The following is a 72,089-nucleotide window of genomic DNA, read 5'->3' on the forward strand; positions in this document are numbered from 1 at the left end:
TTAAATGGAATAGTCAATGGAAAAATATACTTATTTTCTTTCTCTTCATTCCCTAGATACTACCAGATCCTCCATAAAACATGGATATAGAAGAAATCTAATCTCAAAAGGTTCAAATAAATTTATATATCTTGACTAGATTGTTTCTATTTGTTCTGGAGTTAGACTGTCTTCTATTTTTAAAACCAAGAAATTACCCCAGCTTTATCTGAGCTTAGTTTGAGATGTGTGTTTCCAATGAAAATAATAGCACTTTGGAGAGGTATCAAAACAAAGAGGGTTCACTAGAGAAAACATGAGTACATATTAGAATTTAATCATCCAGGCCAATATTTCACTCCGGTAAATAACAACAAATATCTGTTATTCTTGCCTTGACCTAGGCATTCCTCCATAGATGGGGGATTTGTTCAAAGGACATTGCTCATACTTGAAATTATTCCATTAAATGCAAAGCTATTGAGAATCATTGCTAATCCTTTCTTATTCATAGGATAAGTGAAGCAGCTAAAACAAACAGGGAAATATTAGCTCAGTCAGTATGTCAGTTTACCCTTCCATACTCTTTTAAAAATTCTGATTGTTTATCTTTAATTTTTTTCTTTTTCTTTGTGAACTTAAAAATTATTTGCAAACAAATAATTCAAGGTACAAAAGAAAATATGAAAGTGGATTTATAAGAAACTGTTAACTTGTTACACCCAATTTTTGAAATCTATATTACAATTAGTCTGTGTATCCTTCATTTAATTTTTCTTCTATACACTAAAAAATGTTTTATTGGTCTTCATTTTGATTGAAATATATGAAGACACAGAGAGACAGAGAAGAGAGAGAGAAACAGAGAGAGAGAGAAAGAGAAACAGAGAGAGAACCAACTACTACTCTAATTTTTCACTTCTCTACCAAGAAGTAGAGGAACCATGATTCATTATTAGTCTTTTAAAGTAATTAGTCATTGCTTTGATCAGAGTTCTGAGGTCTTTTAAATTTGTTTCCTCTCACATTATTATTACTGTCACTGTGTAAATTGTTCTCATGGTTTTTTAAGTCTAAAAGGAACATACTAAGATCCTCAAAAAAAATTTTTTTTCACTATTTTCTCTGTAATTCAATAAGCTTTTCATTTAAAATTTTAAATTCTATGATATTTGATGCATATGTTTAATAATGACATTATTTAATTATCTATGGTTCCTTTAAACATCCTGTAATTTCCCTACTTATTTTTTAATCATGTCTAATTTCACTATAACCTTATCTGATGTCATAATTGCCACCCCCATTTTTTAAATTCACCTAAGGAATAATGAATTTTATTCTAGTCCTTCATCATAAACCTGTATAAACTTTTATATTTCAATTGTGTTCTTTGCAAACAACATATTATGGCATTATATTTTCCAAATCATTCTGCCACTCTTCTCCATTTAATGAATGAGTTTATCCCATTCACATTCATGGTTACAATTTATTTTTATTTCATCACATTTTATTGTAAAATTTCCTCTTTTTCCCCATCGGGCTCTTTTCCTTTTACAAAGAGAAATTGTCTTATTTTTTTTTATTCCCGGTACTTGGCATACAATGATCTTTTATAATTTTTTTACATTCATGCATACATTCAAGTTACATGCTTCTTTTGTGATTTCCTATAATATGGTAACCAATTTTTTTTTAATTTGGCCAGAGTTTTTAGGAAGTCTAATAACTCTTAAATCCTCCTCATTCTGTTTCAAAATATCATTTTTTTACAGTAAATATTTAATTTCTAGTTTTTAGTTTTTTTCTTGTTCTAATTTGTGTATGCGTGTGTTTCACTGAATAATTGAATTCCATTTGCTCCCATGGGATTGGGGTTGGGCTTCTTTCATATTGCTAAGTTAGCTAGAAATCCTCTCCACACTTTTTTTTCCATGAGCCAATTAGGCTTGGTAATAATTTTAATACACATTTTTAAAAATAAATAGGGAAGGGAAAGGAAAGGAAGAGATTAATTGAAATATATGTCTGCCAAACCCTATAAGTCAGACATAGCAAAATTTACATGACCACAATTTCTTGTTTAATATCTGATCTGCCTCCATATCATTTAGAAATAATTCTCTTATTACATTACATCTTAAGCTTTTCTATTCAGGTTTTATAATGAACTAATATCTCTTCAATGGCTATAGTGATAAGCAGAAAGATAAAAGAGCTAAAATGTAAAATATAAGAAAAGGGATAGGAAGTTAGAAATATCATCATATATTTATATTCATAAGACTTCCCAAACCCCTAAATTATTTATGAGTACGTGCACAGTACATAACACATGTTTTCTAAGCAATATGATACCCTGTTTATGTTTAGTTATGTTAAGCATTAGATGAGGTGTTCAAGATGAGTCACTCTCCTAATACCAACATAGAGAATTCAGCAACATGCATTCCACTTGTCCAAGTGCAGAAGACCCCTGCTGATGGTATGTTCTGCTATGTTTTACACCCATGATGTTAAATGTCAGCTCAAGGATCAGTGTTTCCTTCTAGCTCTTTAAGGATTTTATCTTTTTTTGTTTATAAGCCACATTAATTTTAATTTTTTTAAGTTTTATAAATGACAAAAAAAACCACTCTTAATCTTCTCCCCTGGAGACGATTATGCTTAATTATTTTTTTTAATTCTCTGAGAGCACAATTTGTTATGCTTCCTTTCCCATATATTATCTGTTTTCTAACATTTGATTCTTTCTATCAAAACCATTTTCCTCCACCCTCTTCCCAGTCCTCCCCTACTTCCCAGTCAATTTGGAATGAAACATAAGGAATGTTATATAAATAAATGTTGAAATTTAAAGAAAGGATTTCTAGCAGAATGAAAAATAGGAATACATCTGTAAAAGGAAAGAACGAATAAGGTCTTTGTGGGAAGAATATGTGGACCAGGGTGATTGGAAGGAGAAGGTTGAATTGTACAATTATTTAGGAGAGGCAATATGGTACATTGGGAAAAGTATAGGCTTTGGACCAGTCAGAAGACTGGATTCAAATCCTATCTCTGTTACCTCTGTAATCTTGAGCAAATAATTTAATCTTCCTGGACCTCAATCTCCTCAACTACAAAATAAAAATATTCTATTAGGTGTCATCTGAGGTTACTTCTAGCATTATATTTATTATATAAATTAATTTAGTATCCTAGAACTTCAGTTTCCTTATCTGTAAATAAGAGGGACTAAATGACCCCTAACAATTCATTTGAGACTTAATCTATAATATTGGGATTGTATGGGGCATATTAAGTCCTAACTGAAAGGAAATTTGAATGCTAAACCAAAGATTTTAAGACTATTAATGTAAGAAATGTAAAGTATAAATTTTTTTGAGGGAATGACTTGAGGAAATTTCAGAAAATTAATCATATGACATCACACAGGATAGATTGGCATAGGAAGAATGTATAGACACTATTTCAATTCTTTCCTTGTAAAAAAAAAATCCCACCTTATAAAGTGAGATTGAGGGAGAGGCTGAATTTGAACTGGATGATTCTGAGGTCTCTTCTACTAGTTCTAATACCCTATGATTTTGCTTTTTATAATCCTAGCATTATTCATTAGATAAGAGACTTTCTGTTTGTGTTGTATTTCAGTTGGTTAGGTCCTGTTCTAGCCCAAAACTGTTTCTGGCCCATCTCACAGATGCAAGATGCACTGATGTATGAAGTGCTGAACAAAAAAAAGAGTTCTTAATGAATATTAATCTGCTGCACTTATAGCATGTTTTATGGTCTAGACATTGGCATAAAACTAAGAATTAGATGAGAAATACAGGCCATGATAAACTGAATAACTTTGTTATTTATTTTATCATGAGGTTTCTTATAAACTAATGGATACTTGTATGCGAAATTATTTCCTGAGATCTAGAGTAGTTTCTCAGAAGTCAGACAAGACTATGAAAGTTAGGGTCCTGTCTCAATGAGAATAAGTTCAAAATTGGCCATGGGATGAGTATGATGCATTCTTTCCTTCTTTTTTTCTACTTCCTTTACCCCACCAACAGTGAAAATATATAAATTTCCCAAAAAAAATTTAGGAGCAGAAGTAATAGATAATACTTTGCTTCACCAGCAGTCATTGCCCTAAAATCCATGAAAACCAAAAAAAAAATTTCTTTATATATATGAGATGAAACTATTATGTACTAATTTTAAAAATTGGGAAGCCATTTTGTGAGTTGCTACCTCCCACTCAACTATTCTCCATATATTATATTGCATACTGACTTGGAAATTTGTAGTGGCCCCCATCTCTTGTCTTCAGGAAGGTTTTGTAATTGTGTGCTGTAGAGGAATTTAGGGAGGGAGTTGAAGAGGGAAGGGGGATAAGTGTGTGTACATATTATATATGTATACATACAAATAAATATCTCCAAATGAGATTAATTAAAGGATATGGATATCAATATAGGTATCAATATCCTTCAATTAATCTCAGTTGGATACATACCTTCTGCTTGGGTCTTATTCTTTTTTCTCTTCCTAGGGTGAAGGCTGATTTACCAAAGACTCATTCATTTGGAAAGGCATTTGCTATCAGATCAATAGAAATTAAAATGGGTAGAAAAATCCGATGAATACTTGAACAAAATAAAAAATCCTATAGAACTAGAAAAAAGTATGTTTCTTATGTAATTTATGTAAACATCTTTAAACATCAAATAAAATTATACATTTTGAGTTATTTATATAAAAATGAATTCCAACATAAGGCTAATTAGGAAAGATTGATTCTACCCTCCTGACTCTTTTCTCTCTCTCTGTCTCTCTGTCTCTATCTGTGTCTCTTTGTCGCTTTCTATCTGTCTCTATCTATCTATCTATGTCTTCCCCTTCTCTTTTGTTCATCCCTCCCAAACATCTTTAAGAATTTTTCCTTTTAAAAGTTTTAGATTTGGACATTGGAAGACCTGCATTTCCACTTATAGTGCTTACTAGCTCTGTGACTTTGAGCAAATCACATAACCTTTCTGAGACTCAGTTTCCTCCTCTGTAAATTGGGATAATAGTATCTATCATCAGGGTTGTTATGAGGTTCAAATTAGATTGTCTATGCAAAGCGTAAAGCACTATACAAATGATGGTTATTATGTTTGTATTCTTTGTCTAGTTCTACTTTCTGCATTTTTCATTACAATACTTTATATATCTTGCCATATTATTCTTAATTTTTATGCTTATCATTTTAAATGTATTAACTGTGATATAGTGTTATTTTAAAAACCATTTTCTTACTGCTGGCTTCTAATTTTTCAATGTTATAAATGTCACCTACCAATATCTTTGTATAGATCATTAACTTTTTAAAAATAAAGATTTGATAGTTAAAAAATGACAGAGGTGGTTTCAGAGAAACATGGGAAGACTTGTGGGAACTATGCAGAGTAAAGTAAGCAGAACCAGGAGATGACAAAAACACTGTAAAGACTTACAACTTTATATCAATTTGTGCATACCCTTTGATCTAGCAGTTTTTCTATTGGGCTTAAATGCCAAAGAGATTTAAAGAAGGGAAAGAGACTCACATGTGCAAAAGTGTTTGTGGCAACCCTTTTTGTAGTGGCAAGAAACTGGAAACTGACTGGATGCCCATCAATTGGAGAATGGCTGAATAAGTTATGATATATGAATGTTATGGAATATTATTGTTCTGTAAGAAATGATCAGTAGGATGATTTTAGAGAGGCCTGGAGAGACTTACATGAACTGATGCTAAGTGAAATAAGCAGAACCAGATCATCATTGTGCATGGTAATGGCAAGATTATACAAGAATCAATACTGAAGGACGTGGCTCTTCCCAACAATGAGATGATTCAGGGCAGTTCCAATGCTTGTGCAGCAAGATAATTGTATAAATATGTATATATCTATGTTGGATTTAACATATATTTTAACATGTTTAACATATTACCTGTTATCTAGGGGAAAGGGTGAAGGGAAGGAGGGGAAAATTTGGAAGACAAGGTTTTGCAAGGGTCAGTGTTGAAAAATTATCCATGAATATATTTTGAAAATTAAAAGCTTTAATTAAAAAAGAGAAGAAGAAGACTTACAACTTTAAAAGACTTCAATACTCTGATCATCATAATGGAAAAGCACATTTCCAGAGAATTCATGATGACCACACTACTCACTTCTCCATAAAAATATGAAGTACTAAGACTGCAACTAGAAATATATTTTTTTCAGACCTGGCCAATACTAGATTTTGCTTTCTTTATGATAGATGTTTTTAACAGTGCTTTTCTTTTCCAGTTTGAATGGGAAGAAGGAGGAAGGAGAAAAAGAAAAGACAAATCATGAAAATAAAATAAAATTTAGATTTGAAAATGTTTTATAATGTCTCTGTAACTTGTTTCTAATGATTTGAAATACCTCCAACAATGAATGTATATAATTATTTCCCCATCATGCTTCCACTATGATTTTTTAAAACTTATTTCCAGATTATATCTTTTTTTTTTTTTTTTGCTGAGGCAATTGGGGTTAAATGACTTGCCCAGAGTCACACAGCTAGGAAAAGTTAAGGGTCTGAAGCCATATTTGAACTCAGGTGCTCCTGACTTCAGGGCTGATGCTCTAACTAGTACTCTACCTAGCTGCCCCCCGGGTGATATCTTTACATTCACCTTTCTTTCATTTAATTTTTTCAGTGATTATTTGAAATTTTTTATCATTTCTCTTGATTGGTTATTTATAACCCTTGGTCACTAAACAAATGGCAATTGGTTAATATTTTAAAATATCTTTAATTATAGTGACTCACATTTACAAAGACCTTTAAGGCTTACAAAGCACTTTCTTCATAATAATCCCATGAGGGCATTGCAAATGTCACAAATACCAAATGAGGAAACAGTGTCAGAGGTTAAGAGATTCTCATGCTCTTCACCTAGTTAATGTAAGACCTGAGCCTCAAATTCTAGGCTCTTGATCACAGATTTCATTCTCTTTTTAAATATATCATACTACTCACAGTTCTGTATATATCTTACACATCCCGGTTTTCACCTGAAACTTTTGAAACAATCCAAAAGTGAAGGAATGAAGACTTTGGGTTTTTAATCTAGGGATCCACTAGGGATCTACAGATCCTAAAAGGATAAATAGACTTCATGGAGTCTATAATTTTGTATGAGGAAAAAAAATTACATCTTAATTTTCACCAACCTTTAACTAAAATTTAGCATATCCTTCAAATACTTTATTTTTTCTTATAAAAATTATTTAAAGTTTTTAAGTTCTAAATTCCATCCCTCTCTCTCTCTCTCTCTCCTATCTTCCCTCGCTAATTCAGTAACCAATCAGATATAGGTTACACATGCATAATCATGTAAAACATTTCCATACTAGTAATTTTGTATAAAAAGGCTCAAATAAAAGGAAAGAAAGTAAAAAATAGTATGCTTTCATCTGTATTGAGAGAGTATCTGTTCTTCTCTGGAAGCAGATAGTATATTTCATTAGTCCTTTGGGACTCATATTGCTGAGAATAGCTAAGCATCCTTCACAGTTCTTTATTGAACAATATTGCATTTACTATGTACAGTGTTCTCCTGATTCTGCTCACTTCACTATATATCAGTTCATGTAAATCTTTCCAGGTTTTTATGAAATCATCCTGCTTGTCATTTCTTATAGCACAATAATATTCCATTACTATCATATACTACAGCTTGTTTAGCCATTCCCCAATTGATGGGCATTCCTTTGATCTCCAATTCTTAGCCACCACAAAAAAGGGCAATTACAAATATTTTTGTAAAAGTAAGTCTTTCCCTCTTTTTTGGATGTCTTTCAGATATATATTAGCAGGAGTTCCTTCAATTACTTTAAAAAATTATTTTGCAAAAGGATTCATAGGTCTCACTGGTCCATCAAGGAGTCTGTGAGTTGAATTAAAGCATTAGGAACACCTAAGAAATAGATAAAAGAAATAACTTGAAGGAAAAACTGTCAGAATTAAAGGAATATAGAATACCAAGTAGAGAAGGGAATGAAGTCAAAGATGACCCTCAGAATATGCCAGATGACTGGCATAAACCTTTGGGGATATGACCTTAAAATGTGCATAAATTAGTTAAGATTTTTTTTTCTTTTTAAGCCTAAGGAAGTGATTTAAATGCCAAGATAGAAAAGGTAACTAGAGGAAATGGGCATGGAGATGTAGTTGGGGAAATTCAGAAATATGGTCCACTACAATCTCTGATACATCAAAGGAACACTAGACAGCATTTAATAACCTGATTCCAATCACAGCTTCCACACTAGCTGTGTGATCTCAGCAATTCCCTGAGCCCCAAAATTTCTTTTTTGCAACATCTTTTTATTATTCTTAAGGATGAAATGAGATAAATTTTGAGTTACAAATAATCCTAGTTTTCTATCTGTTTTTCATTTTTCATAACTAATTGACTGTAAATCAACTAGAGATGAATTTTAAGCCCAAGCTTTCAACATTTAGTTCATTTGCTGCTTGATACACTTTTATAATAACATTTCAGAAGCACAGTTCAGATTTCTCTTCCTTTGTTCTAAAGAAAAGTGAATCAACTTGCAAATATCATAGAGACTGCATCCCTATCAAATTTAGTTGTGTGAGTCAGTTGCAGAATCTACAATTTTGCTACAGTAACTAACAATGCTATTTTCAGAGATGTACTTCAAAAGAAAAGAAAAGAGAAAGGGGGAAAATAAGATCAAAAAGATTTCTGTTAGTCACTGTAGTAATACAATCTTGAAACATGTGATCTGTGTTGAACAAGGTACATTGTGTAGTTTTCTGGATGAGCATAGCCTGGAGTTCCAGCAAGCCCCAAACTAAGCATGCTCCAGTCATTTGTGCCTGTCAAAGAACTATTTGCTCCTGAGCCCAGTTGTGATACCAGGGGCACTTGCCAAAAATTCTAACACAGTTCGTGTGGCACTGAGTCAATGCCCTGTAACTGTCTGACTATCCCACTCTGCATGTTGCAAACTTCTCAAAATGGGGTTGGTCTTCTGCTGCCACTGAATCAATCCCAAATATGCCCTGTCACCAAATCCAAAATAAATATGAGTGACAGATGAAATAAAGGTATTTACTCAGTGAGACATATTGCAGAGAGGAAGCCTGAGATAAAGACATCCTCTTCAGCACTCAGGAGATTCCATTGATTTGGGTGAAGAGGTTGCTATTTGAAAAGTAAGCCTTTTATGATTTGATAGATTATATTATCCTGTTCTTAAGATTAGGACTTTTATCCTGGAATGGATTTGAGTGTGTATATGTGAGTGAATGTGTGTGTGTTTTTCTAGAACTGATAATAATATAAAAATCACCTCAAGCTCAATTGCACATTTTTATTTAAAAAGAAATTTCTCTTTCTCTTTTATACTTATAATACATATGTATATGTATATATTATATATATGCATATATAGCCACAATATTGATAACCCTTCTTTCTTCTTTCTTTTTCTTCCTCTTTTTCTCATGTCCTTTTCTTTCCTTTCTTATCTTTTTTCTTTCTTTCTTTCTCTCTTTTTTTTTCCCTGTTCCTCTTCCCCATTTCTGACTCTTTATTTTCCCTGCCAAATATGTGTTTTAAAAACATCCTTCCTTCCTCTTTCCAAACTTCTTGGATTAAATATTCTTTTTTCATATCATTTTTCTATAAATTTCCTATTTGTTGTTCTTATTTCTATCCACCTCTAGTCTATCTTAAATTTCATTTTCCCATTCATGGGCTTATCTTCATTTGTTCCTTTGTTACTCTCACTCTGTCCCTCTGAAAGATAGAGCTTCTGAAGAGCTAATTTTGAGTTTCTTTTTCTTTACCATTTTAAAAAAATTTGATGATTTCACTCACCCTTCACCTTGTATATTCTTTGGGGGGGCAGTTGGGGAGGGGACATTTTTCTACTGTGCCTCATTCTTAAAAAAATAGAACTCAAAAAAGTTAGTGATAATGGGAGTTATTCTTTATCACAAGTTATCCAGTATGGATCTGTCCCTAGTCTTTATTGTGATCACCAACCACTTCTAGTATGTTATACTATCTATAGTTCTTTGTCCTCCCTAACAATTTGTGTACTGACCACTCTGGTGACTTTTACATACTATCTTGGGAGAGATATAGTCCTTATATGTACAATCTTAATTTCAAGAAAGTCATCTCTGAGTGTTTCCATTTCCCCTAGGGAAATGTTTACATGTAATGCATAATTATTACACACATATATATTTATTCATGTATGTATATATGCATGTATATATATATATAGACACATATACATAGATAATAGCCTTGCCTCTTACTAGAGACATATATTCTCTCCACCCTCAAGAATGTTCTTTGATGGCATTTGGTCATTTCCCCTTCTGGAGCAAGACCCATCTTTTATTTCCTCTCTCTAAGTCTCTCCAATTCTTTACTTTTTACTTTTACTATTCTCTCATCATCCTTATACTCTTGTTAAACTGAAGAGACTGAACTAAATTATAAAGAAAATTTATCCAAATTATCTTTTGGCTCCTGGGCTGAGTCAGAACTATCTTCTGCTATCTTCCTTTCATATCTTCTTCTACCTTCCTCTCAATCTATCAAGCAATTCCCAAATGTGTTATTCCTTCCATAAAAAATATTACTTTACTAACATGGGAACAAAGTATTTAATCATCCCATTTTTTAAATTTTATGTCATTAGGCCATTAACTTTTTCTTTAATCCATTGGTGATTTCTTCTGTTCTTTCTTCTCAGTTCACTTACCTTTTCTAAAATCCTATAAACATGAAGGAAATTATTTCACTGTTTTTTCTTGATAATTGTATTTTTTAGCTTTTCTGTAATTCCCTTACATGTAATATTTGAAATTCCTGCCCACTTCTAAGTTTTCTAGGTAGTCTTTTTAAAAGGATGCTTCAAATGCCTTTCTTTTGTTGAAAGTCTGTCTTTTTTTTCCTTTTTTTTTTTTTGTTTTGTGTTTTTGTTTTTGTTTTTTGCTGAGGCAATTGGAGTTAAGTGACTTGCCCAGGTCATACAGCTAGGAAATATTAAATATCTGAGGTCATATTTGAACTCAGGTCCTCCTGACTTTAGGGCTGGTGCTCTATCCATGCACCACCAAAAGTCTATCTTTTTCTTTGCTGATTTCATTCTACCTTGCAGTATATGTTATTAGTTTGCAGCTTGAGCTCTTTTCTTTTTTGGAATATACAATTTCATTTTCCCTCTAATTTCCCAAGGATATGGAATTATTCTAAATTATTTGAATTTACACTTCATTATGAATAAAGGTGTTCTTGATTGCTTTCAAAGTTTGTTGTGTGGTAATAAACTTGAAATTTCACCACTATGTGCCTTCGAGTTTCGAGTACTGGATTTTTTCATGATGGCAATTTGAAGATTCAATTGATCAGTACTTTGTTGTGGGTATTTAAAAGTGCTAGAAATTTTTCTTGATTTTTTCCCCTGTAAATAGTATTCGGGCTTTGAAAAATATATATTTGTTCTTCTGGGACACCTATGATCTTTAAGTGGTCTCTGGGAGTTTCATTTTCAAGATCAATTACTTTTACTATTACAGATTTCATATGTCTCATCAGAATCTTTTGTTTTTCTTCTAAGATATTCTTCTACTTCCATATATTTGTTCTTTAGACTTGCTATTTTCTTTTTTCAGAACATCTGTTTCTCTAGAGAGATTCGCTTTCATTTGCTCCAAGTTGTACATTTTAGAATTTTTTGTCTCTTGTTAAACAATATCAGGGGAATCTATTAAATTCTCTTTTTCACTAGGAATATAATATATGAGAGTATCTATCTATACTTGGCACAAATTACTCATAATATAATAAGTTTCCAGTATTCCATGATCTTTGAATTTTTCCTCATTTTTCATTAAGGCAATATGAGTCTCACTTTTGTTGTATTTGCTTAGAAGTTAGGTTTATACCTATCCTTTCTCTCTTGAAATATTTGTGGGGGGAGGGTTTGTCTTTTTCTTCAATAATTTATTTTTCCCCCTGGCTTCAGTTCCTGATGTTGGAGGTTCCCTGCTCAAAGCAAGCTCAGTAGAGAGAGGATTGACTCAATTTGGGCTTCTAGTCTTCTATTCTGAAGTACAAAAGATTTTTAAGCAAGAGTTCTTAAACTGGGGTTCGTGAACTTGCACACAGACACATACACACACAAATACTACATATATATATGTATGTATTCATGAACTCTCTCTTTATATATATATATATACATATATATATACACATATATGTATATATAAGACTATACCCATATATTATCTATGCTCATGCATACATATATAAATATATGTATAAATGTTTTTCAATATAATTAGTATTTTAGGCATTTAGAAATATCATTCTGAGAAAGGAACAAGTTTCTTCAGGCTGTCAGAGGAATCCATTTCTCTCTCCCCCTCCCCTTCTCTCTCTTTTTCTTCTCTCCTCTCTCTCTCTCTCTCTCTCTCTCTCTCTCTCTCTCTCTCTCTCTCTCTTCTCTCTCTTTCTTCTCTTTCTCTCTCTCTTCTCTCTCCCCCCCTCTTCTCTCTCTCTTTCTTCTCTCTCTTCTCTCTCTTCTCTCTCTCTCTCTCTCACACACACACACACACACACACACACACACACACACCCATCACACATGGTGGCATTTATTTTCTAGTTGGTTCTATTCAGCCATATTCTCCCTATCCCCAATCCCTCTCCTCTGCTTGTACTCTTTTTCCTTTGAATGCATGGGCAGGAACACAGCAATTCCTTCTTTTTGTGAAGCTATGGGAATTGGCAGAAGCAACTAGGAGGTATGAGGGATAGATCAGTGCTCAGGAAGACTTGAGTTCAAATCCCTTCTCAGATACTTACTAGCTGTGTGCCTCTGAATAAGACATTTAATTTCTATGTTTTTCAGTTTTCTCAACTATAAAATGGAGATAAAGATAGCATCTATCTCATAGGGTCATTGTAAAGATAAAATAAGACAACTTTCATCAAGTACAGTGATTGGTTCATGAGTAAGCACTTATAAATGTTTTTTCCCCTCTCTTCTTTTAAAGGAGCAGATCCTGAAACTCAAGCTTTCTAGCTTACATGGGCCTTCTAATTCTTCTTCTAAGGATGGCATTCTTAAATTTGATTTCAGCCCTTTGGTGAAAGGAAATGTTGCTCTGGTGTTTTAAAAGAAGAATCTTACAGGGCTTAAAAATCTTTAGAATAAGGAAGCTATTATACTTGGGAAGTATAGCTACCTTTATAACACCAAATACTAGCAAGCTATACAAATAGCATTTTTTTTTTATTTGAAAATGGGCAAATATCCATTTTAACAGAAAAAAAAAGATCACCTCACCCAGGAGTAATTGGAGCCAACTTGATTAAGCTGGCTAAAACCAATTGTTAAATTTTCAGTGTAAGCATTTACAACTCAGAAATAAAAACAAATTGGAGTTTGAGTTATCGTTTTTTAGATTGCCTGAACTTAAGAAAGTGTTAATACAGATCAATTTTAAAAGAGTGCCTTATATAAATTTTCCCCTCCCTGTTTCAATTACCATTTGCCAGAGCACTTCTGACCCTACTCCCAAGAATTTTTTGAAGGAGAGACAATGTATAACAAGGAAAAGAATGTCAATTAGACGTTCAGAAAATATGGGTTTAAAACCCTAATTATTACCATTGAAACTCTGAGCAATCACTTAACTTCTAGTTTCAGTTTCCTCATTAGTAATATGAGAGAGTTGAACTAAATAGAAGAATTTTAAGGTTCTGAGGATGCTGAACTAGACAAATAACCTCTAGGAATTCAGTTCTATGATTCTTAAAATTAAGTACTAAAAAGTGATTTGATTCTTTTTCTACTTTTAGCAAATCTTAGACATCTCATTTTAAACCTAGACTAAGAGACATTACTATTACCTTGTATGTCCTTAATACTCATTCTGAAGATGTCCCAAAGAGTGTAATAAAAAAATCCAAAATATTTTTGTACCTTGTAACTTTATATTTTGTAGCAGTGACCTGGGATAAACATGGGGAGATATAAACAGAAGAAATCATAAACAGGAGAGTCTTCTCCATCAATCATAAACATAAATTGGCCATCTTTTTAAAACATTAAGACGAATTTATTAAAGTGGCTAACACTATTACTGTTATTCTGTAACACTAATTGGAGTGTATCTTGATTTCTAATCAATCATTTTGTTCCATCACCTTAGCCTATAAGCAATATACTGATTAGTTAATGAGAAACCATAATTTCATGATATTTAAGTTCTTTTGTATGCTGACCTTTCCATTTACTTAATTCATGGGTGGTATTTATTCAACACAGACAATTATGGCTCACTCAGTCATTTTTAGATAAATAGTCATATTTCCAAGATACTGGCAAACAAATAGCACCATTAAGGAAAGCAAAAGCTTAATTATCTGTGATTTATACATCAGAGAACATTTAAAATAAATGTTAAGAATAGATAGACATCAAAGTATTTGTTTTCTTAAATTCATTAATGTCAAACATACTAACAAGTTCACATATCACATTACATTTTTTTAAACTATTTCTATTGATGGTGAAAATAATGAGTGTCAACTAAAATAATAATAAAAAATAATTACACTAAATAGTTCATTATAATTACCTGGAATTTTACATTAGATTATTTAGATTAGAGGCAGCTACACTGCACAACACTTAGAGCACTGGACCTGAAGTCAGGATAGACCTGAATTCAAATCTTCACTCAGATACAGAGTAACTATGTGACCCTAAGAAAGAAACTTACCATCTCTCCATCTCCACCCTATGTAAAATGGGAATTGTAATAGTTTGCAAAAATTTTTTATCATGTTCCCCCATCGATCAAAAAAGGAAAAAAATTGAATACACCTCTTGTATATACATAATATTTATAACATATATTCTATGTAATCTATAATTACATATATCCATAGGTGTGATTATATAGATGTATAATTGTATATGTATAGAATGTATATACCATGTATAATTATACATATGTATAGTGAGCATGTGACATATACACAATATATACATATTTATATTATATAACACATATCTACATATTTATATTACAGTATGCACAGTGATATATAAGCATATCTATACATACATATATGTTATGTATATAATTGTGCATATATGTGTATATTATGTCATAATTACATAACATCTATAAAATATATATTCAAGTGTGTCTATGATCTGTCATAGTATCACATGATGTATTATATATATATGTGTGTATATGTATATATATATATATATATATATATATACATATACACACACACACACACACAAATACACCCATACACTATATAGTGTATGGGTGTATTTATACCACTTCCTCCTCAGAAAGGGGGAGATTGGAACCTTATACATCAGAGAAAGGGGAGAGAACAAAGGGAGGGGACCAGTACAGAGCAATACAGGGGAATAAGGGGAACAATAATAGAATGAGATCCATTTTCCACCCTTTGACTGGTCCATGACATACCCTTGTAGTCAGATCATATCCCTTCCTGGGATGAGACCACAATGGTCTCCCTCACCCCCCAGGGACTCTGGCCCATACTTGGAAGAACCATAATCTTCTATATCAACAAAATAAAGAACTGCATAATTAAGAATTTGACCATTGTATACTCTGCCTCTAGATAACTAAAGTCATATTAATGTGACACTGACTTCAGTATTGTTTCTATTTTTTTGCCCACAATAATCAGGTAAATTTGTTGTTTAAATACAAGAATAGAAAATTCTCCAATATGGAGACTAGCATGTTACAATCTTGATTCTTCCTAAATCAATCCTAAATAATATTTTCATTTTGTGAAACTTCTATAGGTATTCCCCCCACTTGTCATATAAAACATATATATATATATATATATGTACATATAATTTAAGAGACATTTAACATTTGCTCTTTGTCATCCACAACAAAATTCATTAAAGAATTGCATCAGACAATATTCTTGTTGGCTATAATTCCTTTCGTTTGCATTACCACGCTAAGGAAATTCAGACAACCAATGTGAAGGAATGAAAGTAGCAGTTATAAGTGATAATCTTCAGGACTAGACAAAATATTTTTCTATTTTGGGACTGCCTATAGACAATAGATAGTAGCAGAGAGAGGAAGAATTTTGCATTTTGGAACTTATGGACTGGCCTTTTATGTAGACTATTATTTAAATAATATTTGTCATTGAAGAAAAGAGAGTTCAAAAGTTATGTGAGACCTCTTTTTAAAAAAATTTTTAACATTTTTATTTAAAGTTTGGACTTCCAAATTCTAGCCCTTCTTCCCTATCCCTTTCCCAAATATGAGAAGCAATCACATATAGGTTAAACGTGACTTGAATAAAAAGGGGGAAAAATAAAAGCAAGAAAGTAAGAAATAGCATATTTCAATTGCATTCAAACAATATTGGTTCTTTCTCTGGAAGTGAATATGCTTCATCTTTAGTCCTTCAAGATTGCCTTTGATTATTTTATGCTATCATTCACTGTTTTTCACTCAACAATATTGCTGTTTCTGTGAACAATGTTCTCATTCTGTTACCTTCACTATGCATCAGTTTGTATAAGTCTTTCAAGATTTTTCTGAGAAAACAAGGCAGCAATATTTTATTATAATCACATACCACAGTTTATTTAGCCATTCTTCAACTGATGGGCATCCCTTTGATTTCCAAATCTTAAACACCACAAAAAGAGCTGCTACAAATATTTTTGTACAAATAGGTTTTTTTCCCTTTTTTTGGATTTGTGAGAACTCTTTTTGGCTTACTAGTATAACTTTGGCAATCTATTATTCCCAGTTGGCTTTCCTTGTGTTGTTTGCAGGCCTGGGGATGTCTTGTGTGCTGGCCTGTGATGTGAGCTGCCTGATGGGGCTAGATAATAATGACTTCATGTCATGTCACTGCTAGTTGCATCCTTGATATCACTTTTGAAGCCATTCCTCAATCCCTTTGGAATGCTTAGGTCAGAGATATCAGGACTGTTCCCAAGAAAACTGGTTGAAAAGCAAAACACTTAGAAAACTGTGACATAGTCTGCAATGTGTCAACAGCTATTGGGGCTGATTTTTCCACTGAATGGATCAATTCGGGTGTTTGATTATTATGTATAATATGACTAGCTTTACATCTCCAAAGGCAGACAATGGATTATAATAACCTCCTTACCGGAAACTGTTACTAGATTATGGCTACTTAGATCAATTTGTTGTTTTAATAATGAAAACATTTTATTCTACTATACAGACATTCTGACAATGATCCCTATGGATGAGTAATTTAAGAAATTGTATTTGTCAGTAACTAATACAGATGATTCATTTTTTTATACAAACTGTAGTCGAGAAAACAGTTCAACATAGAAGTGAAGGATTTTCTACTTTACTTCTCTCAAAAGAGTTACATTTCCTTCCCTATTTGAAGCCAGATGAGGAAAACAAAGCAAATCATGACTTTTTTCTTTTGAAGTGTGGCACTTTGTTGTAGTGGTTAGAAAGCCATCACTGGAATCAAAGAGATGTGGGTTAACATTTTATCTCTGAGACATACTACAGTGGTGTGTGGATTCCTTGGAATAAACAATATTTTTAATATGATTTCATTTTTGATAGCAATAGTTCTACTTATATAAGCTGACTAGAAATGAATGAATTTAACCAAATGAAAACATATTGAACTAATTTTCCCATAGTTTGAAAGTTTTCTGCCTGTTGGGTACTAAATTTCATTCCATATAAATATTTTATTGTTTTCTTTTGTCGTGCTTTTAATTCTATAGTTAAGACTAGATATAATTCCAAAGAAATATACAAAAATTGTAGCTTTTTGAACATATCTCAGTAACTATTAGACTTATTATTGTCATAGGGAGGAAGTCTAGTGTTTTAAATATTATTCAAGGCTATAATAAAACAAGATCAAAACAAGAAGGGCAAAGGAAAGTTTTGTAGAGAGTAACAGTACCCACATGGATAAACTATTGCTGAAAAACAGCCTATTTAATAATCCTCAGAAAATAAACCAAGACTTGAAGGAGGATCTAGAAACTTTAAAGGTTGTTACAGTTTCCTCTACTATGTGGTAGAGAAAATTGAAATTTGAAATTGAAAATACAAGAAAATTAGTAAAATAAACAAAAAAGAAACCAATTGTTAATCATTGCTATGAAATAAAATAATGTGCTATGTGAACAAGACAGTAGAGAGACTGGAGAATTGGGGAAAAGTCAGTTTTACTTGATAAAATTAATTCTTCGTTTAAATATATCCCCAAGCCAGCATCAGATGGTTGTACAAGCCTTTAAGATCTGAGCATTTTAATCACACTATAAAACTTTTACCCTAAAAATATTTTAGAGAATTTTTTTCTTTCAATAAGCCTGAAGGCATTTCTTCATTGAATAAATGATGAACTCTGATAAATATGTTGACATGTGAGAAATAATCGTTCTGGAATCACAGAATTCCCAAATAGAAATGAAGTATTATGGGCTTTCAGCGAGCCATATATTTCAAAAGGTTACAAAATTTATGCAAGTGGTAAAAATAAACATGTTTCAAAACTAGCTTCAAAACATGACAAATCATTTTAAAAGTCTATAGATTATAATCAAGGCTAGAATTGGAGAAACCTTTTGTCAGAAATGTGCCTCTTTAAAAAAAGAAAAGTACTTTTTCTTTTTCCTTCCTGTCTGCATATTATGCCAAGATTATTTAAAACTATCCATAAAAGGGCAGAGAAAAGAGCCAGTGACCTTCTCCCCACTATGGAGAAGAAATGGCAAACTGGTATCAAATGGCAACAGAAGCACATGGGCAAGTTTAGGTGAACTTGGCTACTTTTTTTTGTTTGCTGCTTTCCTGAACACAGTTGACCAAATAGTAATAGGCAGACATTCCCAGCTTTGGAAAACAATTTTGTGATTTTGAGTAGTTTGGAGAATTTGGGTACCTTAGTTATAGCTAGCTGTCAGTAAGGAATTTCTGCATCAGAGAAAATGACTAGCAATGAAGGAAGGAACTCTGCTCTTGGCCTCTCTTGATAGAAGTCATGGGTCTAGAAGAGGGAGCTGGACAGTGTAGAGCCAAGGAAAATTGTGAAATACCTAGTTAGAAGTGTTTCAAATGATTTATATTTTAATGACTTTAAATCTCAACCTCCCAGGACAATATAAAAACCATTATATTACTATCTCCTGTTTTGTGTCTGAAAATACATGCTTGAAAACTTTTTTGTATTTAGTTTCTTTGATGTAAAGAAGAAAAATAGCTATCCAACACCTGATCTAAAAATGTACATTGTTTACCTTTCCACTCTTCCTGCCCTTTGGGAAAATCTTAAATATGATTCAAATGTAAGTTTTAAGTAATTTTCCCCTGGGCACCAGAATAAAGAATTATAGAACTAAAGTATAGAAAACAAAAGCCTGATCCTTATATTAGTATTTGGCTCCCTAAGAACTTAACCCAGTCCATCCACATGTAGTTCTGTCTTCCCTCTATTTTCAGTTATTATTATTAGATCTTTTCCAAGTAAAGGTTCTCTTCCTTTAATGCTACTTTTTTTTCAGCATAGTTTGAAACACTGGTTTGTTTTTAGCTTCTTTTGCCAAGCATTCTCAGCATTAGCATTCCTGATGCTATTTTTACAGAACAGTGCCATGATCTTATATTAACTTTCCTGATATCTGGTCTTGCTTTCATCTTCTGTATATATCTTCTTAAAATCTAAGTTGCTGTTGTAGAGAAAAACAACCTCAAAAGATTTTTGAACTCTGGTCAATGCAATTGTAAAGCACAAATCCAGAGGATTGAAGATAAATCCTTCTGCTCACCTGTCATTGAGATTGTGAACTTTAAATTCAGAGAAACACATACATTTTCAGGCACAGTCTATATTACCATCTGTTTTGGCAGATTATGCAAGTTTATGATGAGAATTGCATTTTTCATATTTTTTTCTTTGGTTCAATCAAAGGGTAGAGATAGAAGGCACAAATAAATAACTATTTGAAAATTGAAAATAAAAGAAAATCTAAGTTTCTTGGGAAGGTGTCAGTGCATCTACATCAATCTCTTCAGATAAATTCCATTTTTTCTCTTCATTGAAATGGTTTCTCTACTGTCTTCAGAATTTCACTCTTGAATATTTCTCTCCTGAACTGATTTCATCTGTGCATTTTAGTCCATGAGATAATAATACCCATCTTTTCTCTGATACCTTTGAAAACTGCTTTCCCAATATCAAAGATGCATATCGGGCTATGTTCAGATTTTTTTTTCCTTTTATATTACAATCTTTTAAAAGGAATATATTCTTCCCTGCAGGGTTTACATCATTTTCACTAGAGTATTCATTCTCTCCTGTTAGTAAGAATCAGATCCAGAAAAGAATCTGTCTTAGTCTGAGATACAATTTCAGAATGTATTATAATAATTCAGGAGCTAAAGTTCCCTCATTAAATTGTGAGCTCCTTAAGAGCAGGGACCTTTTTTGATTTATTTTGTTTCTTTTCTTTATATGTCTAGCACATAACACAAATCCTTAGACACAGTTGGGGAACGGATCAGTAATTTATTAAATGCCCACTATGTGCTAACTGTGCTAATTACTTTATAAATATATGTCATTTGATGCTCACTTGTTGAAGAAATTATTCTGTGAAAGGCAGGTGCTACTTTTATCCCCATTTTACAGTTGGGGAACTGAGGCAAACAATGGTTCTAATGACTTAGTCAGAATTACATAGCTAGCCTCTGAGGCCAGACTGGGACTCAGGTATTTCTGACCTAGAACTAGTGTTTTATCTGCTGCAGCACCTAGCTGATCAGTAGACATTAACTGCTAATTGACTTATCTAATAGCTAGTGATATAAGTGGGAAATGGGGAATTATGATGAGAAATTTTATGGAGGAACAACCAACAAGTTTTCTGAATGGATATGTGGAGTTAGAAAGAATGAAGAATCAAGAACTATACAAATTTACCCAGCTTCCCAAGGCATCCTGGTTGGAGATTAGAGGAAGAATGTAGCTATTTAGAGAGAAATTAAAAGTCCTGATATAATTTCTATTTCTTATGTCCTAAGATTTATCAGTTTTTTACAGTTAAGGAAGTAGGAGAGAAGGCATCAGCAATATCCTGTTCTTAAGTCAATGTTCTACTCCTTATAAAGTCCATTAAACTGACAAAATTATTCCTAAGAAAAAAGGGAAGCCCCCTTAGAAGACATTCCCAAGGACACAGCTGTCACTGACCTTGTGACATAATTATCGGCAAGCCTTTTGATGTCTTCCTCTTCTGTGCCTAAAACCTTAGGCGGCTTATAGCAGCTTACAATGCATAAGAGTTTCCCGTGGACACACTCAAAACAGGAGAACACAAATACAGATTTACTTCCTTGATCTGTGGTGCTTTGCCTGAAAAAGGTCTCAAATGGAATTCTTGATTGACCTTCCAGAAATACATTTAGCTTCTTAATATCAAATTAAGGACAGTTTAAGAAAAACAGCAAAGACTGGATTTTCCTTGCTTTCCTCTACATCAATAGATAGCCCTATAGCAAAAAGATAGCAAATGTGCTCACCCAGGTCTAGTATAAACAGTGGTCGCCTTCCCATTCCACAATTCAACATCTTTGCCTCCTGTATTATGACAACATTCTTAAACCTTGTTTCTGTTATTTAGTCATTTCAATCGTGCCTAACATTTTGTGATCCTGTTTGGGATTTCTTTTTTTTTTTTTTTTTTTTTTTTTTTTTGCAAAGATATTGAAATGTTTTTCCTCTTTTTTCTCCAGTTCATTTTACAGCTGAGGAGATTGAGGTAAACAGGGATAAGTGCCCTGTTCACAGTAAAACAGCTAATAAATAGGTGATGCCAGATTTAAACTCAGGAAATTGAGTCTTCTTGACTCCAGGCCCAGTACTTTATTCACTGAACCATGTAGATCCTAAGAATCCTAAGAAAGTTTGATATCTGGGTAAGTCCATGTTTTAGAGGAGAGGTCATCTAATTTTCTGTCTGATTCTCAACCAGAATCTCAGATTTACAAAGAACCACAATAGATGTCATCTATTTCAGCCTATAGTTACACAAAAAAACCATCTATAACACATTTCACAACTGTTGTGCACCCCTTCCTTGGAGAGTGAGGAAAGGATTCCATTTTGAGAAATCTCTAATTTCAGAAATCTCTACCATCACCACCACCCAATCTTTCTATATGCAGATTCACCCATTTTTCCCAATCTTTCTTTTTGGGAACTAGCAGAATAAATTTAATCCCTCTTCCACTTGACAAATATTTGAGTACTTGAGGATAGCTATCACATCCCTGAAGCATCCCCACCCTTAAATATCTTAGGTTAATTCAGCCACGCTAATGTGATACAGTCTCATTCATTTCTGCACTCCTCTGGTTGCTTCCCCCCTTATTGATATCCTTCTTAAAAAGTAGTACCTTGCTGAGTGAAATGAGCAGAACCAGGAGATCATTATATACTTCAACAAATGATACCTAATTCAGTTTCAATTGATCAATGATGGACAGAAGCAGCTACACCCAAAGAAAGAACACTGGGAAATGAATGTAAACTGTTTGCATTTTTGTTTTTCTTCCCAGGTTATTTTTACCTTCTGAATCCAATTCTCCCTGTGCAACAAGAGAACTGTTTGGTTCTGCACACATATAGATTGTATCTAGGCTATACTGCGACATATTTAACATGTATAGGATTGCTTGCCATCTAGGAGAGGGGGTGGAGGAAGAGAGGGGAAAAATTGTGACAGAAGTGAGTGCAAGGGATAATATTGTAAAAAATTACCCTGGCATGGGTTCTGTCAATAAAAAGTTATTATAATAAAATTTTTAAAAGTCTAAAAAAAAGTGGTACCTGTATTAGAACATTAAAATCCAGATATGTTTTGGATGCAGGAAGACTATGGTTTCCCTAATCCTAGAAACTATGCTTCCTTTGATATAAATTCCTCATCTTATACTTATAAAACTGACTTTTTAAACCTGTTAAGATTTTATGTGTATTTCTATTTATATCCACCTTATTAGATTTGGCCCAACACATTGAGATATTTTCAGATCCTGTCATCTTGTCAGCTATTCACCTCAGTTTTGTGTCATCTGCAGATTTGATAAACATATCATCTACGACTTTATCTGAGTTATTGGTAAAAATGTCAAATAGCTCAGTACAGTATTTGTCCCAAGATAAATCCTTGGGATATTCCATTGAAGACCTCCTCACAAGGTGACATTGAATTATTTGAGGCTAAACATTCAACTAATTCTAAATTTTATCCTACTCCCTTAGGAGCTATCAAAGGCATTCTTAGATTTAAAATGAATTTATTAAATAATCTCTCACATGTGAAATCAAACTTATAGTGTAAAGACTCATGGAATTACAAGAAAATTCTAGGTCAGACACATTTTGAGACTTCTTAAAGTCTGAATAATGATGCCTCTAGTATCTACTTACAAATTATGAGGCTCAAATAAGCTAACATGTATTAACTTGCATGAGATAAAGTATTCTGTGAACTTAAAAAGCTTTATAAAACTATCAGTTACTATATTAATATTATCATTATTACATTTTGATTCTTACATTCCCATATCATAAAGAGCGGAAAGAACTATCATAAAATTCAAAAGATATGCCTCCTGTGCATCCTCCTGTGCATGTTTGTGGAATGAATCTAGCTATTCAATCAATTCTGAATTTTATTCTACTTTCCAAGTGGTGATCTAAGTTATACTTGGATGAAGACATTATTTCCTCACAAGGGAGTTGTAGATCTGCATTTAACCACATGGTTCAAGGAAAACTCAGGCACGTAACTAATTTTATAGATCACATTTAGGACACAGAAGTGGCAAAGTTGAGGTTGCATGTGACTGGTGTTTCTGAGGCTATTATTAACGGTTACTTCAGTGGTAGCAAAGAATTCAATAAATAAGTTATTTATTAAGTGCCTACTACTAAGTCCAGGGATGCCCAAAAGATAATAGAGAGATGAATTGTAGGTATAAATAGGTTGTGATATACATTTTAAGTGAGGAACTATATAGAAAAAGTAAAGTCAAGAAGATTTCCAAATAAATGCATGATGAAAAGAAAAGTTAGATGGGTCAGAGAGTATAAACTACAAAAAGATCTCTCTTGCTCTATTACAATGAGTAGAACCTCGGGGTGAACTTATGGGAGGTATGGATAAGAGTCACACAAAATGGACAGGCATAGAGGGTTTGTGGTCTACATTTCTAGAAAGATACCATATCAGTGCGTGTCAGTCATGTGATAGGTATTTAATAAATATATACTGAACAACTGGCTCATCTATTAAAATATTGAAGCATACGCTGGTAGCTTGCAGATGCTGGTGACACAAATGCAAAGATGAAATTGTCCCTGATCTCAAAGAATTTATAGATTACCAGGATGTCTTTAATTATTATCATTTCAAAGAGGCATAAATAATTATTTATTAAGTATCTCCTATATGCAATGCAGTATTCTAGGCCTTGGGGCTACAAAGATTTTTTTAAGAGTTTTTTTAGAAGTAGAAGTGGAATACATGATGAGGATAGGAATGAAATATACACAGATAACTTTAATATAGGTTAGAATTAATTCAGTTCAACAAGTGTTTAATAAAGTGGATATCATATGCAAGATGCCCTGCTTAATATTGAGGGTACACAAGAATAATTCCTTTCTTCAAGAAGTTTAGGCTATATTGAGAAAGCAAATGAATTTGTTATTTTAGCAATTAGGAAAAAAAATTAAGCCATGAACAATTTAAAACCTTATAAGTTTCCATATCAAACATTGGCTACCCATTGCTATAAGCCATTTTTAATATCATCAGATGCTTAATGCTTTGTTTTGTATTCTGTGGTGGTTTAATAAATCCTTGAGACTAACTGTTAAGAAATCTGGGTAAAGTAGGAGACAGGACATGATAACTGAGATTGACTGGCAACACATGTCAGCTTAACACCTACCCTCAGTCAATGAGAGTTTTTTTCTGCTTTAGTTGCAGAGTACATCACCCTGGAATTTTCTAACTGAGCCAGCCTAAAGGCTGGATTCCTGCCTGGTGTTCAACAGTATTCATTTATTCTTAGGATTCAAAGCTTCAATGTAGTGTGAAGAGTATTTGATTTGGATTCACACATCTTAAGCTGAAGTTCAGGAAAAAAGAAACAGAGACAGAGAATTAGAGACAGAGACATAAAGACACAGAGAGACAAAGACAGAGAAATAGAAAGACAGACACAGAGAAAGACAAAGAGACAGATACACACAGACAGAGAGTCACACAGAGAGACAGAGATAAAGAAAGAGAAGGGGGAAGAGGAAAGGAGAAGGAGGGAGAGAGCGAGAGAGACAGAAGAAGAAAAGAAGGAGGAGGAGGAAGGAGGGAAGGAGGGAAGAGAAGAGAGGAGGGAGAAATCACATTTCAACAAATCAATTTTCTTTAAATTCTTATATATTATATTTTTTGCAATTAAAAACATAGTGAGGAGTCCTTGGGCTTCACCAGACTGCCAAAGGAGTCTATCACACACACACACACACACACACACACACACACACACACGATTTAAAACTACTGATTTATAAACCAAGTATCTGAGTTAAAATCTCCATCTCGATACTTATTGCATTTGTCATCTTCGACAAATCACTTAATTTCTTTCAGATTTCTTTCCTCATCTACAAAATAAAGCAGTCATTCTAGTTGATTTCCAAGATCCCTTCTAAAATTATCTTCCTCAAGCCTAGGTCTAATCATATCACTGACTACTCAGTAAATTCCTGTGGCTCCCTCTCATCTCTAGGATCAAGCATAAAATCCTGGGACATATAAAGCCCTGCATAATTTACACACACACACACACACACACACACACACACACACACACACCTTTCCAGTCTTCTTATACCTCATGCTCTCTCCCCATGTACTCTGGGATCCAGTCACAGCCCAAGACACTCCATCTCCTGGCTCCATACATTGTCTGTCCCACATGCTTGCAATCTTCCCCTCCTCATCTCTGCCTCCTGGCTTCTTTCAAGTTCTAGCTAAAATCAAACCTTCTACTAGAAGCCTTTTGTAAATCTCCTTAAATTTTAATGACTTTCCTTTGTAAATTATCTCCAATTTGTCCTGCATAAAGCTGGCTTGTTCAAAGTTGTTTGCATGGTTTTCCCCCACTGGACTGTGAGGTCTTTCAGAGTAAGGACTGATTTTTGTATCCACAGGATACAAAGGCCTTTCTTTGTATTAACAGTGCCTAGAGAGTTACCAGTACATAGAAAAGTATTTTGGGTATAGACCAACTGACTTCTAGATTTAAAGCTATTGTTCCTTTTCCCAGAAAACTGGGAAGCGTTCATTCAGATATCATCTGACTTAGATTAGGTCTTACTAATGTCCTCTGAATGCTGTGTATATCCATCTTGCCCATTTTGTGTGAAAGAGCAAACCTCGGTGTTGCCATGAACAGAATAAAAGAAGGGAGTTCCCAGCACTTTAGCTAAAGGATCTGTGCAGAACTTAGGCAGACACTCTGGCTCTTGGCAGGGACTGGGTGGTGAAAGGGAAAAGTCAGCCTGTCATGATATATTGAAATCCCCTAATCCATTCAACTCAGTTGGCACACCAGATATACAGGTATCAATGATCAAAATGTGTCTTGCTGTGTAAATATTCAAAAGTAGCTCCAATATTTCCCCTCTGTTATTTTCTCTTGATTTGTTTTTGTCAATCAGCCTGTCTCCAACTAAGCAACACGTTTACCTCTGTTGAAATTCTCTCTGAGATTTTTTTTTCTCTCTCCTTCCCTTAACTACTGCAAAATTGTTTTTCATGGTCAAGCTCCTTAATTTTCCAGATTCTGGCATATGAAATGTGGTATAAATCTTTGCTTCTCTCTCTCCTTTTTTCTGTCTTTGTCACTGTGTCTTTGTGTCTCTCTCTATCTCTGTTTTTCTGTCTCTCTGTTTCTCTCTATCTCTGTCTCTCTGCTCTCTCTGTCTCTCTCTCTCTCACACACACACACACACACACACACACACACACACACATCACATACACAAATACACCTCTCAAGAAATAAGCTTACCTACTCCTATCCTAAAGTAATTGCATTAGTGTATTTTCCAAAGTTCTTTATTTAAGATATTAAATTCTTTAAGATATCTTTATTCTTAGGATTGAAAGACATAGAGCTGAAAGGATCTAGAAATGATACTGATCTAGTGGCAGTGAAACTATCTTTTTAAAAAGCATACAATCAATGTGCTACAATTTTCTAATACATTATGTGCAAGGTGAGGGAGGGAGGAAATAAGCATTTATGTAGCATCAACTTTGAGCCATTATCTCATTAGATTAGTATATGATCTCATTTGATATTCACAACTGCCCTTTACAGTTGAGGAAACTGAGGAAAACGGAGATCAAGTGACTGAACAAGAATCAAAGTGAACATCTGAAGTCAGATCTGAACTTTGTTCTCCAGATCCAGTTCTCTATTCACGGACTCACCAACTGCGCCTATTAGAAAATGTATTCAAAAGAGAAATTAAAACAGATGAGATAAAGATACAGTAAACAATATTTTAATCTAGATTTATTTTATTTACAGAATCAAAAAAGCTTTTGTTCTCACTCCAATGTTAGCATTAATGACCTAATTATGTTTTTAATGAGAGCAATGTGATTGAATATGCTTCACTAATTTGGAAAATTTAGGTTTAAATCTTTGTGTTACAGTGATTAAAGGTCTGGTTCTAAGTTCAGTTTATTCTGATAGTTGGTTTTAATGGTTGCTATAGCTGAGAAAAGATAGTACACAAAAATACATAAATCCAAATAGAAGAAATATGTCATTGGCTGGGCTCACTAAATCATGATACTTATAGGGAAAGTGTATGTACTTTTACTTTAATTCAAAAATAATTTATGAAGTAGTTACTATGTAGCGATTACTGTGCTGGGTGATGAGTACAAAGATAATAAGAATGAGACAATTCCTTTCCTCAAAAGCTGCATTCTATGCTGGAAGGAAACCTGAACAGAGATAAGCAAATCAGCACATATACAATACAATTCCAAAGTCAGACCAGGTATGATATCATAAGAAAACACTGAGGGATATAGAGATGAAAAACAATTTTAGGAAGAATAAGGCACTAGTGAAGATAAAATGAAAAGAGGTTATGGATAAATAGGGGAATTTCAGAATTAATGATTCTTAGAATAGTTGAGAACAAAAATATGGACATACCTACATATGGCTAAAGCATAGATCAGGTAAATTAGGAAGATTGATGAATTAGAAGGGCATTTTGTTTGAGAGGACAGAACAAGGGATGATATAAAAAGAAAAAACTGTGAGCCAGTAAACTATTTATTTACTCATTCTCCTCACTTAGAAAAAAAGTTATTCTGAACTTAAACACCAAAATAAAATGGGTATTGCCATATGGGAGAAAGAATAAGCATTTATTAAGAGCATAATATGGGCCAGACACTGTGCTAAGCACTTTACAAACATTTTCTCATTTGATTTTCACAACAACTCTGGGAGGTAGTTGTTAGTCACATCCCCATTTTACAGATGTGGAATACAGATGTGGAAACTTAACCAAAGATTAAGGGACTTACCTAGGATCACAGAACTAGTAAGTGTCTGAGGCAAAATTTGAATTCAGTTCTTTTTGACTCCAAATCTTGCACGCTATCCACACCACTTAGAACACGCAAAAAAGAATATTGTATATGAAATTATATACATGAACATTGTATATGAAAGCAACATGGAATGTATTATGTAAATATAATAAATCCCACTTATGTACCTGTATATTATACGTTGCTTTCTACATTATGTATAATAATTCTACATTACTTCTATATATTATAGATAATAAATTCCATATATACACACATATGTGTATATACATATATCAAATACAACTTATGTTGCTTTCAAAATTACCCTATGTATCTGTTTCCTTCTAAACATTCTTGTTTCTTTGCATGAAAAAAATTTTTCAATGGCCTTTTTGTGAGGTGCACCTCTCACCTATGCCCCCAATTAAAAATAAGAGGAAAAGACTCCTTCTAACAACAAAATCAAGCAAAATAAGCTTACATATAACCATTTTTAAATTTTTTTCTCTTTTTGCACCTTGAATCTATCACCCATCTGACAGAAAGCAGGTTATATGTTTCATCACAGGTTCTCTGGAAATATGATTGGTCACTGCATTAATTAGTATTCTTTTCTTCCAATATTGTTATTTCTTATAATGTTGTATCCAGTGTTCTCCTAGATCTGATTCTTTCATCTGCTTCCATTCATAGTATCCAGGATTTTATGAAATTATATCTTCTTGGACAACCAGCTAGTGCAGTAGTTAGAGTGCTGAACCTGGAGTCAAGAAGATAGGTATTCCTGAAGATAGGAGTCAAGATAGAAGCTACTAGCTGTCTGATCTTGGGCAAATTATTTAACCTCTGTTTGTCTTAGTTTCCCATACAGAAAATGAGAATTGTAGTGGCACCTCCCAGAGTTGGGGAACAAATAATTTAAAATCACTTAGCATAGTACTTGGAATGTTAGCTATTATTAATTCTTATGATACAGTAATATTCCATTGTACACATACATCACAATTGTTCAGTCAATCCTAAACTATGTGCCACCATCACTTAGATGCTAGTTCTTTTCTTATTGTTTTTTCTTTAATTGCCCTTTCAAGATTAGAAAGTTTATTTTGTTTGCTACTGTTCCCCATCTCTTCACTTGCCCCTTCCTATCTCTACCTGAATATGATATATGTCCCACCAAACTACATGTATTCATGTATGTGTGGAAACAGAAAATCAAGAGGTCTGTATATTCAATTCTACTTTGTATTCTCTAATTAAGAATGGAGTTCATCTGAAGTCTGCACTCCCTTCCCCTTCCTCTGTGAATAAATTTCACATGTCCCAACTATAAAAATAAGCAAGTAACCAATGCTTCTTTCCTCCTTTTACCTTTCCTTTACTTTGCCCTCTCAAAACTTTCAAAACAAAATCAATCTTATTTAGCTCTCTCAACGTTCTTTGAAGACATGAAGGGCCTGAAGAGGCATTGGTTTCTTCTCCTACTTATAGGATGCCATTGCTACATCATGATCAAGTTCCTTCCAATTGCTCAGATAAATTTACCTTATCCATTACCTTATAGATTTCTCTTAACCTCTTTTTGGTCTTTTCATCACATATGCTTGAGATTTCTCTATTCCATTAAAGGTCTACTTTTCCCCCCTTAGGATTATGGTTGTAATGCCTTTTATCTTTTAGAATAATACATTACAAAGTCTCCTTGTCACTTTTCAGTAGAAGTTGCAAAATCTTTTGAAATCCTACCTGTGGCTCTTTGGTACTTAAATTCCTTTCTGAATGCTTTCATTATTTTTAACTTGATATGGAAAATCTGGATTTTGGTTATGAAATTTCTAAAATTTCCTTTGGGTTTTTTTTCAGGAGGTAATAAGTATCTTCTTTCTATCTTCCCTTTGCCTTTTGATTCTAATAGATTTGAGATGTTTTCATTTATGATTTCTTGAAACATAATGTCCAAGCTTCTTTCTTTTTTTAAATCATATATCCAAATTCCAATGACTTTTAAATTATCTCTCCTTGAGGTGGGTAGTCTGCTTCCATTTCACCTCCCAATTTGACAGAAATTGAAAAGCTTTGCTTGGAATTCAGGTAGTAAATGTCCATCTCCCCTTCAATCAATTATTCTTACAAATTAATTAATATTGAATTTTAATATTTTTAATAAATAGACTAAAATATATTAGAATTCTTGAGAGATTTTTAATTAGAAGATTCTAAGTTTTTTTATTGTGCAGATATGTGGGTTTTATAGGTGGCATAAATCATTTTTGGCAATAAAACTTTAATTTAGGTTTCTTAATATTACTATAATCTTACCATTAAATAACCTTTCTCACAGAGACTACAGATGCTATTCTGCATCTTTAAAAAGGTATTGAATCTCTATGAGAGCTACAGCTTAAATGGTTTCTGGGAGAGATGTCACAGACAGAGAAATACTGAGGTATACAGAGAAAAAAAATATAAGAATTGCTTTCTTGAGAGAATAAATGAGGTAATAGTCAATGAGACTTTAACTGTCAGACTAAGACACTGATTTCAATGGAGGACTCAACAGCTACAAGCTATGGTTAAAGGTGACAATGGTTGTAACATTTTTTTTTAATTTGCAGAGTGCTTTATAAATACTAATTCATCTGATCCTCACTACAACTCTTAGAGGTAGATGCTACTATTATCAGCATTTTGCAAATGAGGAAACTGAGTCCTTGGGAAGTTAAAGGACCTTCCCAGTCACACTTTATTTATTAAGTGTCTGAGGATTAATTTAAACTCAGTTTTTCCCAGCTTTAGGTCCATCGCACCACCTAGTTATATGATAAGAGAGCTATGAGAACAGAATTTAATACTGAACAGAAGATAAACATAGGAAATAAAGTTTTCCAGTTTATAGAAACTGAGATAAGGCTCAGAGATAGTTAATCAATTAGGGAGATTATACATTTCTATTAATTTATGAGGAAATATGAAAATGTGACTCATTAGTGACTTAGAATCTGGGATCAAAATTAATAATAATAAAAAAAATAGCAGTTAAACCACAAAGGGGGCACACATGGAGTTTTGATTCTTAACTCTGCTGTAATATCATTAGCCAATATGTAAAAACACAATATATTCTTAAAATGATGTTCTTTATTCTGAATATAAACAATGCAGTGAAAATACCAGTGCTTAATTTCCAAAAGGATTATTGTGAGAAAAGTATTTTGTAAGTTGTAAAGTACTACATAAATGTGAACTAGAATTTTATTTTTAAATTGGTATTATTCTAATGATATTATTCTTGCTACTCATTAACATCATGTTCCATCCTCATCCTTAACTCTAACAGGATCATTGTATATTTTTTCTCTACCAATTCCTCTCATCTAAATCAACCTTCTTGCATTTATCAACCTGGTAATTTTATAAACTTTTTTCTGCTCATTCCAAATTTTGCTGTTTATACTTCTAGAATTCTCCCTTGAATGTTGTTTGTTTTTAAATCTGGTGACTATGTGTTCTGCTCAGGGTGTTGGTATAGTCCATATAGAAAATAGTGATATTAGAAGTACTTCCAATTTCACTTCTGGCTTATAGAAAACTGGTGGTATTCAATCTAGTTCTTTATCTTTTTGTTTTTCTGGGGGAAATGGATGCTCTTAAAACATGACAACTTTAAATATGCAAATGACTCTTTCAGAGAAAGAGTTGCAAAACATCTCTTCAGTCATTATTCAATGTTTATTTGTTTCCATCTAAACTCCAAAAATTATCCATGATGACTTGCTTTGCAGAGCTCATTTTCAAAACTTGCTGCAATTATATAACAAATGAAAAAGAAAGACACAGTGGAATTAGGAGGGAGAAAAAAGGAGCTTACCTTAGTAAGACTACTTAATAGCAAAATACTTCTCTCACAAAAATTAAGCAACAGTATAGCTAATCCTTTCAAAATAAAAGCATTCTGGACAAGAATTATGAACTTTCTTTGCATTTAAATTATTTTGTATTCATTAAACAAAGATAGCTTTGCTTTTTAATGTATAATTAATTATTAAACATGCAGCAGAAAGATAGTCATAATAGATATTTCAACATCACAGTGAAAACATGACTAACAGTAACATGTTTTGCATGATTGCATATGTATCACCAATATCAAATTGTTTACATGGAGGAGGAAAGAAGGGAGATGGAGAATTTGGAACCCCCAAAAAGTGTTTCTACATATAAATTGGTAAGAATAAAATATTGTTAAGAGTAAACAACAATGACAACAACATTGTAGTGAAGTGTAATCTCATTGGTGAGGATATTTCATTCAATGACACAGATCTCAAACCAGCCATGCCTTCCCATCCTACATGACTTGTCCGTGTTCCCCTGTAAATTCCCCAAATTGGTTCATCTAATCTTGATGAATGTCTTCATCTTGTTCCATTGATATTATGTGGATACTAATGGGACTGTCCATTTTTCAACCATGCCATACAATTAATTTATTTTATTTTCTTGTCATGCATTTCATTAATGACATCCTTTTCATCACTTCTCCTATGTGATTCTTGTTAGTACTATGTTTCAGTATTCTTGGATTTTTAATTTAAAAAATACTTTAAATAATATCTAAAATATGAGGTATTCATTGAATTCTGAGCTTGTAGAAACGAACATGGGTATTCTAAAAACTTGACTTTTAAAAAACATAAAGGAAAGAGTGCATTGCTGGAGCAAAAAGTAATTTTTCAATATTTATTGGGTACAGATGATTTTTTAGTCTTCTAAAAATAAATTATGCAAGATAAAAATATAAAGAAAAAGTCGAGATGGGAATAAGCATTTATAAAGTATCTACTGTGTGCCAGACTATGCCAAGCTCCTCCACCTTTTAACATATATCTCATTTCATCCTTACAATAACTCTGCAGGATAGGAAGGTGCTATTATTAGTCCCATGTTACAGTTGAGAAAACTGAAGCACACAGTAGTTACCTGACTTGCTCAAGGTCCCACAGGCAGGATTTGAGGTAAGATGTAAACTCTTGCCGTTCTTCCCGATTTCAGGCCCTTTACTCTATCCACTGTACCACCAGATAGATAAAGATAGCAAGAATAATATCAAGAAATAGATATTCATCAAAAGAATGAGACAGTCTCATGGATGAGAAGTAGTCAATATTCTAATACATTGTCTTTTTTTTCTATCATCTTTACTTTCTCAAGTAAAGTCTCAAAAGTATTAAGTATTAAAAAGTCAGTGTTACCATCTTCATGTCACAGAGGATTGACTCAGCTAAATTTCATAAAAACTAATTTCATTTTTGACTCCAACTCTACTACTACACTTTCCAGCTTTCCCCCTAATCCATGTTGCATTATAGACACCATCACTTTCAGACAGTAGCTGAGCTAAAGAAGAATCTTAATATCATGCATTCATATATCTTTAAAGATATAATGTAAGATGTGAAAAATATAAACATTTTCATTGACTCAGTCACTAATTGCTTGTGTCAAATAGTAAAAACTAGTTTTTCAAACAAATAAATCTTGAAAGAAAATTTTATATAATGTGTATAATCTATTGTATCTATCTTTCAACATACATATTGGGGGGAAAACAGATCTGGAGTCACATAGACCAAGTCCATTCTTGAGACCTAATTCCAAAACATTAGTTTCTCTCTTTGCTTGTTGCCCAAATCTGGAGTTTCTCCAAGAAAATATTTTAACATATTCAGGGTATATCTTACATATAGGTTTCACCAAATATAGTGAAAAGTAATTCCCAGGCAGCTAAGAGGCACAGTACACAGATAGTCAAGTAGACCTGAGTTGAAATCTGACCTGGTACACACTAAATGTGATCCTGGACAGATTATGTACCCTATCTTAGTTTTCTCATCTATAAAATGGGGAAAATAATAAAACTTATCAACAATCAGGTTGCATAACTGACTACATAACTGAATAGAATGCCAACCCTTGAGTCAGGAAGACCTAAATTCAAAACTGGTCTCAGATTCTTACTCGCTGGGAAAATCACTTAACACTGTTTACCTCAGTTTCCTCGATGGAGAGAGACAAACCAAAAACTGTATCTTTACCAAGAAAACCACAAATGGAATCACAAAGAGTCAAACATGACTGAACTATAACAAAAATAATAGCTATGTCCCATAGTTGTTGTGAGGATCAAATGAGATACTTATAAAGTGATTAACACAACGCCTGGAACATAATGAACTCTTAATAAAGTCTTATTTCTTTCTTTTCTTCCTTTCTATAAAATCATTTAAGGTTTAAATGAGAATTGGGTGTGACATATACTTTATTTCACTTCACATAAAATGAAAAAGTCACAGGAACCCAAGAAACATCTACAGTACTCAAGTGATCCATTAGTTCCTATCCATCTACCCCCCAAAGAAATTTAGTGCTAATAGAAGAACAAGATCCAAAAGTTTCATTAAAATCCTCTCCAGCAGGGTCCTACAAAATTGCTTCCCAACTCAGTGACACTGTGACAGATCTGACTTAGATTCTCCCTTCCTCCCAAGTTAAAAGTACTCAGGTGTAGTTCCAATTGTTCAGTAATGAAGAGAATCAGCTATACCCAGAGAGAGAACTATGGGAAATGAATGTGGACCACAACATAGCATTTTCAGTCTTTCTGTTATTATGTGCTTGCATTTTTGTTTTCCTTCTCAGGTTCTTTTTTTCATTCTTTCTAGCTCCAATTTTTCTTGTGTAACAAGATAATTATATAAATATGTGTGTGTATATATATATATATATTGGATTTAATATATATTTTAATATATTTAACATGTATTGGGCTACATCTAGGGGAGGGGATGGAGAGAAGGAGGGGAAAAGTTGGAACAGAAGGTTTTGCAGGAGTCAGTGTTGAAAAATTACCCATGCATATGTTTTGTAAATAAAAAGCTATAATAAAAAAAAGAATAAAGGGTGTTCCTTTACCCTTCCTGTTAGACCCACACTATCCAAGTCATTAAGTGGTTTTCCTCTCTAAGTAAGATAATTCAAAGAAACATTATGTACTGTCCATTTTGCTGCCCTCCACAAGGAGAAAAAAAAGTGAAGAAGATATCATCAAAAGAATAAAAGAGACAGAGTAAACTTTTATAGATCACAGGGAATAAAAACTGATTCTCATCCTGACAAATAGCAGAAGATAGCCCTAATCTTTTGTTGTTGGTCATATCCAATTTTGGGGGCCCCATTTGGATCACAAAATATCTCACAAAATCACAAAAAATCTCTCAGCAGAGATACTAGAATGTTTTTTTCATTTTCTTCTCTGGTTCATTTCATAGATTAGGAAACTGAGGTAAACAGGGTTAGGTGACTTGCCCAGGTTTACCCAACTAACAAGTATCTGAAGCCAGCTTTGAACTCGGGAAGATGAGTCTTCTTAACTTCAGTCCTGGCACTATTCAACCCCAGTCTATAAAACTCAATCAGCATGGTACTAGGGGACAGACAAATATTCAGTATATGCCACACCCCTTTGATTACTTCCTAACAATAGCCCACACCCTGAAATCTTACAAGGTTGATTGGAGAATTCCTCAAATTATTCAGATTCCCTTAGTCACCCCCTTATATTCAAAAGTGGTACAGTGGATAGAAATTCGCTCTGAACCTAGAGATAAGGCCAGAATTCAAATCTAGTCTCAGACACTTAATAGAAGTGTGACCCTGGTCAAATCACTTAATCTCTATCTGACTCAATTTTCTCATCTGTACAATGGGGATAATAATGGCACTTACTTACCAATCCTGTTAGATAAAATAATATTTATAAATTAGGGGCAGCGAGGTAGTAAGTGGATAGAGCACCAGCCCTGAAGTCAGAAAGACCTGAATTCAAATCTAACCTCATACACTTAACACTTTCTAGCTGTGTGACCCTGGGCAAGTCATTTAACCCCAATTGCCTCAGCAAAAATAAATAAAGTGCTCTGTAATCTTGATATATTATACCTGAGCTAGTTAGCTAAATCATAGTAATAGTCAATGAATTTACTAATTATCTTTAAAGAGGATTGTATTAGCCTATTTCTTTTTCAACTGTGACATATCCATTATGTAAATCACAGAAGACCTAAGGCCTGTCTATATGGTATATGGGAAAACATTACACATGCCCAAATAGCAAATAAGTGATATTTAGAAGTTTGTGCATAACTCAGAATATATAAACTAATCCAGTTCAAATGGAGACAGAGTTGCTCCAGGAAGCTCCAAGAAAGTCTACAATAATGGTATAGGAAAAAGAAAGAGAGAGGGAAGAAAATTCCTATTCTTTTGGCTGGCCTGGGAGCAGGGACAAACGCATTCTTATTTAATCATTCTTCTGTAAGAAATGAATTTAAGCTAGGTTTATGTAAATTAAGGATTAGCAACTAACATCACTGCGTATTTGAGTCAATCTTTTCATTTATTTCAGTAACCAATTCTGAGAGCTGGAATACTCATTTTAAAAGTTGTTCAAAATCAGTTACTGAGAAGTCCTAAAATGTATCTCCCTATTGCCTCCAGGATCAAATACAAAAACAGGACTCTGTTTGGCATTTAAAATCTTTCATAACCTAATTATTTACTTCCTTCCTTTCCAATCTTCTTATACCTTACTCCCCAAGACATGTACTCTTCTAACCAGTGATATTGGTCTCTTCATTGTTAATGAATAAGAGACGCCATCTCTCAATTCTGGCATGTTCTCAGGCTGTCCCCCTTGCCTACAATGTTTTCACTCCTCTTTCTTCATTCTGCCTTCTGACCTTCATGGTTTCCATTTAAATGTCAACTAAAATCCTGTCTTTTACTGGAAATATTTCCCAACATTTATTAATCCCAGTGCCTTCCTTCTAGTAATTATTTCTTAGGTATAATACATACATAGATAAATATATACTATGTAATAGATGTGTATGGCTTATTTTGTATAGTTTTTTTATTCATTGTCTCTCCATTAAATTGCAATCTCTTCAAGGGCAGTAAGTTTCAAGGGCAGTCCTCATCGTATCCTCAATTCTTAAAATAATGCCTGGCACATAGTTGGCACTTTAAAAAATATTTATTGATTCATTGATAGATAAGGTCATATAATTGGACATGAAATTGTCTAACATAAAGTTCAGTATCTTCAAAGATGACCCCTGTTCTCAAGACAATTCGTCATGCAATTATAGCTTGCAATCATGTAACCCTTTACGATTTGAAAAATCCTTTTCTTATTTGTGTTTCCTTGTATTTCTTTTCACTATTTTATAAAGCAATGTTGATCATAATAATTCTTCCTCCTCCTCCATAAGATTTTAGAAATGTACTTTTTGTAGAGTTTCTATTTTAAGCTACTGATGCTCCTAGCTATTGTTGACTGAAGCAGTTTCTAGGATTGTTTGACCTACTTATTGTGGCAACTGATTTACATCAGTTAAACTACTGTAGGATATGGCCATAGACTGTAAAATGTATCTATCCTCTTAACCATTTCCCTTTTGAGGACAACAATAGCTTATTTAAACAAGATAAGTTTGAAATGTTTCAATTATGTTATAAATCTTTTAATTTTTATTCTTTTAATATGATGTTGAGTTTGCTGTTCCTCTAATAAATCAATGAACTAACTATACTCATATAGCTAATTCATACAGTATTCTAACATTAGTAATCAGTAATGACTGATTACTGGCAGTGTAGTGTGGTAGGAAGGCTTTGGAGTCAAAAAGCCTGGGTTCATATCACAACTTTGCTATGTACTAGCTATATTATTATTATGGAAAAGTCCCTTAACTTTTCAGAGTCTCAAGTCCTTATCTGTAAAATGTCAATAATAATACCTGTAGCACCTATATGTGTTGTTGCTTATAGCCCCCACCCAGAAGAAATTATGTATGCAAAATGCTTTGCATAAAGGCAATATTGCATAGTGATTGGAGAACAGACTTCAAACCCAGGAAGACCTGGGTGCCACTTCCATTTCTAAGGCATGATCCAGGGCAAGCATTTAATTTGTGACTATTCTATGCAATTCTCTAAAACTATACATGGCAGAGAAGGTGCTGACCTGTATTGGTAAAAGGAGTTTCCTCACCCAGGAGTTCCTGAGATTACTGAAATCTCTAACACAGTCTCTATTCCCATTATTTTTCCTGTCTAAGGGATAAACACATTTATTTTTGATCTGCAATTCAATCAATGCCTACCATGTCCCATTCCTTCTTATTATTTTCTTAGAAAAAAGCACTTGTGGTATAAAAGTGTGAGATACTTATATAGGCCACATATTCTTTGAAATTTTTTATTTCTTACTATTGAGACATATTTTCCAATACATTGCTCATCAGCTTCCCCATATCTTTCTTTGAATTGAGCTATTAAGTGGTAAAAATATGTACTGATTTAATTTGGAAGGTCATATCAAGTTCATAATAGAATTTCACTATCTCTCATCATCTATAAGTTATTAACAGATAGAACATAATTATCTTTAGAGAATTTTTTTTAACATATGTTCATCATGAGCACTGCAATGTGAGGGGACTAAGTATCCCAGGGAATGTTTCTTGTTGCCTTTGGAGATATGATAACAACAATTCCACTCTGATTTCATTCTCCAAAAGGAACTTGTGAACCATCCATTTAATTTTAATTTCCTTTTGTTTTCTAGTTTCAATAATAGAGAAAAATAACAATATCAACCTCACTTCCTCTAATATAATATCAACTCATTAACCATTGTTCAAGAACCTTACATTCAATTTACCAAGGGAATATATCCTTAGACACCAAAAATCATGAGATTCTGAAAACTCTGCTCCCAATTGCACCAGTCTGCCAACCATCACTGCAGCAGTGAAATAAGAGCTGCTTAGGAATTAGAGTTATTATATAGTTTTCTTTGTTTTAACAGTAGCCATGACCAAATAATTCATCACCTATTGGCAAATCCACTAGTGATGAGTCTCTTCACACTTAACTGGACAGGTACCCAGAAAATAGCCAAAATCTGGCTCCATGGTCATACTCAAATGGGCTGAATCTTAGTCTCTCCTGGTAAAGTCAAGAACATGCCACAAGAAATATAGAATACTTTAGAAAAGAAATACCAACTGAGCAATAATTCTCTAAGATAGGTATTGGATCCTTAGTTTTACCAATGAAAAAGGAAATAATAATTCACCCAAAAGTATCTGGTAACATTTAAATTGACCAAGAGGATTTAGAGAGAAAAATATCAATAGTAATTAAGGAGTCTTCTGTTCTATTAGGGAAAGTTTTATTTGTTTGTTTGTTTTTGGTTTAGGTTTTGTTTTTGTTTTTGTTTTTTCATATACCAAGTAAGTTAATAGCAATTGAACAGTGACGGATATTTCAGATCTCACTCTTGAATCAAAGTCAAGCCCAGCATGGAGGAATGTAATGTGATTCAGAGAAGAATGGCACTAGTAGGACAAGCTGGCTTAGACAGCCCATCAACAGCCTGCACTGGATTTTAGAGACAAGAGTATAACTATCTAAAGAGCTTGTCTGAAAGCCAACAGCCCATCCTGGAAGAGTTTCTGGGTGTCAGCATGATTTATAGATACAGAACGATGAAAGGGTGTGAAGATGTAAATAGCACATTCTCTCACTTTTTTTTTTAAACAAATGGTAGCTCCTGAGGAAGATAGTCTAATATTTTCATGAAGTATGCTATGAACACAGTTTCAAGATATGAAAGGGCAAATTCCCAGGAGTCATTAATATATGTCTCCTTTGCTTTGTAAAGCAAGGTGCTGCTGGCAGCAGTCAGAATAGTATTATTCTGTGGCCTCTGAGCATTCCAGCTGTGCTTATGGCTGTTTTTTCTTATTTTTTATTCTAAAATCATTGATCAAATCTTTCTATCGAACATAACAGTTTATAGTAAAAATCAATTTCCCCGAAGGGAAAGCTGTGAGTTAACAATATTTTAATTTTGTTTCCTACTATTCTTCATTTTCCAAACTCAGTTCAAGGTTGAACTCAAGGAAATGAATAGTCAGTGGGTGGTAGTGAGAAGTCTAAATAGGACTCCCAAAGAGATTGAATTCTACTTTAAAATTTATCATACCTCATCTAAAAATTTATTTTTGTTATTAACTTTATATTTTATTTTTCCCCAATTACATGTAAAAACAATTTTCAACATTTTTAAAAATTGAGTTCCCAATTCTCTCCCTCATTGAGAAGGCAAGCAATTCTATGCAACTTATACATATATAATCAAGCAAAACATATTTCCACATTAGTCACAGTCAAAGAAAACAGAAAACAAAATAAAAACCCAAGAAAAATGAAGAAAACTTAAAAAAGAATGCTTCAGTCTATATTTAGACTATATTCAATCTGTAGTCATCAGTTATTTCTCTGGAGATAGATAACATTTTTCATGATATATCCTTCAAAGTTGTCTTGGATCATTGTGTAGTTGAGAATTCATAGTTGATTGTCTTATAATATTGCTATTACTGTGTACAGTGTTCTCCTGATTATACTCATTTTACTTTACATCAGTTCATGTAAGCCTCTCCAGGTTTTTCTGAGAACATCTAGCTCATATTTTTTATATCACAATAGTATTTCATCACAATCTTATATCACAAATTAGCCATTCCCCAATTGGTGGGCATCCCCTCAACTTCCAATTCTTTACCACCAGAAAAAGAGCTGATATAAATATTTGGGCATAGTTCTAAATTGTTCTACATAATGGTTGAATCAGTTTACAACTCTACCAACAGTGTCTCAATTTTCCCACATCTCCAACATTTATCATTTTGCATCTGTTCTATTAGCCAGTTTAATGGATTTGAGGTAGTACCTCAATATTATTTTAATTTGCTTTAGAAATTTATTTTTAAAGTGTCATTTTAAAAAGTAAGAAATTTGGCCACCCACTTCCCAGTTAGATAACTGCAAATAAACCATGATCTTTGTATGTTTCATTTTCCCCAAAAGGAAAAAGAAAACAATCATCCTAAACACTGATCAGTCGCATAGAAACAAGGGAGAAAACAGTGAACTCAATTCTGAGGAGTTCATTGATCTCCTCGGAAAATGGATATCATGAAAACAAGGTTCTTCCTTGTTGTTTTTATATGTTACTTATTTTCTCTTTTTAAAACAAAGCCCTCACCAGATAACACAAAATGTGATCCACCTCATCAGCAACCTTTCCATTGCACATTTGCTAAAGATGTCACTTTTCAGCTTTTTCTAACTCAAATCCCAAACAAAGCCTCTTATCTCTTAAGTTTTGCAATTCAGAGGGATTCACAAACAACTAATTTTCCCCTGCATATTCTGACAACCTTGTAAAAGATTAAAAAATGTTATTTCTCCAAGTCTTCGTAAATAGTTTTCAGGGTTTTCCCATGGCACTCTAAGATTCTGTGTGAGTAAGCAAGTTTCTTGTGGCAATGACAATTTCTCAATTGTAATATCTTCTTGGGATTTACTCTTCAAAGTACTATTTGAATAAGATTCCCACAAAATAGTGTCATATTCCTCCCTATAAGTACATGGTTCTCATAGGAGAGATAGTGTGGCAGAATGGATAAAGAGTTGGAATCTGGAAGACCTAAGTTGACCACATGAGATAGTTACTAGTCTTATGAATTTGGATAAGTGTATTAATCTCTATGAACCTCAGTTTCCTCATTTGTAAAATGGGGGTGATAATAACATGCACAGGCTTGAAATGTTAAAGATAAATCAATAAATCTTCCCACCTCTGCTACCGACACCTTCAAGTTATTCTTCAAAATAATGACAGATCTGGTTATGTCATTCCTACGTTCAAAATCCTACAATGGCACCCTACACTTGTCTACCATGTAAAGTTCAAAATCTTTGTTCTAGTTAATATTCAAGATCTTCCATAATCTGAATGCACCTTACCTTTCCATATTGATCTCAAACCGCATTTTTCTATGTACTCCATTGCTCCAGTGAATTATATACATTTTTTACTTTCTAGCCTCTAGACTTTTGATGTTTCTTCCTTTGCCTATGATGCCCTCTCCATTCATCTTAGCCTGTAGAATCTTTTGTTGTTGCTATTGTTGTCATTTTTCAATCATGTCTGACTCGTTGTGACCCTATTTGGGTTGGGTTGTTGTTTGATTGGTTGGTTTTTTTGACAGATACTAGAGTAGTTTGCCTTTCCTTTTCTAGTTCATTTTGCAAATGAGGAATCTGAGGCAAACAGGGTTAAATACTTGCTCAGGATCACACAGCTGGTAAATGTCTGACCCAGATTTGAACTTACAAAGATGAGCCTTTCTGGCTTCTATCTATTCTGCACCACCTAGCTGGTAGAATCCTTATCCATCTTGAAAAGCCTGTTAAACTCCATTTTTTTCTGATCTTCCATTAATTGGTGATAACCTTTTTCCACCTTGTCTCTAACAGAGTCCTATTTCATATTTCTCTGAAGTATTTTTCATGTGTTTTTAATTTTTAATGCTTTGTATTAGTTATTATATGTTTCATGTTCCCCTTCTAGACTTGTTCCATAAAAACAAAGATTCTGTCTTGTGTAAACTGTGCACACAATTTTAAAATGAGGAACTTAGCCTGAATAATCTTTGAAATTCTAAATCCTATGATCCTGTGAGTTCTATTTATGGTAGTTAATAAAGGTTCTGATCCAGTCCAGTCTAATCTGACGAGTTTGCTACATGCCTACTCTATGCAAACTATTGTGCTAACTTGTGGGAATGCAAAGAAAAAACTAGAGTAAGTCCTCACAGAGTTTAGTTCCTATATACTGTAACTACATAACATATGAACTGATAAGCATATATCTGTTCATTTTAAAAGGATAAAAACAATCTGAACTACATTACAGACAACACAGCAAAAATTTAGAAATAGAAGTAAGGCAATCAATAAAGGCTTCTCATGTGGAATGATACATAATCAAAGCCTTGAAGGAAGCTAGGGTTTCTAAGAGTTAAAAGAAAGTATTCCTTGAATGGGAGACAGCCTAGCAGTGGCATAAAGATGAGATAAAATATCAAATTTAGGGACTACCAATAAACTAATTTTTCCAAACTATACTGTTTAAAGAGAAGTGATATAGAATAATTCTAGAAAGAGAGACTGGACATATTGCAAAGAGGTTAAAATGATGAACTAGAAAGCTTTTATTTTACACAGAAGGTAAAAAAGTATAACTGAAGATTCTAATATTTAGTACAGTTCCTAGCACACATTAGCTACTTAATAAATGCTAGTCACTGGACCAACTGACATGACAAAAAAAATATTTTGACAGTTATATAGAAAACATATTGCAGTATGGAAAGTAGCCCAGATGAGGTGGTGAATACATGAATTAGGGTGATAGCTGTTTGAAAAGGGTAATAGAGAAGGGGATGGATATGAGAGATGATTTGGAGGTAAAATAAATAACTATGATTTGGAATCTAATTTGATATGGAGGAGGGATGAGAAAGAAAAAATAGTTCAGGACAATTCCTATGTTGTAAACCCAGATGAGCAGAAAGATAGTGATACCCTCCACGAAAATAGAAATGACTTGAGGAGGAACAAGTTTAGGAGAAAGATAATGAGTTCTGTTTTGAACATGTTGAGCTTGAGATATCATAAAAGTGAATTCAACAAAATTAAAATCAATGAAAATAAATGTTTTCGAACACCAGGATACTTCATGATGTCTTGGCCATTTTCCAAATGGTACCATGTATTCATGTTACCTTATAGGTTTGCAGTTACCTTATAGGAAATAGAATTTGGTCCTGATTAATGTATATAGTGAATCTCATGAGGTAGTTGCATATTTTAGAATTCATACAATTGAAAATTATAATTATTTAAAATATAGTCATTGGCTCCAGTTCAGTGGAACTGTGAAGAGCAATTTTGAATAATGTGATCACTTCAGGAGATTCATTATTTGGACTAATTGGAAACTAGTTGAAGTACTTCAAGAAAATATCTCATTCTTTTTTAATATGTCACAGAATCAAACTCAGTGCAATGATTTAAATCAATTCAGCAACATTTTTAAACAACTGCTATGTGCTAGATTCTATGTGTGACAAAAAAAAAATTTCTTTAAAGGAATTAAAGAGTTCTTGTTTAACCTATATCAGATCGCTTGCTGTCTGGGGTAGGGAGAGTGGGAGAAAAATTTGGAACACAAAGTTTTGTAAATATGAATATTGAAAACTATCTTTACATGTATTTGGAAAAATAATAACAACAACCAGACAGAAAGAGAGACAGAGAAAGAATTGCATTAAAGTTTTTTTTTTCTTGTCACCAAAAAAAAAATTATATGCAAGTTACCTATTATTATTATTAAAGATAGTATTAACAATATTATATCAATAATGAGTAGCTGGTTATATACAGTATTATACCAGAGATCTCTCCAAAAATTTAACTTTTTGTTATAAGATGCTTCTGTGTTGCTTTCAGATATAGACCTCTTGATATGTACTGTGGACTTCCTTTATGCAAAATGTGATCTTCTTGTGGTTTTCTCTGGCTGGTTTGGGGGGGCTGTTTTTTGGGAGGGGGTTGTTTGGTTGGTTTGGTTTGGGGGTGGATTTTGGTGGGTTTTGTTTTATTCATAAAATTTAGTCCACTTTCTAACTCCCCCACTCAATCATTCTAAAAAGCCAATCATAGCCAAAAAAAAAAAAAGTTACAACCATTTTTTATAACTTTCAGAAAATGAGTAAGAACTATAGATGGAAACATCCTGAAATAACCGTGCATGATGCAGGTGGACTCAAAAACTTTTGGGAGAAAAAAATTGAACACCATGCTAAGCAAATGGAAAATGAAAACTCTCGAATAAGCAGGAGTGCCCTGGATAAGTAAGTAGTATCATGTAACAGCAAAATTTGTCTGGATTTTGTCCAACCCCCACCCAAATATACAATGATGGATTAGATGAAGATTATGGTACTGCTACATGTCTACAAGATGTTGGAAGCCTTTCAACACATTAACACTGTCATACTGGAATTTACAATAAAGTTTTATTAGTTTCCACCTGGTATTTAGAATACTAAAGAACCAGAAGATAACACTATCTCTTCTTGGGGGCCCTCTAATTCACTTTCCAAAAAAGATTATCTGCCTACAAATGACTGGCAATTAATTCCAAGAAGTGACTACTATTAATTTCTGCATAGAATGGTTAAAGAAAAAATAAGCATGAAAGGAAAGTCAAGCAGTTGAAAACATTAAATGAGCAGACTTTTCCTCCTGTGAGAGTTGGAATCTTCCAAATATTGATTACTTGCTTTTAAACGCATTTTAATCATTCCAAAATGATTAGAACTACAGCATCATAATTCTGAAAAAAATTACCTCTCATGAATGATAATGAACCTTGTTATTAATGGTGAAGAAGTAGGATTTTGAACTTTGACACATCAATTTTTATGGGGGATATATGACCATTGAGAAATGTATATAGAGTAATCATGTTCACACTTGAGCTCAGAAATTGATAAGAATCTTGAGACCAAAACTAATATTACTTCTCTTTGTTGATAGACTAAGTGCAATCTGAATATGATGTAAAAATACCAGCATATTGTAGAATGGTATGTAGAAAGAGTGGATATAGCAATCTTAATTTGGGATTTCATCAGGATGGGGAACTTTCAGTGTCAAAACTCCCTTACCAATGCATATTGGCAACTCAGCTATAGTTTATAATATTAGAGAATTGCCTAAAATACTCAGTTAAGTGACTTACTTGTGATCATCCAACTAGTATATGGGAGAAGACTTGACAGAAGGTTTTCTTAAGTACGAAAGCCAGTCTTTTATTTACTTAATCAAGCTTCTTCTTTTTATAAATATTATTCTCAATATACAGATGGAGAAACCAAGTCAGGCAAATTTTATCTTGCATAGATCTGGAGCTATAAGAGAATTCTGAGACCTTCTAATCCAAACACAGGATACTGAGTCCCAGGGAGTACAAAATGGCCCAATTTATACTTATACAGGTAGTAAACATCCTAAATAAATATGAATTCAAGTCATTTGATACCTGAGTCAGTACTCTTTCCCTTTATCACATGTCTTGTAAGGGGCTAAAATCTAGATCTTCTGACCTCAGATCCACTGTTCATTCCATTCCACCAAGTCCCTGCTTCAAAGGAAAGATACCTTAATGTATTAGTTGTATGATCCACAATAAGTTAATATCTTTGCAATCCCGCTTCCTCATCTATAAAAGGAGTGGGTTGGATTAAATACGCTTTCAGGTCCCTTCCAACTCTTGTGAACTGAATGAGGGTTCCATGCTTTGAGTAATATATAAAACTAATTTTTGACCCCAAATTTGCCTGTCACTATAGAATACATCCAAGAGGAAGATTAATTTATAATCATACTAAGAAAGTGTGACTCCGAAGAGTTCGAAATTAACAAAGTGCTCTATGTAAAGCATCCACAGCACTAATCTCGAAATTAAAGTACCCAGCTGTTGTCCTTGTTAAGCCAGTGTTGAAAATGAAAACTGTCAATCTTCAGATCTGACATGGCCAGAGGAGATTTGATCTCACAGAACTGCCTGTGCCAAGTATGAAAGGTTCCCCTGAAAATCTATTCTGTCAGCACTCCCTTCCTTCCATATTCCACTGTGTCTTTAAGACATGGGTCCTGTCTCTGTCACTCAAGATATCTGTTCCTTTTATTAAACACATATAGTTAGATGATACTTTAAGTACCAAATCTTCAAGCTTAAGCAAATCCTCTCACCACCCCACAGCACCACACACAATTTTTTGTCCCCCCTCTCGTCTCAATTTTCATCTGCCCACCCCTCACTTGACTGCTACATTTGGCTTTTCCATGTCTTTGTACCTTCCATGAGATTGCCCACTAGGTTTGGCACAAACTAGTGCCTTCCTTTTATCCTCTGAATTCTACCCCAAACACCTGTCAAGAGGCAACAGAACAGTTCTCTCCTGATGCAGTTGTCATTACATCAGTCCTGAAAGCCAAGGACATACTGTTGGTATTTTCCTTTTGATGTAGTGGAAAGTGCACAAGGCAACTTGGCATTTGCAGTCCAGTCTCTGATACTTACTGACTAAGTGATCTTGGGTAAGTCATTTAGTCTTTCTGAGCTTTTACTTTGTAATCTGGAAAATGAAGATAATAATAATAGTTGTATTATCTAAATAACAAGGTTTGGGAGAGGAAAAAAATTTAAACCTTAATGCACTATAAAAATGTGAGTCTTTCTTATTTCATCTCCCATTGTTCTCATCCATTTTTATCTTTATACGATAGAGGCTCTCTTTAATATTACCTTCTTTTTTATTTTTATACCAAATTACAAATTTTCTCCCTCTCTCACCCAGTCTATCACCCATTGAGAAAACAAGAACGATATCTATTATATACATGAAATCATACAAAACATATTTCCACATTTGCCAAAGCTATAAAATAAGCAAGAAAAATTATGCTTCAATATGCACTTTAAGTCTATAAGTTAATATTGCCTTCAAAGCTCTGCAATATTTCATTATAAATGAGGTAGTAATTGATAAGGTCCATTCTAGTATTTTCAGCAATGAATATTTTTAGTCAATGTTCAGATGGATCTGCCTTATATCAGAGTATAGAATCCTCCTAATAAAAGATCCCATAATAGTAAGATATCCATCAATTTATGCAGTTACTTCCAATACTCTCTTTTCTTATCAGATATTTTCTCTCATAAAGGAGAGAGGAAGACAAGAAATAACAAGTATTAATTATTCACTAACTATGATCAGGCTAGATGGATAATTGGAGAGAGCACCTGTTCTGCAGTCAAGAAGATTTGAATTCAAGTCCAGCCTCAGACACTAGTTGTCTGGACAAGTTCTTTGATAATGCTTGCCTTCATGTCTTCATCTATAAAATGAACTGAAGGGGCAGCTAGATAGGGCAGTTGATAAAGCACCAGCCCTGAAGTCAGAAGTTCAAATCTGGCCTCAGACACTTAACATTTCCTAATTGTGTGACCCTGAGCAAGTCATTGAACCCCAATTGCCTCAACAAAAAAATAATTTTTTTTAAAAAATGAGCTGCAGAAGGAATTGGCAAATCACTACAGTATCCTTGCAAAGAAAACCCCAAATGGGGTTACAGAGACTAAAATATGACTGAAATGACCCAAGGACAAGAAAATGCACTTTATTAAATATAGCTAGGCACTGTGCTTATTTGCATAAGTACCTTGCTCTCAATTGTTACTGACAGATTGAATCAAGATGTCCCACTAGTACCACTACCACTAGTAACTTAGAATCACAGAATTTTAGGAATCTCTTCTATAGAAAGTATTCAGTCTCCACTTAAACACCTCTAGTTATTGGAAATTTACTTTCAAAACAATACATTCAACTTTAGAATAATTCTAGTTCTTATGTTTTTCCTCTGTGTAGTCTAAAATCTGTCTTTTACAATTTCTACCTATTTCTCCAATTTTTGTTCTCTGGGGACCAAGTAAAAGAATAAGGCTAAACTCTGTTTTATATGGATATATACAGTGCTTATAGGCTTAAGCATTCATTTTCCCTGTGTTGAGCTTCTGATAACCTTTAAGAACAATAGTAAAATATTATGTAACTTTCAGCAGAGTCATATACCTCTTCAACTGTTTCTATCCTGCTAATAGCTAAAGGAATTCCCAAAAGAGAACTTTTTTTTAACTGGAGAAAAGTGCCCCACTGGTTTTCAAAAATTGAGTTTATGGGATTACACAAGTAAATACAATATTTTTTAAGGAACATTTTTAGTTGTTTTTCTGTTTATATGTTTGGTTGTCTTTTTAGTACCAGGGATTGTCACTTCCTCTCATTAAAAAAAGGAAAAATTATGTAAGCTCCCATTCCATGAGGTACTAACTAGGACATCTAAAATGTCAACATTAAAGTCTGTTTTTGTGTATGTGAGTGTTTTTTTTTCCTGGCAAGGACAGAGACAATTGTCATTGGCATCTATGCTCCAGGATTAACACATGAGCCATCAATCTTTCAAAAATTGTTGGAGATCAAAACTACCCAGTTCTGAATCCCCAGGTGTTTGCATAGAAATACAAACATTAAGCCAGATTTTCTCATTGCCCAAGGGCACCTTTGAAAACAAAATTAATTCCAAGTATACACCTGGTACATTATAGAGCCCTCTAGCAAGCTATCATTGTGGCCTGAGTGAATTCATGGTAATTCCAAAGATTCCTAACATACAACCAAAGAATTAGCTTAATATGGGTGATTTACTTTTGAGCGTAGACCTTCCTTTTACATGGAGTGTTAGCTTCTTCTACCAGCAATCATCATAACTACTCCCAAAAGGGCTTTCCTTTGCAGGACAAGAAAGCAGCAATTACTGAACAAGAATAGAATGTCTGGTCATGTAGCTGGCTGAGAGTCATAGATTTAGAGCAGAAGGGACCTTCAAGGTCATCTAGTCCAACCTTCTCGATTTATAGCTAGCTAAGGGCCATCCATACTGGATAGAGTACTGAACTTTAAAAACCTCAGTTCAAATCCTGCCTTATGATACTTTCTAGCTTTATGGATCTATCTTGGCAAGTCACAGTCTCTAAGACTCAGTTTCCTCATCTTAAAATGGGGATAATAATAGCACCTACCTTACAGGGTTATTATAAGGATCAAATAAGATATTCATAAAGTGTTTTGCAGAGCTTTTTGTTGGTTAGTTTCAGTCATATTTAATTCTTTGTGATGTCATTTGGGATTTTCTTGGCAAAGATTCAGGAGTGATTTGCCATTTCCTTTACCAGATGATTTTACAGATGAGAAAACAGGCAAATGAAGTTAACTTGCCCAGGGTCATATAGTGGTAAGTGGCTTAAAGCTGGATTTGAACTCAGGGCTTCCTGATGCCAGGCCTGGTGCCCTAACCACTGTGTCACTTTATCTGCTCAATCTCAAACCTTAAAGCACTAAATAAATACTATCTATGATTATTAATGGACATAAAGGTGAAATTACTTGTCCAAGGTCAAATAAGTAGCAAATAGGAGAGTTGGAACCAAAATCCTTTGGACTCCAATTTCAGCCTTCTTTCTATCGGTGCACATCTGCAGCATCCCTCTTAGAAGAAATTTCAATAGGGTGACTTTCAGAATAGTAATATGACAGCATCCCTGTAATGATCAGAAAAGATGATCAGCAGAATTTTTGTTCCAGAGCAGGGCTTGATGTGTATGAAATATTGACTTAGAAAGCTTCCAAGGAAAAGAGAAATCACTTTAGAATCATAGGGATCTCAATTCTTTTTGCACAGCAAAATAACTGTTTGGACATATATACTAATATAGTATTTAATTTATACTTTAACATATTTAACATGTATTGGTCAACCTGCCATCTCGGGGAGGATGTGGGGGGAAGGAACGGAAAAATTGGAACAAAAGGTTTGGCAATTGTCAATGCTGTAAAATTACCCATGCATATATCTGTAAATTAAAAGCTATAATTTAAAAAAAATCATAGGGACCTTACATACACATCTGTAAATTTCACTAATTCACTCAAGACAGCAAGGGTTATAGTTGTTCCCTTTGAGTCTTGGATTAGTTGTTTTAAATATGCCATCCCTAATTCTAGATTTATCTCTGGAAAATGAAATTTGGCAAGGTAGACATTTAGTAAATTCTTAATGAGTGTCATTCACTTTACAAATGTTCATTGGTTGATTCATGGATTTAAGAAAATCTGCTTCATAAAAACTACTATCCTAGGGCAATATAGCCACTATCCCAGCACATCAGGAAAGACACGAAGCAGTGTCAGTACTAAGCTAAAGCTTTCTCTTCTTTCATATAAACTATGACCTTGAGTGGAAAGTCTTTAAATAGAAGAGAGCCCTTTCCTTGTACCTAATAGCACAACCCACAGAAGATATGACACTAAATACTAATAAATACTAATACTTTGCACTTGTGATTCATTAGGAATCTTGACAAGGTCACACAAGCTTCTCACTGTGAAGTGATACCCACCCAACCATATGTTTTCCAAATTTCTCAGCCCTGAAAATCAAAAGGCTGCCAGGGGTGGCGGGATAGAACAGAGTAGAGCCTTCCAGTACACATGTGGCAGAATGATGAGAGAAGCTGGGGGGAGGGAGGAAGGGTGAAGAATAATAGTTAAAAAAAACTTGGATCTGCGAGTTGGTTCATGTGTGCTCAAAGTATCTTTTTCCTGTCTACAGGCTCCGTTGTGAATGGAATCGGAGACTGGAAGGGAGACTCAAGATGCTACAGCAGCCTCAGGAAGAGCCCAAGAAATCATCCCTACTACCGATTGAATCTTTCCACCTTGTTGATAAAACAGTAGCCTAAAGTTATTAATAATATGGTAATAGAAAAAGCATTGCTTCATGGAGAGGGAGAGCCCCCTTAGGAGATTCCTGTGAAATAGTGAAGCCCAAGCTGAATGTTGAGCAGGAATTTTAAAGTGTTAATTTAAGATGTGTTTGTACAGGAATATATTCAATATGGAAATTGTGGCCATGTTTCATTGTTTCATTCAGATCACAGTAGGATCCTTTCATAAAATTACTCATCATGTTATAGATTTAACTGTTCTACAGATCAGATTCTGTCTCCCCAAACTTAGGTACTACAACTGAAAGATGGCCAGTATTGGAGTCTGTGAGAGCAGAATCCAAGTCTTCCATCAGATACATCTGGTTATGTGACCTCTTAAGGGCCCCAAGTAATTCTCTAAGATTAGAAATTGCCTATGAATTTCAGATTTCAGACTTTGCATTAGTGGAGAGAGTTTCTAAATTAGAAGTTCTCCCTAACAACAAGGGATGATTTACCTGTCAGATCTATGGAGGAATTTATGACCTATCAGATCTTTGGAGAAGGGAGGAATTATGATGAGAGAACATTATGAAAGGCAAAATGTACAACTTTTGATTATACTAAATTAAAAAGGGTTTGTACAAACAAAACCAATAGAAACAAAATTAAAAGGGAAATACAAAGCTAGGGGGAAATCTTTACAGCCAGTATTTCTGATGAAGGTCTCGTTTCTAAAATATATAAAAAACTGTGTCAAATTTATAAAAATACAAGTCATTACCCAATTGATAAATGGTCAAAGTATAAGATATTTCAGATGATGAAATTAAAGCCATTTATAATTACATGGGGAAAATGCTCTAGGGACATCTAAGTGGTGTGATAGATAGAGCACCAGCCCTCAAGTCAAGAGGACCTCAGTTCAAATGTGACCTTGGGCAAGTCATTAAGCCTAATTGCCTCAGGAAAAAAAATGCTCTAAATCACTATTGATTAGAGAAATGCAAATTAAAACAACTCTGAGGTACCACTTCATACCTTCAGATTGGCTAAAATGACAGGAAAAGATAATGATAAATGTTGGAGGGGATGTGGGAAAACTGGGACACTAATGCATTGTTGGTAGAGTTGTGAAATGATCCAACCATTCTGGAGAGCAGTCTAGAACTATGCCCAAAGGACTATAAGACTTGCATACCCTTTGACTAGCAATACCATTCCTGAGTCTGTACTCCAAGGAAAACATAAAGGAGGGAATGTTTGTAGTGGCTCTTTTTGTGGTAACAAAGAATTGGAAAGGAGTAGATGCCCTTCAATTGGGGAATGGCTGAACAAGCTGTGGTACATGAAGGTAATAGTATATTATTGCTCTATAAAAATGATAAACAAGCTGATTATAGAAAGGCTGAAAAGATTTATATGAATTGATGATGAGCGAAATGAGCAGAACCGGGAATGCATTTTACACAATAATGGAAACAATGTGCTGCGAACAACTATGAAAGGCTTGGTTCTATTCAGTGGTTCAGTGATACAAAGCAATCTCAATAAACTTTGGACAGAAAATGACATCTGCATCCAGAAAAAGATCTAAGGAAACTGAATGTAAATCAACACATGCTATGTTCACTTCTTCTTTCTGTTTTTTTAATCTCTCCCATGGTTTTCCCTTTTGCTCTGATTTTTCTCTCCCAACATGATTCATAAAACAATGTGCATTAAAAATAAAAAAGCTTACCAAAAAAAAAAAAAAAGGTTCTCCATAGTCATGAATTTAGAGAAGAACAATCTCTTCTCTTTGCTCCTACCACCACTACAAATGCACACAAATCTCACAGGTCTTTTCCTAAATACTGCAGTTATAAATTATTACATTCTACTTCTTGTCCTGTTCAGTTTCCTGGCTTCTCTCTCTTGCTAATTTAAGTAAAATTTTTCTAGCACTAAGGCTCAAAATTAACTCAAAAAGAAATTTAGCATAGGAAATATCAATAAAACTGCATTATCTAATAAAATCTCCTATATGTTTTTCAATCCTTCAAAATGTGCTTACAAATATTTCTTTTTATCCATGCAGCAACTCTGTGAAATAAAAAATGAAGTATCATAGTTATTGTGGGGGGGGAGAGTTCCTTCTAGTTAAGTAGATTAAAGCACAAAGTAGAGAATATAAGAACTGTGGCACATAGTAAAAGACCTACCTTTGGAATGGAAATTAGGATAGTTAAGTCTGGATTCTGACTAGGAAACTTCCTAGTTTTGTGATGGTGAACAGATCATTTAGGCTTACTAATTCTCAGTTTCTTCTTGTCTAAGAATTAGTAGTTATCCTTACAGATAATCTGAAGTTATCATACAAAATTTAAGTGACTTGTCCAGCGTCACACAGTTAGTATCAGAGGCAGGATCTGAACATAAACTCCAAGCCCAGGACTCTAGTCATTGAATTATATTAGAGCTTCCTAACTGATAAAATAGTGAAAATAATACTTGTACTTCCTACCTCATATTGTAGTGAGGGAAGTACTTTTGTAGATTTTTAAGTGATTTATAACAATAGCTCTTTCTTATCTTTTCCCATGGATTTTAGCTAGTAATTAATCAGATTCAAATCACTATCCTGCTAGTGTTCTTTTATATTGATTGTTCTAACAACTATTTCACAGGTAGATACATAATTGACTTTTATAGTTTGACAAAAAGTATTGTAGTATAAATTCATCCTCTATGGGTTTACTGAAAGCATCCTCTTATAGCAGAGCAATAGATATGATAAGTAGTAAATCCTGGTCCCATTTTTCTCATCTTTTCTGCTGGATTTCTATATTTGAAATTTTTTTTAGTTTGGTTTGGCTTGAAATTCTGGTATATCTATACTATGCTCTTTTTCAAAATAATTTGGGATGTCAGTGATGGTTTTGTCTATTTCATTAATAGCTGTAACTTACAGAATTAGAATTTTATATACATGAAGATTTTTAATAATTTGGGGATTTAAAACTTTTTCCTCTTCAGACTTTATTAGTTTCTCCAATTTCACCAAATTTAGACTTAGGGAAAGAGGTTGTTGAGTTTATTTTTTAATGAATAAGAATCTGTTTCTCTTCCTCCTAATTCTCTCCTCTTACCCAGAAAGAGAAAAAGGCAGAGACAGAGAGAGACAGAGACAGAGACAGAAACAGAAACAGAAGCAGAGAAAACTTTGTAACAATTGTATACAGTCAAGCAAAGAAAATTCTCCTATATCCAAAAAAACCCTCTCTTATTCTGTACCTTGAGTCTGTCACTTCTATTAGGGGGTGAGTAATATGTTCCATCATGGGTCTTCTGGAATCATAAATTATCATTGTATTGATCAGATTTCTAGAGATTTCTGATTCTATGACATTGTTACTGCATGTGTTCTGATGAAGTTTTATTTTATGAATGTCCTGTACTGATGAGTAATGAGTTATTTTATGACTTAGAGCTCAGGATCACATTAACAAAAAGCAGTATGAAACCTTTGCCTATAACTAGTGAGATCAGTTACCAATTCTAACATTTTAAAGTACTGAAACATAACAAAAATATGCAAGTCTTAAGTCCATTTCATACATGTTGCAGTTCTTCTGTTTTAGTGGTCAGTATCTCCATTGAAGCATTTCCAGTTGGAGAATGACTTGGCTAAGATTATTGAGAGCAAAGGATTTTAGATTTAGGACTGAAAGAGACTTAAGTTATTATCTAGTTCAACTCCATTTTACTGAGCCCTAGAGACATTGAATACTAGTTTGTCTTCCTCCTAATTTAGTGGTCCTTGTAGCTCCACACTTTTAAACTAATTTATGTCATTGAAGTTTTTAATATTCAAGACAGGCTATTAAATCACCTGTTGAATATTTGGTCTCTGCTGCTGCTTTGTAGATGCTATTGATAAAATCTTGAGACAGTATATCAATTAAAAGCATGAAAGTTATGCATTAATAGGCATTACTTGCACAGTAGTAAGATGCAGAGAAGTAATTTTATATGATGGTATATTTAGAATGGAATTAGTATCTTCATGACTTCATGTTTTAATTTTTTTGGAGCACACTCATAAAATGTGTGTTCGTGTTAAAATTAGGAGGTACAATATCTTCCAGCACATTTGTGTTTATGCCTTACTATCACGTAGCAATCATCTCACTCACTCTTTGGTAGCCAGACTGCCCCCTTTGATATTAAACTCTTTGATGCTAACCACTGTCTTGCTCATGGAGAATCCTAGTGATTTCTCAACCACATTTTCCCTATTTTTAGTATCCACCTTTTTTGTGAAAGGTTAAGTGGAAGCTTTTGAGCTCAAAAGGCAAAAAGTGAAGAATAGAAGGAAAGAAAGAGAAGGAATTGACTATGAGTAGAAAGAGCATTAGGTTATAGCTACAAAGAGTAAAAGGGAAAAAATTCTATTGAACCAGTATTACTTGTATTTTTGTAGTTTTGTATTTTTTTCAGAAAACAAGCCAATATGGTAGGCAACATGAGTGTAAAGGAATGAGCATTAATTGGTCTTGGATTCAGAAGTCATGAATTAAAATATCAGTTCTAACATTTATTAACAGTGTGCCTCCTCTGAACCTCCATCTTTTCATCTGTAAAACAGGGGTTATAATTGTGAGGAAAGAATTTTGAAAGCATAAAGTATTATATAAATAGGAATAATTATCAAATATGAGAGAGGCCTAAAGTAATGTAATTACTTAGGATGGGTGCAAATATTGCCCAAAAAACTCCTATGCTTCCTCTAGCCTGGGGAATAAAACCACTTTCCCTGAGCTCTATTTATTTATTAAGAGAGTACAAAGCAATTTTTCTGAAATGTTGGGTTGGGTTGCCAGGAAGTAGATTTATCCCTAGAATTTTGCTTTGGAAGCCAGAGAACTAATTGATTTTTAAAGGGAATGTTTGAATCCAGTTAGTGAAACTATCAGTAAAAGTTAAGTTGAAAATAGGAGTTCAAGTTAGCATCATGCTTAGAGAACAGCTATTTTAAATGGAATTTCTCTTTCTCTTACTGCTGGATTTTGTTAGTAGTATATAGAAATAATAATGATTTGTGTGGGTTTATTTTATATCCTGCACTCTGCTAAAGCTGTTAATTGTTTCAAATAGGTTTTTGGAGTATTCTTCTAAGTATACCCTCATATCATCTGCAAAGAGTGATAATTTTATCTCCTCATTGCCCATTCTAATTCCTTTAATTTTTTTCTTTTATTATTCCTGAAGCCAACATTTCTAGTACAATATTGAATAATAGTGGTGATAAAGCTCTGTTTCACCCTTGATCTTACTGGGAATGCATCTTGCTTCTCCCCATTACAAAGAATGCTTGCTGACGGTTTTAGATAGATGCTGCTTTTCATTTTAAGGAAAATGCCATTTATTCCTATGCTCTCTACCATTTTTAATAGGAATGGGCGCTGTATTTTGTCAAAAGATTTTTCTACATCCATTGAAGCTATCATATGATTTCTGTTAGTTTTGTTATTGATATTACCAATTATGGCAATAATTTTCCTGATATTGAACCAACCCTTCATTCCTGATATAAATCCCATTTGGTCATAGTGCATTATCTTTCTAATAAATTGTTGTAATATCTTTGCTAATATTTTATTTAAAAATTTTTGCAACAATATTTACTAGGGAGATTGGTCTGTAATTTTGTTTCTTTATTTTGGCTATCCTTCCTGGTTTAGGTATCAGTATCATATTTGTGTAATAGGATGAATTTCTTAGGACTCTTTCTTTACCTATTTTTCCAGATAGTTTACATAGTATTGGAATTAATTGTTCTTTAAATGTTTGGTAGAATTCATTTGTAAATCCATCTGGCCCTGGAGATTCTTTTCTTAGGGAGTTCAATTTCTTTTTCTAAAATAGGACTATTTAAATAATTTATTTACTCTTCTGTTAATCTGGACAATTTATATTTTTGTAAATAATCATCCATTTCAATTAGAATGTCAAGTTTGTGGGCATACAGTTGGGCAAAGTTCATATTCACAGATTTAACTGCTTTTATCACTTGCCAAATCAAGATAAATACAATCAGTGGTATTTCCTGTTCTGAACACTAGGTGAAATATAGAATTTCCCAAAAGTCTTAAGACTTTGGGGAAATGCTGTATAGTCAAATGTGGAACCCTACTCTACAGAAAAAATTATTTCTAACAAATGCTGTCCTTATGACAGTGCTTGCTCTTTTAAATTTTCACCAAGATCTATTTGTAAATTAAGTTTTGTGTCTGATCTGAACGTACCAAACAACTCTGAATAGTTTAGGGGCATCTATCTGTAAGCCTAAGTATACAGCACGCTTTGTAATATGATGGAAAGATTAATTAAATATAGAGGTTAAATTAATGCTTGGACTATTCTGGATTTATCATACAAATATAATCATATCATATATCATATTATAATATCTGGGCTTCCTTCCCTCCACTAACATAAGCCTCATCCTAATTCAGGTCCTCACCACCTAGTCTATAGATCCTTCTCACAGCTGACAAAATATTCTTTCTAAAACACAGGTCTGACCATGTTCCTCCTGCTTAAAATCTTCCAATGGCATCCAATTACTTCTGGAATGTAACACAAATCACTTAATACGGCATTGAAGGCTCTCCACAGTTTGAATTCAACCTACAATCCCAGCTTTATTTCTTTTAGAAATATCTTCTAAACAAAGTACACTGTCAGTCATCCCCCTAGCTCCCTAAATTAAAATTCTATTTACCTCCTCTGTGCATTTACAAAAGTCATTGTCTTGTGTGCAATGGATTTTTTCTTCATCTCTCTCTCAAAATCTTTGCCTATCTTTAAGGCTCACCTTAGCTGCTACCTTCTCTATCTATTCCCAAACCTATTTCATAATTCTCATACTTTCAGTTCTCAGTGCACTCTCCCTATTCAATATTCTAAGCTTGATTTGTTTCCCTCATCTTTTTATCACAATCACCTCCTCCCCAGTAGAATGAAGCTTATTGAGGACCAATATTACCCCATATCTGTAAAATAGAGACTAATATTTGTAGAACCTTCTTCACAAGCTTGTTGAGAGGTGTAAATGAAATAATAAGTATAAAGGCACTTTGAAAAAGTGTCCCTATTAAAGTTTTAAGACTTTTAGGATAGCCTGTAAAGATATTAGATATTTTCCTCATGAAGAATATTTTTTAAAATAAAAGTATAAATTCTGAGCACAGAAACTATGAAAATTTTTAATCCTCAATACTATTAAAGCTTCATTCTGCACTAAGACTTTTGTGACACCTTGTATAAATGATGTCATTTGTTTTTTTCATGAAAAGTAGACAAGAAGGGTATCAATTTTGAACAGAGAAAATAAAGAAAGTTATCTGTAACTCCATCCCCAATAAAATGTTATTTTCAATTGCTCTTTCAAGGCTTGTATTGCCATGTGAATCTACTTCACATTGCTCACTGCCCTTGGTACTATTAAAAAAAATAGCACTTTGTATAAAATGATTCCCTCTATTTTGAATTAGTCTACCAATGCTATTTATTCTTTACATAGGGATCATGACCATCTTAGTGAGTCACAGTATTAGCTTCCTTTCAAATATTTTTAAATATATGGAAAGTCACATGCACAAAATTATAGCCATATATAGCAACAAGAGCAGGTAGACTCCCAAGCAATAACAGTCTCCTGTAATAAAACAAGCTATACAAGACAATGGGGAAAATGTACCACAGTAGCCAGATAGTAGGTGTTTAAAACATTTTTCAAAGAATTTATTTAGATGAGGCTATTTTAAGAGTAGTCATAGCATAAAGAAAATAGATACTTGAAAAGAGTCTAAAGTCTGTACAATCCCTATCTTTCTTGTTCTTGTTTATACATAATTTTTAAATGGTACCGAATTTAATTTTTTTGTTTTTTTTATACATGTCTCCAATTGAACAATGAAAAAAATGAAAATGTTAATCTATCTTTTTGAACCTGCATATTCCAACAAAACAAACTCCCACACTGCTCATACCTGATATGTCTCTCTCTTCATTTTACCTTCATCAAACCTCCAGAAGGAAGTCAGTATGATATTTGGTTTTTGTTTCTGGATTTGTGGTTTACCAACTCATTGATAGAATTTAAAATATTTCCAATTTTTTCTTATACATTGTTATTCCATAAATTATTCTCCTACTTCGGCTAACACTTCACAGAGATTTTCCCATTTTCGTCCAAAACTGTTCCCTTCGTCACTTCTTATGTCATAATAATATCTTATTACATAAATTATAATTTATTTAGCAGTTACCCAAAAAGATGACACCACTCCCTTGAATGACCCCACCAAAAAAAATTATGCAAAACCAGCTGCATCTACTAATGTATTTAAAATTCCAAGCCCTTAATCTATCATCTTTCTATTTTAAAAAAGCAGAGACATTTCTTCAACTCTTCTCTGAGAATAGGATTGATTAATAAAGACTGTTAAAACTGCATCAATTTTTCAAAATCATAACACAAAGAGATCATTTTTAATACTTGTCAGGCAGTCCTATACCAAAGATTCCCAGGCCTTTTATAATAGCACTCTAAAAGGTCAGAGGGTCCCTTATTTTTGGAGATAGTTCTGAGCAGAAGCTGGTACTAATAACATTGACCTTTTATTTTTATAGCAGGGACAATCTAGAGTAGTAGGATAGATCTTGGGAAGGGAGGAAGGTTAGGACATGGTTCTTAGTTAAAATAGCACAAGATCTAATTACTTGATTCACATAACTAACCAGAATTAACTTAATTCCAAGGCAAATAAACTAGATACTGTGCTAGGCAGTAGAAATAGAAATAGAAAAAGCAAGACAGTTTCTGCCCTCAATAAGTTTATATTCTAATAATGTAAAATAACATATATGGAGGAATGGTGACCAGGGGGTATTTTAGAGCAGGATGTCAAAATTATCCTGATTAGTCAGAGTGTCATTTACTGGAGTAACTAGGTGGCACAGTGGACAGAGCATTGGTCCAGGAGTGAGGAAGATCTGTGTTCAAATCTGATCTTAGATACTTACTAGCTGTGAGATACTAAGCAAGTCACTTAATCCTGTTTTGCCTGTTTCCTCTTCTGTAAAATGAGCTTGAGAAGAAAATGACAAATCCTTCCAGCATCTTTGCCAGGAAAACCCTAGATGGGATCCCAGAGAATCAGATGTCCAACAATTCATTGGATTTGTCTTTTCTGAAATGTTGGTGTTACTTAATTGCTATTCTTAGAGCTAAAATTAAGAATCAAAACAGAGAATGGGAGGGGACAGTATAAGTCCAATGATTTGAAGTAGCTCTGTATGCCTGGGACTAGGATAAGATAAATCAAATGCTGACCAATAGGATCTCTGAGTCTCACAACTGGAAGATTGAGTTCAAATGGGAGGAGAAGGTGATGGCCAGAGTTGCAAGGGATATAGCATTTATACATATTATTGTGTAAGGTACCATGAGAATATAAAAAGTAAAGTATAATCCTTACCTTTATAGGAGCTTACCTATACATATAAAGAATGATAATAAGAAAGAATACAAAAATAAAATAAAGAGAAGCAAATAAAGAATTAGAGTAGTTCAGAGGAAAGAGAGTTCTTCAGTCCATGACTATAATATTTTAGGCATCAAAGGATGTGTACAAATAGTTGTCAAAAGAACTGCAAGCTATATCAACCATATGAATGAATGTTGCAAATTACTAATAATAAGAATATATATTTTTAATGGTTTCATTCTTATACTTGCAGATAGGTAAAAATGACAAAAACCAATATTGGAAGCGTTGTGGGAAGTTAAGTATTCTAGTGCATTGTTGATGAAGCTATTATGGAAAGCAATTTTGAATTATGCAAAAAGATATTAAAATTTCCATATCCTTTCACCCACATTTCTTTTTCATTACTAGGCTTATACTTCAAGAAAGTCATTGCTCAGAAGAAAGTTATAATATATTTGAGAATGTTTATAACAGGATTTTTAAGCAAAATATTAGAATTAGCAAAGAATTAGAAACAAAATAGATATCTATTGGTAGTGGAATTGCTAAAAAAAATGTACATGAATTCAATAAAGTATTACTGTTCTTTAAGAAATGATGGATTTGATGAATATAGAAAAATACAAAATTATTTACACGAACTGATGCAGAATGAAGTAAACATAGCCAGGAAAACAATATGCTCAATGACAACAATATAAATATAAAGAACAACTACAACAAAATCAAAAGTGAATGTTAGAAAATTACCAAGAACAAAAGTGACTCCAAAGAAAAGATATGAGAAAATAGCCCCATCCACTCCTTTATAGTAATGGTACATATATAAGTACAGAATATTATACTTATTTTCAGACTTTTTCCATGTGTATTGATTAATTTTTCTCTCTTTTTTTTTTTTAGGAAAAATATCTTTTATATTCGATGATTCTCTGGGAGGGAAGAAGGATAGAAACATTGGGAGAAATTTTGATTTATTTATTTAAAAATACAAAACATATCAATAAAATTTTATTTTTAAACTATATTTAAAAGCAGCTAGATGGTACAATGGATAGAGCATCAACTCTAAATTCAGGAGGACCTGAGTTCAAATCTGGCCTGAGACACTTAACACTTCCTAGCTGTGTGACCCTGGACAAGTCACTTAACCCCAATTGCCTCAAAAAAAAGGGTAACATTTTGTTATTATTGTCCTCACGTCTGACTCTTTGTAACCACATTTGTCATTTTCTTGACAAAGACACTATTGTGGTTTGTCATTTCCTTCTATTCGTTTTATTGATGAGGAAACTGAAGCAAACAGGGTTAATGATTTGCCTAGGGTTTCACAGCCAGTAAAATGTCTGAGACCAAGAGTCTCCCTGACTCCAGAGCTGGTACTTTATCTATGATGTTACCTAGACACCTGCTTCTAACACTAAGCAATGACTTGTATTATCACATATTACCAAAGCTTATTTGATATGATAAAAATATGATTCAATCAGATCTCTTCTAGCTCAACATTTTAGAAATTTCCAAGGGAATGTCATTTTAATGTTAACTATTACTTAAAGACTTTATGTCTTTTTTTGTTGTTGGGGAAGGGGAGATACATTTTGTTTGCATACAATAGATACTTCCCAGCAAACATCCAAACAATTACATCTCCCTCCCAACTTATCACAAAACTCAATGAGACCATCACATATTATAGCATACCATTTTCCAATTCTGTAGTTTACTTACTTTTAACAGAAGGGTAGTGTATTAGTTTAAACTTTGAAATACAGTATCACCTGTATTCTGATGGAAATGGATATCTTCGACAAAGAGAAGATCTAACTCAGTTCCAATTGATCAATGATGGAAAAGCAGCTACACCCAGAGAAGGAACACTGGGAAATGAGTGTAAACATTTTTGTTTTTCTTCTCAGGTTATTTTTACTTTCTGAATCCAATTCTCCCTGTGCAACAAGAGAACTGTTCAGTTCTGCTCACATATATTGTATCTAGGATATACTATAACATATTCAACATGTATAAGACGGCTTGCCATCTAGGGCAGGGGGTGGAGGGAGGGAAGGAACAGAAGTGAGTGCAAGGGATAATGTTGTCAAAAATTACCCAGGCATATATTCTGTCAATAAAAAGTTATAATAAAAAAAAGAAATACAGTATCACCATTGTTTGTTTTATTTGGCCCAAATGTTGTTGCCCTGAAATATTCTCTTTATTTATATTATTATAACCATTGTTTTATTCCTTTGACTCTACTTTCTTTTCTCTGTATCACTTCATATAAATCTTCTCATTTTTCTGAACTTTCTGAACTCTTTATATTTATCTTTCATTAACAGCATAATAATATTACATTCAATTCATATATTCATGAATAGGTGGGCATAAGTATTGTTTAACACAAATAATGTTCCTGAACATTTTATATCTTTGGGCCTTAGAAGAGTTTAGATTCTCAGTAGCACAATGGACAAGAGATTTCTTGAATTCTGTCTGATTTTTTTCTTTCACTAAATTCCAAACACTTAGCACAATGCCCAGCACAAAGCCTGGTACTTAATAAATTAATGTTTGTTGAACAATTTACTTGGTGGCATGAAAAATTAAACTTTATGACTTTCCCATTGCTTTTAATTCTTTCTCATCGAAGTTTTAGAAATGGAGTATTCTCTTATCACCAATTGACAGGATATTAGACTTTTCCACCATCCTTTATTATCATCTCCTCCATCTGAGGTAATCTTATCTTTCCTTTGACCTTCCTTTTGTTATCAACATAGCTGGGGGAAAAAGTTTTTTTGGTTGTTGTTCTTCTTAGCTTTCCTTGCCAGCCTTAAATCATTCATACTTTAGCACTCCTGACAACATTCTTATAGGACTGTGTCAATCATTTGTATTCATCCTTCATTACCTACCCTTGTTTTCATCTTTTATCCATGTCTTTTTCAAATCTGTCAGCCAATGAATTCCTTGTATTTTGTCTCTTTAGACAGCTCCCCCTTTTCTTCCTTATCAGGACTGTACTTTGTTGCATCTTTAAATTTCATTTTTCAGAACTTCCTATATCTTTTGGTCTGATTTTGCTTATAGAAGTTCGGGCCAGGGGTCCTACCTATGCTTTCTCTATACATTTTGAAGTCTGTTCTCCCAAAATCAAAAGAGGCACATCAGAGTATGAACCTATGCAATATCTTTCTTCTCGGTCTTTTTTCTCCCTTACCACTCTGCAGAATTTGACTCTGCCTTCCAACTCCTCTTACCAAATACTTCCTCCTTCTTTGGCTTCAGAGACACCAAATTCTAATAGTTCCTCTAACTCTTCAATCATTACTAATCTGTCTCCTTTGCTAATTCTTCATTTTCTTTCCAATAAGTGAAGTTAGTTACTCCTTAGAATCTGTCCTTACTCTTTCTTCTTGGAAACTCTCTTTTTTGTCTTCATTAGCTCTCATCACTTAAGGCAGTGTGGTTCAGTGGAAAGGCACTGCAGCTGAAGTCAGAGGCTCTCAGTTTTAACCTTGGCTTTCCCATTTACTACATGGGTGACTGTGGAAAGTAACTATCACTTTGGGCTGTTTTAATTGGAAAAATTAGAGGACTAGGTGAAGCAATCTTTGAAATTTGTTGCAAATCTAATCCTATAATGTCTATATAAATAATTTTCAAATCTTCAGCTCTGGCTTGCATTCTGAGACTTAGATCTATATATTCATTTTTCTAGATCTCTCCTTGACAGTTCCCAAGATTTCAATTCAATGTGTCTAAAAGTGAACTTGTTATCCTTACTCCTTTCTATTTCTCATTTGTCTATTTCTGCCAGTGGCAACATCATTCACCTCACTTCCCATGTTCAAAACCTTGATGTCTTTGATTCTTACCTCACACTCTCATTCATATCAATCAGTTCTTATCACTTCTACTTTAAAAATATTTCTTACACCTTTCTCTCTAATTCCCCTGTCAACATAGCAAACACTAAGTACTAACACTATCAGTACTGGGGTGTAGAATGATACAGATAGATAATATATAATTCCTAAAGTCAAAGAGTTTACGGTCTAGTAAGAGGATAAGGCAAAAATAGATAATGAAAATATATAATATTGCATGATAAATGCATCAGTTTGTTGTAGGAAAAAATATTAAAGACATGATCAGATATATGCATTTAAAGGATATTTCATGAAAAATTGACTAGAAAAAATGAAAATGAGTGAGAAAAACCTATCAGGATGTTATTTTAATAGTCCAGGTAATCATCAAGGAATACATATATTGGATTTATAGAAGTAGAAATAAAGAGGAGAAGGTTTATTAAGGAAAGAACAAGTGAGAGGATAGACAGACAAGATAAATAAAAAACATGGATATAAAGGAGAAAAAAGATAATGTGGGATTGGAATTGACTCTGGTATCTTATCAAGATGTGGAAATGTTTCCAGGATTTCAGAAGCCACGCCAGTAAAATGCAAGCCTGGCAGGTTATATTAATCTGGAAAGGCTTTGAATATACTTTAGGGGCGAACTGAATGCTTGTCATCTGTGGATTAGCTTCAATAATTTCAGAAAAACTCAACACTGGGTTGACTATAGTTAAATGAAGTCTTCTGCCCCAAAAAGAAGTTTTAATGTTATCAATAAATCAGCATTTATTAAACAACTACTATGTATCAGGCATTATGCTAAGCATTATAAATTATATATGAGTTTTGATTTATATTGGTAAATGTAGTACTATTGTCAAAGAAAACATATATCATCCCTCCATGTGCAAAAATGTTTGTAGCAGCCCTTTTTGTATTGGCAAAGAACTAGAAACTGAGTGGATGCCCATCAGTTGGAGAATGGCGGAATAAGTTATGGTATATGAATGTTATGGAATATTATTGTTCCATAAGAAATTATCAAAAGGATGATTTCAGAGAGACCGGAAGAAATCCACATGAACTGATGCTAAGTGAAGTGACCAAAACAAGAGAAAATTGTGCATAGTGATAAGAAGATTATATAATGATCAATTCTGATGGACTTGGCTCTTTTCAATATTGGGGTGATTCACACCAATTCCAATGGCCTTGTGATGGCAAGAGACATTTGCATTCAGATAGAGGACTGTGGGAACTGAATGTGAATCATAACATACTTTTTTTCATTTTTTTGTTGCTGTTTGCTTACTTTTTGTTTTCTTTCTCATTTTTTCTTTTTTGATCCGATTTTTCTTGTGCAGAATAATTGTGGAAATATGTATAGAAGAATTGCACATGTTTAACATATATTGCATTACTCACTGTTTCGGGGAGGGGATGGGGGAATGGAGGGAGAAAAACTTAGAACACAAGTTTTGTGAAAATGATGCTAAAAATTATCTTTGCATAAATTTTGAAAATAAAAAGTTACCAGAAAAAAGGAAAACACATATTCCAAAATGTGTTATATTAACAACAAATTAAATATGAGAGATGAGACTTTTTCTACATCACAGCATTCATTATCATCTATCCAAAGTGCAATAACCTCCTAAAAGGTTTTTCCATCTGTACTCTCTTTTTTCCTAACAATATTTCATACTACCTCCACAACAGTCTTTCTTAAAAACAGAGCTATTCAGATTATTTTTCTAATTAGAATTATTCCTAATTCCCTATAGGATAAAGTTCAAACTTCTTGTTGGTATTCAAGGTCCTTCCATCAAATGATGCCATTCTACCTTTCCAATTTTGTCTCATATATAATCCTACTTCTGACCAAGCTTGGGGTTTGTTCTGAATGCAAATGAGTTAGTATCTGAGGCCATATTTAAACTGAGGGAGATAAGCCTTCCTAATTCCAGACCTGGTGCTCTATATTCTGTACCACCTCACTCTCCTATGCATGATTTAGCTAGAGAGCAGTTTCTATCTGAATTTGATACCATTGTCTCACATATGTTACCTCATATTCTCTATACTTGACACAAACAGCATTATATTCTGTCTTCCAAACATGCTCTGCAATCACTTGTCCAAGCTTTGTCCAATCTTTTCTATGATTGGAATGTCTTCCCTTCTCCAATTTTTTCATTAAATTTCCACTGACTGTTTACCTCTCAGACCTGTGGAAGGGGAAGGACTTTATGACCAAAGCAGAACTAGAGATCATTACTGATCACAAAATAGAAAATTTCGATTATACCAAACTGAAAAGTTTTTGGTACAAACAAAACTAATGCAGACAAGATTAGAAGGGAAGCAATAAACTGGGAAAATATTTTTACAGTCAAAGGTTCTGATAAAGGCCTCATTTCCAAAATATATAGAGAATTAACTCTAATTTATAAAAAATCAAGCCATTCTCCAATTGAAAAATAGTCAAAGGATATGAACAGACAATTCTCAGATGAAGAAATTGAAACTATTTCTAGTCATATGAAAAGATGCTCCAAGTCATTATTAATCAGAGAAATGCAAATTAAGACAACTCTAAGATACCACTACACACCTGTCAGATTGGCTAAGATGACAGGAAAAAATGATGATTGTTGGAGGGGATGTGGGAAAACTGGGACATTGATGCATTGTTGGTGGAGTTGTGAATGAATCCAACCATTTTGGAGAGTAGTTTGGAACTATGCTCAAAAAGTTATCAAACTGTGCATACCCTTTGATCCAGCAGTGTTACTATTGGGCTTATATCCCAAAGAGATTATAAAGAAGGGAAAGGGACCTGTATGTATGTGCACGAATGTTTGTGGCAGCCCTTTTTGTAGTGGCTAGAAACTGGAAACTGAATGGATGTCCATCAGTTGGAGAATGGCTGAATAAATTGTCGTATATGAATACTATGGAATATTACTGTTCTGTAAGAAATGACCAACAGGATGATTTCAGAAAGGCCTGGAGAGACTTACATGAACTAATGCTGAGTGAAATGAGCAAAACCAGGAGATCATTATATACTTCAACAACAATATTATATGATGACCAGTTCTGATGGACCTGGCCATCCTCAGCAACGAGATCAACCAAATCATTTCCAATGGAGCAGTAATGAACTGAACCAGCTATGCCCAGAGAAAGAACTCTGGAAGATGACTAAAAACCATTACATTGAATTCCCAATCCCTATATTTATGCCCACCTGCATTTTTGATTTCCTTCACAAGCTAATTGTACAATATTTCAAAGTCTGATTCTTTTTGTACAGCAAAATAACGTTTTGGTCATGTATACTTATTGTGTATCTAATTTATATTTTAATGTATTTAACATCTACTGGTCATCCTGCCATCTAGGGGAGGGGGTGAGGGGGTAAGAGGTGAAAAATTGGAACAAGAGGTTTGGCAATTGTTAATGCTTAAAGTTACCCATGCATATAACCTGTAAATAAAAGGCTATTAAATAAAAAAAAAATTCCCACTGACTTTTCTGAAAATCAGTTTTATTTTGACAAAACAGCTAAACCCAAACTCATAAACAAACTATCCACAAAATCTTTTCTTTAAAAACAGTCAAGAGTAAAGAAAAACTGAAAAGATAATTGATCTCTATAAGCTGAAATTTTTGTAGTTTATTAATAGTAAGAACAAATTTTTATTTAATGCAATAGAATCTGAATCTTCCATTGTATTAGCCTCGAATTTTCTTGCAACTTAGTGATATCTTCATCTATCTCGCTGTACTTGCATATTTGGTTCTGCTTTCTTCACTAGACATCAGTTCATATAACTTGTCCAACAATTCTTTTAATTTTTCATGTTTGATCTTACAATATAGTAATGTTTAATGAGCCATCCCCCTGTTCTTCTTCACAGAGTTTATTTCCAACTTCTTACTATTACAAATAAGGTTACTATGAATTTTTTGCTCACATGGGTATCTTCTTGATATCAAAAACATCCAATATAAACTTTTCCCCCTTTTTTATTTTCATTTTTAAATTTAGTTTTCAACATTTACTTTTATAAGATTTTGATTTCCATTTTTTTCTTTCTTCATCTCTCCCTCTTCTCTCATCCTTCCCCAAGATGGCAAGCAATTTGATTCAAATTGTGAAAGAAGAAGCAAAACAAAAAGGAAGAAAACCAACAAGAAAGAAAAAACAACCAAAAAGTGAAAATAGTAAGTTTCAATATGCATTCAAACTCTTCTTTTAAACCTGGATTATATTTTCCATCATGAGACTTTTGGAATTGTCTTAGATTATTGGATTGCTGTGAATAGCAAAACTATTAAAATTGATCATCGGCACAATGTTGCTATTACTATGCACAATGTTTTTCTGGTTCTGCTCACTTCACTATGTTTCAGTGCATGTAAGTCTCTTCAGGTTTTTCTGAAATCTGCCTGCTCAACAATTCTTATAGATCAGTAGTATTGTATGATGACCACGTATTTTAAAATCAGCTGGAGTCAGGAATTCAGATTAAGGGGAAAATCTTCAATCTTTATTCTCAGTAGAGGTGAAGAAGGATCAGAGGTGAAGGGGAATCAGAGGTGAAGCGGGCATCGCGATAGCAATGTGTGCAACTGAGTCAAGAAGCCAGCCAGACCTGAAGCCAGCCAGCCTTCTCTTTCCACTCCTCTCTCCGTCCCTCTGCCTCCACCCACTAAAATCATCATTTCCTATACAACACATCAGGACTTGCCCAAAGAGTGGGTGGGGGCCATTCTTTCTCCAAGCATATATATTAATAGAGTATGGTGCAATTACTGTTTAGCCTCACGTGCTTGGGACCTCAGTGCATCAACTCGAGCTTCAGCCCATTACAGTATTGCATTACATTCATATACCAAAGTTCAGCCATTCCCCACCTGATGAGCATTCCCTCAATTTCCAGATCTTTGCCATCATAAAGAGAGCTGCTATAAACATTTTTATACATGTGGGCCCTTTTTCCTTTTTTATAATCTCTTTGGGATACAGACATAGTAGTTCTATTGTTGTATCAAAAGGTATACACAATTTTATAGCCCTTTGGGCTTAGTTCCAATTAGGTCTGGAGAATGGTCGGAACAGTTCATAATTGCACCAACAGTGTATTATGTTTCAATTTTCCCACATTTTTACCAACTCAATATAAAATTAGTAACAGGATTACTGGGTATGAAGAATGTTGTAACTTTTCCTAAATAATTCCAAATTAATTTTCAAAAAAAATCAGTCATTTATAGTTTTATCAGCAGCAAATTAACCTTCCTATCTATTCTGTAAAGCCTAATTTACATATCATCTCCTTCATCAAGACTTCTCTAATTCTCCTTTGGAAATAACTCTCCTCCCCCCAATTTCATGCAGGATTATAATAAACTTATCAAATGTTCTCATAATTTATAATTATCTGGGTAGGTTTCTTATTGCCACACTAAACTATAAACTTCATAAGAATAGGGATTATACAAATGAAGGTGGCCTAGCTGTACCAGATCTAAAACTATATTACAAAGCAGCGGTCACCAAAACCATTTGGTATTTGCTAAGAAATAGACTAGTTGATCAGTGGAATAGGTTAGGTTCACAGGACAAAATAATCAATAACTATAATAATCTAGTGTTTGACAAACCCAAAGACCCCAGCTTTTGGGATAAGAATTCACTATTTGACAAAAACTGCTGGGAAAATTGGAAATTAGTATGGCAGAAACTAGGTATTGACCCACACTTAACACCATACACCAAGGTAAGACCAAAATGGGTTGCTGATCTAGGTATAAAGAATGATATTATAAATAAATTAAAAGAACATAGGATAGTTTTCCTTTCAGACCTGTGGAGAAGGAAGGAATTTGTGACCAAAGAAGAACTAGAGATCATTATTGATCACAAAATAGAAAATTTTTATTATATCAAGTTAATAAGGTTTTGTACAAACAAAACTAATGCAGACAAGATTAGAAGGGAAGCAATAAACTGGGGAAAAAAAACATTTTTACGGTCAAAGGTTCTGATAAAGGCCTCATTTCCAAAATATATAGAGAATTGACTCTAATTTATAAGAAATCAAGCCATTCTCCAATTGATAAATGGTCAAAGGATATGAACAGACAATTTTCAGATGAAGAAATGGAAACTATTTCAAGCCATATGAAAAGATGCTCCAAATCATTATTAATCAGAGAAGTGCAAATTAAGACAACTCTGAGATACCACTACACACCTCTCAGATTAGCTAGGATGACAGGAAAAGATAATACTGAATATTGGAGGGGATGTGGGAAAACTGGGACACTGATACATTGTTAGTAGAATTGTGAATGCATCCAACCATTCTGGAGAACAATTTGGAACCATGCTCAAAAAGTTATCAAACTGTGCATATCCTTTGATCCAGCAGTGTTACTACTGGGCTTATATCCCAAAGAGATCTTAAAGGGA

At 33.5% G+C, this 72,089-nt stretch overlaps 1 long non-coding RNA gene across 1 annotated transcript; it reads left to right on the forward strand.

Annotated features, from left to right (window-relative positions):
* Nucleotides 1-8,994: 8,994 nt before the first annotated feature.
* LOC116419141 lies at nt 8,995-52,781 on the forward strand. The gene is made up of 3 exons (XR_004229411.1): nt 8,995-9,231; nt 45,561-45,709; nt 52,098-52,781. It is a non-coding gene; the product is annotated as an uncharacterized LOC116419141 (long non-coding RNA).
* The last annotated feature ends 19,308 nt before the right edge of the window (nt 52,782-72,089 follow it).

This window comes from Sarcophilus harrisii, chromosome 1 (genome assembly GCF_902635505.1).
Source record: "Sarcophilus harrisii chromosome 1, mSarHar1.11, whole genome shotgun sequence".
NCBI lineage: Eukaryota > Metazoa > Chordata > Mammalia > Dasyuromorphia > Dasyuridae > Sarcophilus > Sarcophilus harrisii.